The sequence below is a fragment of the Gracilinanus agilis genome, chromosome 1 (assembly GCF_016433145.1).
Source record: "Gracilinanus agilis isolate LMUSP501 chromosome 1, AgileGrace, whole genome shotgun sequence".
Classification (NCBI taxonomy): domain Eukaryota; kingdom Metazoa; phylum Chordata; class Mammalia; order Didelphimorphia; family Didelphidae; genus Gracilinanus; species Gracilinanus agilis.
In genome coordinates this window covers 564,047,237-564,119,325 of record NC_058130.1, presented here as the reverse complement: position 1 = coordinate 564,119,325, position 72,089 = coordinate 564,047,237, and the positions used below count along the sequence as shown (strand labels likewise).

At 34.9% G+C, this 72,089-nt stretch overlaps 1 pseudogene; it reads left to right on the top strand.

The window, feature by feature from the left end:
• The first annotated feature begins 11,642 nt into the window (after positions 1-11,642).
• LOC123254202 lies at positions 11,643-67,114 on the top strand (annotated as a pseudogene).
• The last annotated feature ends 4,975 nt before the right edge of the window (positions 67,115-72,089 follow it).

Genomic DNA, 72,089 nt, shown 5'->3' with positions numbered 1-72,089 from the left:
GAATAATAAACTTGAGGAATTCCAAGTGAACTGGAAAGACCTCCAGGAATTGATGCACAGCGAAAGGAGCAGAGCCAGACGAACATTGTACACAGAGACCAATACACTGTGGTAAAATAGAATGTAATGGACTTCTGTACTAGCAACAATGCAATGACCCAGGAAAATTCTGAGGGATTTACGGAAAAGAACGCTACCCACATTCAGAGGAAGAACTATAGGAAAGGAAACACAGAAGAAAAAACAACTGCGTGAACACTTGGGTTGATGAGGACATGATTGGGGATGTAGACCCAAAAGGACCATTCCAATGTAACTAGCAATAATATGTAAATAAGTCTTGACTGACCAAACATGTTAAAACCAATGGAAATGTGAGTTAGTCACGGGGAGGGGGAGTGTGAGGGGGTAAAAGGTAAAGCAAAAACATGAATTATGTAACCATGGAAAATTTTTCAAAAAATAAAAAATTAATTAAAAAAAAAAGAACAGCACCTAGGGTATTACACTAGGCAACCCTACATCTTTCCTACATTTCCCTCTCATTACTATCTCTACTCTTTATGTAATAAAGTTACTAAAGCTATTAGCAGCCTTGTAATTTAATTTTTAACTATTACATAACTATTACATTTTCATAGAAAATATCTGTCAGCTATTAATAATATCCTTATCTCACCAAGATGAAAACAGCATTTAAAAAGACTGGATAAATAACAACCTATATCAAAAAATGACCATAATCTTGGTACAAAAACTTACTTTTTTCCAATCAGGTCATTCTCTTCACCATTGTCCTAGATAAATAACATAGCAAAATAAAATATTATTTTAAATTTACTTTAACCAAAAAAAATTATTTTGGGAAGGTTCATCTTTTAGGATAATCCACTTAGTAGAATGTGGATGATTTTTCATGCTTTGAAGTTGTGATAAATAGATTAAGTCTACACTGCCCATCTTTAGATTTAATCACCAAAGGTGAGAACACCTTCCAATTCTGAGAGGTCCTAACCCATGTGTGCTAGAGTCAACTGACTGCCCCTAGGCAGTACTATGAGAATCATCTATTGTGATTGGACATGCAAATTAGGAGGAAGGAACAGGAAGTGATGCACAAGTGACCCTTTTAAAAGGAGAAGATCCTCAGTCAGCTGAGGTCTTAGGTGGAAGAGAGTATCTGGTGAGGACCTCTTCTTGTTCATGGAAGAGTGTTGAAATGCTGAGACACTGGTGGGACCTCTGACTGCCTCCCTTTGAATTGTCAGGTGGGTAAGTTAGGATGACTCTCCTTCTCTTCCCTTGGTGTTTCTGGAGGCTCTACCCTCAGGGAGGCCTCTCTTGCCTCTCTAATTGTAAAAGGGCTTGTGGCTAGAAGCCTTGTTTAATTAAACTCTGAGCCCCTTTGCTGGGCCTCTAAATTCTTACCTGGTCCTGGCCTCTGGTTAGGACCAGAGTTTCTCTCTCTCAATTTCCCTACCTTCAACCTTCCTAATTGTAAATAAACTTCCATAAAAGTCAATTTTGACTTGAGATTATTCTTAATTGAGGATTAATAATAGTTCAATCTTCTGGCGACCACCTTTTAATGTATTGAACCCACAAAACCCCTTTTTCTCCCTTACAAAGTCAAGTTGGTGAAGTTCAAACCAGTTAACTAAATGCCTTCTCCATGCATTTGTTGATGATAAATGTGACATTGTAGCCTATTATTAATTTTTTAAAAATAATTATTTTAAACTAAGTTTTATCTCTGTACTTATAGAATGAACGAAGTTGATAAAAAAAGATGTGCATGACATTTTTATTTTTCCTAGGATTTACTGTTAAAATGTGTTTGTTTTTACTTAAAAGAATCTGGGAAAATGAATCCACTTCCTCTCCTGGCACATTTATTTTAGTTCTGGGTCTACTTTTCATTCAGTTGAACCTAATCCAAAATCCACTCTGCCAGAAATAACACTTTGATTTTAAAAACAAAGGAAAACAAAAGATCTAAAAGTTGTACAGCAATATGTTAAACTGGTGTGAAAAGTCTTCCTGAATATTTACCCACAACCACTTTATTGTAAACCCCAAAGAAAAACAAATATAGGAAAAATCTATTAGTTCAAGGGGGAAAATCATCAGTGTAAACCCCAATTGCAGAATTCTTTTAAGGGACATGTTACACTTTCATGCATTATTTCTAGTATTATTTAATTCAGAAAAAAATGATGAAACAATTATAGTTCAAAGCACTATGATTGATGCTGGAATAAAGGATGAAAATTGTCATAATTCATGCCTCAAGAGGTTTATAATCTAAAAGACAATTAAAGACAGTAAGTTTTATTTTTTTTTTTGGTCAGGATAGGGGTCAGGTTCATAACCAAAGGATTTCCAAAGTAGAAGCAAATATAGAAAACTTCTCAATGATGCTACATGCAATGGAATTTCCTTAACGTGGAATGTTTTAACCTATCATTAAGAAAGTAAGTTCTTAACTTGAGGCATCCATGGAAAAAAAGAGGCAAATGAGTCACGAGATGGACAGAGACAAAATCAGACCTCTTTTGGGCCAGGTTCCATTCACATCTGTTTATGGAGTAAAGGAGAAATAAGGAGACTTCAGGGAAATAATTTTTAGCCTTTGTCAGGAGGAAGAAAGGTGAAACAATCAAAGATGATACTCCTAGATTTGTAGCCACGTTATAACTGCCACTTACAGCTTAACTTATGTCAGCATAGGTATTCCAGGGATGCATTCCATATAACTGATTCACTCTCAGATGTTGAAGAAGTTCATCTATTTTAAAGTAAAGACTGAGGCCTTGCTTAAGTAAGTGTAATTTGTTTCCTACTGCTGATGTCATGAGCATCAATTAGGTTGTATGGGTCATGGGAATTTTTAGACACATATGAGGTGTTCTGTAAAAGTTTCAGAAAAGAGCACGGATAGGTAGGACATGTGAAAGGACAAAGGTCCCAAATATATAGTTAAAGAGCTTATACTTTAAAGATTGGCATGAACATCAGCAAAGTGAATACAGTAGCCATAATGGATAGAAGTTTCCTTGGATGACTTTGTTTTTGTTGGCATTTCCCTTCATTCCTTCAATGTATTCAGTCACTTTTAATCTAGAATGTTTGTCGGAAGCTAAGAAGAAGTTAAAAGAGTATGAGAGATGGAATACAAGAAAGGGATGGAATTATTGTTGAAACCATGAAGTAGAGGAATTGCTTAAGAATGATTTCAGCATCACAAATAGAGATAGGTTAGTTGTGCTGAGGACTGATTTCTGACTAATATTCCAAAATTATATTTTTAATTATGCAATTCTTCAATCAATCACTGAACAAATATTTATTAAGTGCTTACTATGTGCAAAGCACTATGCTAAGTACTGCGGATAGAAAAAGAAGGAAAAGACAGTTTTTGCCTTCAAGAAACTTACAGTCTGGTGGGGAGACAACACACAAAATATATACAAAGCAAGCTATACACAAAATAAATGGGAAATTATGAAGGGGTATATGATTAAAAGATGAAATGACTGAGGAAACATGGGTTCCATCTTCTGAGAATACTGATTTGCTAAAAATGCATGACAATTGTCCAGTAAATCAGAACCTGGCCCCTTCCTCAGCTTGGAGTTTTTCCCAGAATACAGAGGAAGACAGACTTTTACACATTAAAAATATTTAACCAAATAAGACCAATTAATTAAAATGAAAGAATACAACATTAGTTAATCTGATTTCTAAATGGTGGAAATAGTAGGGACTCTACAGGTTTGGAAACAGGAAAAGTGAACAAGTGCAAGTTCCTGAATTTAGAAAAAGAATAATCCTATTCCTCTCCAGGTATACAATCAAAAGAATAAAAGAATATGGAAACAATAACCAATTGAAGTGTGGGGCCATCTTTCAGATAAGTCATATGGGTTGCTTGAGATATACAATTATCAGAAAACTCCTTCCTTCAAATGTAAGACCTGACTGCCTTTCTTGTCAACATAACCTATAGATTTCTTTGAGAAAACATGTTTTGGCTACCTTTTGTGTTGAATTTCACACATGACATAGAACATTAGTAACTTTGGAGAGAGACATTTCCATTGAATGATCAAATTGGAAGCCAATTTTGGGGGTGTTAAGAGATTAGGAGGAGAGAGTGAAGGCAACTATTACGGATAGCTTTTTAAGTTTAGCTAAAAGGGCAGAAGAGATATAGGACAAAAGTTATCAGGGATTGAGGGACAAGTGAAGGTTTTTCAGGATAGGAGAGATGTGGGCCTGTTTGTAGGCAGCAGAGTATAACCTAGTAGGGAGAGAGAGAGACTGAATAAATGAAAGAATGGGGATGACAGAGGTGATAATTTATTGAAGGAGACAGGATGGAATGGAATTACTTGAATAATTTAGCTTTGGTAGGGAGTAATGTGACATCATCACATGAGATGGGGCTAAAGAGCAGATAGTGGCAGAAGACAATTGAGTAAGAGGAAATGAGAAAAGGTAGAAGGAACTCACAACAAATGGCTAAATTGTGTAAAGGAAGGTAGAGAGAGGTAAAAAGCCAATAGACTATGGTCAGAAATGGGGAATTCAGAATTTTTCAACATAGAGGTGGTGCATTTTGGGGTAATGACATGATATTCAAAATCTTTCAAAGACTTTCTATTACCTAGTAAATAAAATATAAACTCTATTTCTTTATATTTAGTCCCTTCCATAATATGATTCCAATTTAGCATGCACAAAATTCTCTTATTTCTCCCTCATGCATTTGATATTCCAGTTGGCAACAAGGTGACATAGGGGACAGTGGTCCTGGAGTCAGGAAAACCCAAGTTTTACTCTGGCCTCAGACACTTACTAGCTGTGTGGCCTTATGCAAGGCACATAACCATGTTTGCCTCAGTTTCCTAGAAAATTAGCTCGAAGGGGAGATGTCCAACCAATCAAGCTAGTATCATTGCTAAGAAAACTCCAAAGGGGATCATAAAGAGTCAGATATGACTGAAATGACCTGACAACAACAAATTTGGTATGCTGCGGCAGATGACACTTATATGTTTGGGCAGCTAAATGGTGAAGTGCATAGTGCTTCAGATCTGGGGTCAGAAAAACCTGAGTTCAAATCTAACCTCAGATATATATTAGTTGTGTGACCCTAGAAAAGTCACTTAACCAACTTAACTCATTAACTCCACAAAAAAATCCTCTGTAATATGATTATTCACTTTAATGTTCTACCACTTCCCCAGGTAACAACTTACTACTCTCCAAATATATCTCATATTTACCTAATTCAGTGCTTTCTTTTTTTAAAGTTTATTCATTTATTTATTTATTTAGAATATTTTTCCATAGTTACATGAGTTCTTTCTCTCACCTCCTGCCACCCCCCTCCCATAGCCAAAGAGCAATTTCACTGGGTTTTACATGTGCCATGGATCAAGAACTATTTCCATATTATTAGTATTTGCACAAAGGTGATCTACCTCCCCAATCATGAACCCATCAAACCATGAGATCAAGCAGTATTCTTTCTTTTGTATTTCTCCTCCCACAGTTCTTTCTCTGAATGTGGATAGCATTTTTTTCATAGGTCCCTCAAAATTGTCCTGGGTCACTGCATTGCTGCTAGTAGAGAATTCTATTATATAATCCATTGTGCCAAGTGTATCCATCTCTGTGTGTACAATGTTTTCCTGGATCTGCTCCTTTCACTCTGCATCAATTCCTGGAGGCGCGCCAGTTCACATGGAATTTCTCCAGTTCATTATTCCTTTGAGCACAATAGTATTGCATCACCACCAGATATCACAATTTGTTCAGTCATTCCCCAATCAAAGGGCATCCCCTCATTTTCCAGTTTTTTGCCACCACAAAGAACGTGACTTTAAATATTTTTGTACAAGTCTTTTTCCTTATTTTCTCTTTGGGGTACAAACCCAGCAATGGTATGGCTGGATCAAAGGGCAGGCAGTCAACACTATGAGGGAGGAAGGGAGGAAGGTAGGAGGATAGGATGGAAGGGAGAAAGGAGAGAAGAAACTAGAGGAAGAGAAAGGAAGGTAGCATCCCCAGCCCCAGCAGGGGAAAATTGTCCTTCAGGGGCTCAAATAAATGATGGGAGAGCAAATTTAGGGTTTTGAATAGCTAAGTTTTATTTAAATTAGGAAAGGGAAGGTGTAGGAAAAACAAGGAGGTAGGAAAAAAGGGAAAAAGGCACCTAGAGAGAGATCAGGGTCCAACAGCTTCTGGGCTCCAGAGCAGCCCCTCCAGGGTAGAGAGAGCTCCAGGGTAGAAAGAGCTCCAGAGTAGAGAGGTAGTGAGAGCTCAGGTTGGAGAGACCTAGGGAGAGCTCAGGGTAGAGAGAGAGCTCAGGATAGAGAGAGAGCTCAGGGTAGAGAGAGAGCTCCAGGGTAGAGAGCTGAGCTTCCAGGGTGGAGTGAGAAAAAAGGCGCCAAACTTTCTTTTATACTTTCCCTGACACCTCCCACAAAGGAAGCGGGTTTTCAGGGGAAGTTGTAGCAGAGAGAGTCCTGGGAGTTGTAGTCTCCCAGGGCTTAGGATAATTCCAAATGACACAACACCCTTTGGGCAGAGTTCCAAATTGCCAGCCAGAATGGTTGGATCAATTCACAATTCCACCAGCAGTGGATTAATGTCCCAATTTTGCCACATTCCCTCCAATATTCATTATTTTCCTTTGATGTCATATTAGGCAATTTGCTAGGTGTGAGGTGGTACCACAGAGTTGTTTTGATTTGCATTTCTCTAATTATTAGAGATTTAGAACACTTTTTCATGTGCTTATTGATAGTTTTGATTTCTTTATCTGAAAATTGGCTATCCATGTTTCTTGCCCATATATTAATTGGGGAATGGCTTGATTTTTTTGTACAATTGGTTTAGCTCCTCATGAATTTTAGTAATTAAACCTATGTCAGAGAGTTTTGTTATAAAAATGTTCTCTCAGTTTGTTGTTTTCCTTCTAATTTTGGTTCCATGGGTTTGGTTTGTACAAATGCTTCTTAATTTGATATAATCAAAGTCATTCATTTTAAATTTTGCAATGTTCTCTGACTCTTGCTTGGTCTTAAATTTTTCCTTACCCAAAGATCTAACAGGTATACTAATCTGTGTTCACCTAATTTATTTATGATTTTACTCTTTATATTTAAGTCATTTACCCATTTTGAATTTTTCTTGGTATAGGGTGTAAGATGTTGATCTAAACCTAAACTCTCCCATATTATTTTCCAGTTTTCCCAGCAGTTTTTGTCAAATAGTGAGGTCATGTCCCAAAAGCTGGGGTCTTTGGGTTTTTTGAACACTAGCTTACTAAGGTAATTTTTTCCTAGTCTATTCCATTGATTCACCCTTCTGTCTCTTAGCCAGTACCATATTGTTTGATAAGCACTGCTTTATACTGTAGTTTAAGATCTGGTACTGATAGACCCCCATCCTTCACCTTTTTTTCACTATTTCCCTTGAAATTCTTTATCTTTTGTTCTTTCAAATGAACTTCATTATGATTTTTTCTAATTCACTAAAGAAGTTTCTTGGTAGTTTGATAGGTGTGGCAATGAATAAGTAAATTAATTTGGGTAGGATTGTCATTTTTATTATTGTCATTTTATTATTATCATCCTACCCATGAGCAATTAATGTTTTACCAATTGTTTAGATTTAGTTTTAATTGTGTGGAAAGTGTTTTGTAGTTGTGTTTGTATAGTTCCTGTGTTTGTCTTGGCAAATAGATTCCTAAATATTTTATATTATCTAGTGTGATCTTAGATTTTTAGATTTTTTTTTTTATTTTAAACCCTTAACTTCTGAGTATTGACTTATAGGTGGAAGAGTGGTAAGGGTAGGCAATGGGGGTCAAGGGAATTGCCCAGGGTCACACAGCTGGGAAGTGTCTGAGGCCAGATTTGAACCTAGGATCTCCCGTCTCTAGGCATGGCTCTCAATCCACTGAGCTACCCAGCTGCCCCCTATCTAGTGTGATTTTAAATGGAATTTCTCTTTATATCTCTTGCTGTTGAGATGTATTGGAAATATATAGAAATGCTGATGATTTATGTGGGATTATTTTGTATCCTATAACTTTGCTAAAGTTGTTGATTATTTCCCCTAGCTTTTTAGTTGATTCTTTAGGATTCTTTAAGTATATCATCATATCGTCTGCAAGGAATGATAGTTTAGTCTCCTCATTGCCTACATTGATACCTTCAATTTTTTTTCCTCTCTGATTGCTATTGCTATTATTTCTAGTACAATGTTAAATAGTAGATGTGATAATGGGCATCCTTGTTTCACTCCTGATCTCACTGGGAAGGCTTCTAATTTATCCCTATTGCATATGTTGCTTGCTAATGGTTTTAAACATATACTGTTCATTATTTTTAGGAAAGGTCCTTCTATTCCTATACTTTCTAGTGTTTTCAATAGTAATATATGCACTCAAGGATATAAATTTTCCCCTGAGTACTGCTTTGGCTGCATCCCATAGATTTTGATAGTATGTCTTTTCATTGTCATTCTTTTCAATGAAATTATTCATTGTTTCTATGATTTGTTTTTTAACCATCTGATTTTGGAAAATTATTTTTTGCCTGTCCATGTACCCTTACAAATTATTATTTTTATTGCATTATGATCTGAAAAGGCTTATTATTACTGCTCTTTTGCATTTGTTTGCCATGTTCTATGCCCTTGTACATGATCAATCTTTTTGAATATTCCATGTACTGCTGAAAAGAAGGTGTATTCCTTTTTGTACCTATTTATTTTTCTTCATATATCTATTAACTAATTTTTTAAAGATTTCATTCACATCTCTTACCTCTTTCCTATTTATTTTTTGGTTTGATTTATGTATATCTGAAAGAGGAAAATTCAAGTCTCTCAGAATAATTTTACTATCTATTTCCTCCTTAATCTCCAGTAGTTTCTCCTTTAAAAATTTAGACTCTATACCATTTGGTGCATATATGTTGAGTACTGCTATTTCCTCATTATCTATACTGCCTTTTGTTAGAATGTAATTACTTTCCCTATCTCTTTAGTCAGATCTTTTTTTACTTTGGCTTTATCAAATATCATGATTGCCACTCCTGTCTTCTTTTTCTCAATTGATACCCAATAGATTTTGCTCTAGCCTCTTACCTTTACCCTGTTTGTGTGTGTCTACCTGTTTCATGTGTGTTTCTTGTAGACAATATATGGTAGGATTTTGGTTTCTGATGCACTCTGCTATTTCCTTCCATTTTATGGATGAGGTCATCCCATTTACATTCAGAGTTATGAATATCACCTGTGTATTTCCCATCATTTTGATTTCCTATCTTATTCCTGTCCTTCTTTCTTTCACGATTTCCTTCTACTCCAGTGTTTTGCTTTTATTCAGTCCCCCTAATCCACACCCTAATTTTACTTCCCTTCCCACCCCCTCCCTTATTATTCCTCTTATATTTTTGTGTAGGTTCTATTGAATTCCCTCCCCACTCTCTTTCCCCCACTTTGCATACCCCTTGCCCCATTCCACACCTAAGTTTTCCCCTCTCAACTTCCCCTGTGCAGCATGATAGAATTCGATACCCTCCCATGGATCTAGATGCTCTTCCCTCTCAGAGTTGATTCCAATGAGAGTATGGTTTAAGTATTATCTATTAGCATTGTCTTCCTCTCCTTATAATAGTATTTGTCCCCCTCCCCCTTCCATGTTCCTCTTCATGTAGTATAATTTATCCTATTTTTCTCATTACTTTAAGTTTTTCTTTGTGTCATCTTCTATTTCACCCCTTTTCTTTTTTTACATATTCTCTTAAACCACTTTGTACCCTAGCCTCTACCTATGAATAATCCTTCTGACTACTATGATAGTTAATAAAGTTTTTGAGAGCTACAAATATCATTTTCCATACAGAAGTATAAATAATTTTACCTTACTGAAGACTTTACAAAAAAAAAATTTCCCTCTCTTTCTTGTTTACCTTTTCATGTTTCTCTTGAGTTTTGTATTTGGATACCAAATTTTCCGTTTAGTTCTGGTCTTTTCTTCAAAAATACTTGGAAATCGGTTAAAAGCCCATACTTCTCCCTAAATGTATATAATCATTTTTGATGGGTAGTTGATCCTTGGTTGTAGACCCAATTCTCTTGCCTTTCTGAATATCATATTCCAAGTCTTGCAGTTCTTTAGTGTCTTGGAGGCTGCCAGATCCTGTGTAATTCTGACTGATGCTCCTTGATAACTAAATTGCTTCCTTCTGGCTTCTTCCAATATTTTCTCCTTTGCTTGGAAGCTCTTGAATTTGACAATTTTATATTAGTGGTGGTTTTCTTTTTCTTTTTCTTTTTTTAATTTTAAACCCTTAACTTCTGTGTATTGACTTATAGGTGGAAGATTGGTAAGGGTAGGCAATGGGGGTCAAGTGACTTGCCCAGGGTCACACAGCTGGGTAGTGTCTGAGGCCAGATTTGAACCTAGGACCTCCCGTCTCTAGGCCTGGCTCTCAATCCACTGAGCTACCCAACTGCCCCCCCCGGTGGTTTTCTTTTGAAGAATTTATGTAGAGCGTGATCTATGGACTCTTTCAATGCCTGTTTTGCCCTCTTGTTCAAGAATATCAGATAATTTCTTGTAGTATAATGTCAGCATTTCTGTTTATATCCAGGTTTTCAGGTAGGCCTATGATTCTCAAATTGTCTCTCCTGGACTTGTTTTCCACGTCAACCATCTTCTCAATGAGACATTTCATGTTTCCTTCTAATTTGTCATTCTTTTGACTTTGCTTTATTAATTCTTATTGTATTGTGAGATCATTAGCTTCTACTTGCCCAATTCTATATTTTAAAGACTGGTTTTCAGCTATGATCTTTTAATTTTTCTTTTCGTTTCAGTCTATCCTGCTTTTCATGGCTTCCAGAAAGTAAATTCCAGTCTTCAATTTGCTTATCATTTCATTTGATTTCTGGACTTCTTTTTCCATGTGGGAGATTCTGTCTTTTTAACTGTTATTTTCTTTTTGAACTATTTCCCACTTTTATTGCCAAGTTTGTTCTGTCTTTCTTACTTGATCCTCTACCTCCATTCTGACTTCCTGTAAAGCTTGTGACCAATTTTCATTTTTTTGGAAAGTTTGGATGTTTGCTTGTTTGTTGCCCTCTGCTGTATCCTCTGTGTTCTGAAGTTTCTCTTCATAGAAATTATTGAGTGTCAAGGTTCTTTTCTATTTTTTTTGTTACTTGCAGATTGTAATTCCTGGGTGTTGGTGGCCATTTCTGTGCTAGTTCTTTCTTCTCTTCCCTGTCAGAAGTCTGAGTGAGGAGGGCAGGTTCTCTGTGTATTGTAGTACAAAGCATTTTTTGCCTGAGATTACTTTTCAGTCTCCACTGCATCTGCTGTGTGCAGCCCCTCTCTGCTCTCTCTCTCTCTGCCCAATCTCCAAGTTCCTTAGCCTCCTGGGGTCCCAAGCCTCTCTGCTTTCTGGGGTAAGTCTGTGGTGTCCACAGCCAGAACCCCAAGAACCTAGCAATTGCCTCACCCTCATTCTGACTCTGGCTCTCATGCTGTAAGTGGAGTGGGGGAGGTGTGATCAGGTCATGCTTTGGTAGGAATTATTTTACCCACTTACAGCATGGACATGCTCAAAAAGTGCCTACCTTCAAGGCATTTGGATGAGCCCCTTCACTTGTCTGATTTTGGTTTTTGTCCTTTTGAAGTGCTTTATATTGGTAAGTGGTGAGGTGCGGAAGTCCCTTGTTTCTACTCTGTGGCCATTTTAGCCTGGAAGTCTCAGTGCTTTCTTTTATGTCTAATTTCTTCTAATTTCCACTTTATTGTATCCCATGTTTTATTCAAGCCACTTTCTCTATAAAGCCTTCCAAAGTCACCTAATATAGGAAATAATTTTTCCCTTTTTTCACTCATAACAATGCATTTGCATGTATTATCCATTTATTTTTTATATTCTGTAATTTAAGTTATCTTGTTTATGTAATGTAATATATGTTATCTAAATTCAACTGAACCCTCAATGTAGCAAAAACAAACAAAAAAGTTTTCCTCTTCCTTAATCAATTCTCTGTCCTATTCACAACAATTTGCTCTAAACTTTTCCTCTTCTCAAGCCTATGAAAACACTGCCGTCCTGATACCCTTAGCTGAGACTTTTGCCTTATAGTTATTGAAATAATTGAGATCATTTTTCTTGTTCTTTTTTTTTTCTCTCCACTGTATCCCTTTAAATCCATTCTCTAAAGAGGTACTGGCCTTTTTCACCAAGGCCAATCCTTCAACATGCATCTTTAACTCCAGTTCTTCCCTACTTCAACTTCACTAGCAGAATGACACAGATTTTATTCCTACTTTCTTTCTAAACTTCAACTCTGCCTATCTACTGATCCCTTTCCTGATGTCAATAAAGAGGTTTATGTCTCCTCCCAATTAAAAAAAATCATCTGGGCAGCTGGGTAGCTCAGTGGAGTGAGAGTCAGGCCTAGAGACAGGAGGTCCTAGGTTCAAACCCGGCCTCAGCCACTTCCCAGTTGTGTGACCCTGGGCAAGTCACTTGACCCCCATTGCCCACCCTTACCAATCTTCCACCTATGAGACAATACACCGAAGTACAAGGGTTAAAAAAAATCATCATTAGACCCTACAGTTCCTCTTTTACCTTATTCAATTCTATATCTCTTTCCTTCTGAGCAAAACTCCTTAAAATTGCTGTCTGTCCTATGTGCCTCCACTTCTCTTTTCACTCTCTGCACTAAAAATCTACCTTAGGCATTTCCTATGTGACCCTGGGCAACCCATTAAACCTGATTTAGAGCCTATTTCCTTATCAATAAAATAGGAATTAATAGCATTTAACTTACTTGGGTTGTGAGGCTCAAAGAAATAACACATTTAAATTATTACAAAGGTTTGCCAACTTTAAAGTACTGTGTAAATGTTGGCTGCTAATCAGGTAGATGGAAGGAAGAAGACGATGATAATCCAACTAAATGGATTCAGAGGTGGTTGAATGACCGAACTCAAAGAGTATTGATTAATGATCTCATGTCACTGTGGCAGAAACACTCCAATCCTGAACCCAAAGGATCTGTTTCTGGTTTTGCGCTATTTAATATTTTAATAATCAGCTTGGATAAAGACATAGATGACATCTTTATCAAATTTTCAGATGATACAAAACTAGAAGAGATAGCTCACACATTATATGGCCAAGTTAGGATCCAAAAGATCATGGTAGTCAGGTATATCAGACTGAATACTATTTAATCAAACTCAGAAAGGATGAATACATTGACTTACATTTTGGCTACAAAACAAAAACAATTTACAAGTACAAATTCAAAGAAGAAAGATTAAATAGCAGCTTTTCATGAAATAGATCTAAAGTTTTTAGTAGATTTCAAATTCAATCTGAATGTATCATTGTGATATATTAAGCATTTTTTATTATGAAAAGTATAAAATTTAAGACTAAAATGATAGCCCTTATGCTCAGGCCATATATAGGTTATAAAATTAATTTTTATTGCTGTTATGTCATTAATAAAAACATCAATAATAGAAAATACCTGGCAGAGTGTAACCAGTATGGTGAAGAAACATGAGTCCATGTAATATTTGGATTAGCAAAAGAAATTGAGAAGTTTAGTCCAGAGAAGAGTATACTCAATGGTAATATAATAGTTTGTTAAATTATTTGACAGGACGAGAGATGGAAATAGCAGAATTGTTCTGTCTGACTCTAAAGATAAAAGTAGGAAAATAAGTGAAAGTTACATAATCAAATTTAGGCTTGATGTGTAAAGGGGATGGAGGGAAAGAAGTCTTAGTGATTACATTTGAGCAAAACTTTAAGTAGTTATGTCTCCTGATATTATTTTCCCCTTCTTTAGAGGTCTTCAAAGAATGAGGAGGAACTTAGAGGACATGTCATAGTAAGAGTATACTTTTTGGTTCTTGGTTAAACTTAATTATTGAGGCTAAATGGGAGATCCCCTCCATTTCCGAAATTGTGTTATTGAATACTTATAACTAAATTATCTACCATTCCTTTTGTACTAAATTAAGACCCTTTTAGAGTAGCTAAATGGTGCAGAGGCTAAAGTACTGGGCCCGGAGTCAGGAAGACTCATTTTCCTGAGTTCAAATGTGGCCTCAGATATTAGCTGTGTGATCTTGGGCAAGTCACTTTATCCTGTTTGCCTCATTTTCCCTTCATTTCTAAAATGAGCCACAAAAGAAAATGGAAAACCACTAGTGTATATTTGCCAAAAAACGTCCAAATGAGCCACAAAGAGTCAGATGCACCTGAAAAGAGACTGAACAACCACCACAAACCCCTTATTAAGGGATCTAAGACTCTAGGCTACTGATTATTCGACTTTTCTTGCCTGAATCCAGACCTACAATGAAACTTTCTTTTTCTTTTATTCAGCTGATGCATGAACTTCTCATATTTTTCTTATTAGTCAAATCAACACATCATTTCTGGGAAAAACATATCAATCAATTGATCTATCACTTCTATTGTCAATTCCTTATGATGCGAAATACAATATGGTCATGCTAGGCCACCTCATTTCATATATTTTAAGAATTCTTTAATGTTATTGACATTTTGTTCTTCCCAATTAATTTTTTCTAGATTCATAAAGTAATTTTAGTAGGTTGGTATGTCACTAAATAAGTAAATCAGTTTAGGTAGTATGACATTTTTATTTTATTAGTTTGGCATATCAGTGAGCAACCAGTACTTCTCCAGTTATTTTAATCTTCATTTGTATACGAAATGTTTTATAACTGTGTTCTTATAGTTCTTGGGTTTGTCTTGGCAGATAGACTCAAACATTTTATTTTGTCTACAGTTATTTTACATGAAATTTCTTTCTATCTAGTCCTCAAATTTAATGTTATATAAAGAAATGACAATGGTTTACCTATGTTTATCTTATTTCCTGAAATTTTTCTAAAGTCATTAGTTGTTTCAATTTATTTTTTAGTTGATTCTCAATTCTCTAATTATAGCATCATATTGTCTTGAAAGAGTGATAGTTTTGTTTCCTCATTGCCTATTCCAATTCCTTTGATTCACTTTTTCTGGTTTTATTCCTATGACTATCATTTCTATTATAATATTGAATAATAGTAGAGTTAATGGACATTCTTGCTTCACTTCTGATCTTATTGGCAAGACTTTTAGTTTATCCCCTTTACCAATATTGTTTTCTGATTGTTTTAGATAAATAATATCATTTTAAGGAAAGTTACATTAACTCCCATAATTTCTAATATTTTTTAAAATGAGTATTTTTTTTGCTGAAAGCTTTTTTCTTGAAAGCATAGTTACTTCCATATGTTGTTAAACAGAGGTAACGAATGGTGGGTAGTTCGAATAAAGAATAACATTACTTACCACTCTACATTCATTGAAAGGGAATAACATTAACCATAATGGTTTAAACATATTAGGGCATTCCAAGGCTATGCCTTTTTCTTAAAGTTTCTAATTCTCTTGCCTTTATTTTGTCTCAAAAAGGGGAGGAATCATCCATTTCCCTTATATCCCTTGGTGCCAATCAATATTTGTAGGGAAATAATAATTTTAACTTTTTAAATAATTTAAAATTAAATAAATTAAATTTAAGTAATTTTAATTATAAGTTAATAGTAATTAACTTAGGTTGTCCTAGCTCCATTTGGATTCCTTTCTTTCTAACCTAAAAATAAGCATACAAACAAAAAAGTCACATAAATTTAAAATAAACAAATAAATTCAAAAGTAACTAGATGTAAACAAGTAAATAGAGAAATAAATAAATAAGATCACAAAATGGTTGCACATGAAATTCAGATGTTCCCGTCCTTTCCTATTATCATACCTATAACAAAAATATGAAGTCAAGATGTAATTAAAATTTTCAGGGAGCAGCTGAGTGGCTCAGTGGATTGAGAACCAAGCTTAGAGACAGGAGGTCCTAGGTTCAAATCTGACCTCAGACATTTCCCAGCTGTGTGACCCTGGGCAAGTCACTTAACCCCTATTGCCTAGCACTTACTAGTCTTCTGTCCTGGAGTCAATACTCTGTATTTACTCCAAGATGGAAGGTAAGGGTCTAAAAATGAATTAATATCATCTCTAACCAATAATTATTAAAGAAATGTAAAAATTTGGTAAGGAAAATTCTTTATTTTAAAAAGCCACAACCCCTCCCCCCCGACAACTTTTTAATGATCCCTGACTACCACTGCATGGGGCATAAGATAAATGGGAGAAGTGGAGAGTAATGTAGATTCACCATTATTTAAGTAGTTTCTCTACAAAGTCATAGTTTAGAGACTCCTTGCTAAATCCTCTTAATATGCCCAGGTGTGACCCAGGAAAAAGAAAACACTCCAAAAGTTCTATAAATCTTAAAGTCCTTGTCCTTGAAAGCATTTCTCCTCTTAATTGTCATGTGCCATTATTGTATTTGCTGGCAATCTTTCCAACTTTAATTTCTGCTCTTCTCTCCACCCTTAATCTTCTCTAGAGAGATTTGCCCATTATCAAGAAAACTCCACTCTCTTATCCCCAACCTATGGATTATTCCTCTTTTTCTGAGAGCCTTCAGTAACTTGGGCTGCCTTGCCAAATGCACTGTTACATATACAAATGGAGTAACTAAGCTTTTCCAAAACTTGAATTTGGGGGCTACTAAAAAGAGTAGTGAAATGTCACAATGTAAATAGATGAGTTTTTGATTACATACTCATTTAATATAAAATCTTCATGTCACCTGCGTTGTACTTTTCATGAAAAGAGGGATACTATATATATATATATATATGTATATATATATATATGTTAACATACATCAGTATATTAAACAATGATTCTTTTGGGAAGGGTAGGACTGTGTCATGATCCTGACTAGCAAATCCATTGATCCATTGATGTGGGGAGCTCCTGAATTTTCCAATTCAGATTAGCAAATCTTCAAAGAATTTAAAGACTCTAGCAATCTTTTCGGCAAAAACAACAAAATACCCTGAACTGTCCATGATTGTATATTTAGTAGGTATTAGAGGCAGAAATCCAGCCCATGTCTTTCTGAATCTAAAGCCAGCTCTTGATTTCCAATGCGATTCTTCTGATAATATGTGCTAGTATTCATAATTTCCTATTGAAATGGACGTTTTTAAGTAGCACATTATAGGCACTAACCCATTTCAGTCATTTAAAGTATGTAGGACCACAGTAGAAATCAATCTACCAAAAAAAAATGACTAAATGTTTTAATTTTATGCTACTATAAATGTTATCAGTGGCACAGTGATAACAAATCTGTCACATTCTGGTGTAATGCGAAGCAACATTTCCTGTTCTGAGAAACAATTATGCCCATACAAACTACAATCTCATTCATCTTGAGTAAAGATTTCAGTTTTCTCTCCTTATATCATTCCTCCCCACAGTCCAATGGGAGCTCTCCACTCGATGGGGGAACCAAGGTCCTTAAGAATCTTGCCTCTGGCACTTAACTGAAGCGGTTGCTGTAAAATGTGGTGTCTTGAGTTTTGTTCATAACATCCCCAAGCATAAGTACGTTGATCAAGCCCTAAAACACAGGCAACCGCTGCCTTCCCCGTGGTAAAATAGCTGATTATTGCTTCAATCGGGAGTCGATGTAGTACCGCACAAAGGCAACTTCTTTTGCTGCAGCAAATGTCAAATACTTCCCCCTGTGTTGATAAAAGTGTGATTGGAACTTGAATTTCTCTTCCCAGTTCTGTAGTTGCAAATAATTGCCTTGCTGTTTTTCAACAATAGAGGCAGCACAATGATTTTGATGAGAGCCTAGCTGCAGCAGTATTGAATATTGAAATGAATTAGTATTCACTGGGCAATGTCAACAGTAATCCCTGGAGGGAAGTAGGAGGTAATGAACATTAACATTAACCCCACGCATTAAGGACACCTTGTATCATCCCTTCATCAAGCCTTAGAGACACACCGGTCCTCAATCGGTTGAAAGATAAGAAACATCTTGAAGAGGTAAGCCGGAGTAGTGAAGGATAAATTTCCTTCTGCAATATTATTTTTTAATGGTTGTTTTTTGAAAGCAGGCATATCTAAGAGTCTGAACTTGGAAGCAGGACTTGTGAAGAAGCCTTCATTGTTCTCGAAGCATCAAACTTTGAAAACACACCCTTTGGTTGGGTGGGCACATTTGAAATTAATTGCAGACAGTGTTGATTTGTTCACAACAATGCTGCGCTGTGCGGACATGAATAATGTCACACACAATCTCAGCAAGCCGTCTGTTTTACTTCAGTCCTGTAATCTCACCAGGTGCTGGCTTTATTTCAAATCCAGTCAAAACATTTGCTCCAAGTAGGATTTTAAAAATTAACCTACTTTAGTTTATTCACAGCCTGATTAAACAGATAATTAAAAGTTACAGATGCATAGCACTACTAAATTACTGGAGCTTGAATGCACTTGTGAAGAAGATTATTAGTCTTTCAGGAACTGGCAAGGGCCTGAGCAGCAACTGTGAGGGAGCCCTAGCAAGGATCAGTGTTCTCTTGTTTTCAACATATTTTTCCCCCTAGAAGCCATTCCTTTTAATTAATTTGAACAACAGCAGGAAACTTGGAATATTTGTCAACTCACTATAAGGCTCTCAGCTTTATACTTTCAGAACTAGTTGGCCTCAACTCTCTACAGAAAGTCAGATTCTAAGTCATATCTTCTTGGAGTTTGAATTAATCCCTGAAGAAATGGTATTTACATTCAAACCGCCTTGTAGTTTCAAGAACAAAACTTGCTGGGGAAAAAAAGAAAGAATGGCACCATTAAATATTGTCCTAGAAAGCCTTTTGTTGGAAGGTGACTGTTTAGAAGATCAGATAGGCCATGGTGTAATAAAATGTTTAAATTATGATAAATTTCTACTTAACAGAAAAACTCTTTTATAATAATACTTTTTCCTTAGTCCTATAGAACATTAATAATAATGATGAATAACAATAGTATTTACATAGAACTCTATAGTAAGTACCTCCATGACTGGAATGTTCTTCTTCCTTATCTCAGTCTCCCCACTTAAGCATTTATTAAATTCCTTCTATGTGCTAGGCACTATGTCAAAACCTTTACAGATGTTATCTCATTTGGTCCTGAGAACAAACCTAAGATACAGTTATTATTATTGTGATCTTACAGTTGAGGAATTAAGTATGCCCAGATTAAGTGACTTGACTAGGGTCACACAGGTATAATCTGATGACTAATTTGAATTCAGGTTTTTCTCTTCCATCCATCTCTAAATCTACTAATCTGCTAGCTGCCTGAAATAAAAAGTCCACCTTCTACAGGAAACCTATCTAGATTCCCCCATGCCCTTAATGCTGAAGTGAGGTAAACTAAATCATTGTCCAGAAAAACTGTTTTTCCCTGGGGAAAAGTAAAAATCAGAAATGAGCTTTCCGTGAACATCAAAATAACAATCACATGAGAAAATGACTCCCTTTACTGCCTCACAGTCCAGGATAAGAGATACAGTGGAAAAATCCCAAATCCCACGCTACTGACCAAAAATGGTTTCCAGACAGATTATAAGGGTTGCTGCTGCTTCCCCAAAGTTATGTATCATGAATGAACGTTTTCTTTGTATCTTGAACTCTATAAAAACTGCATTATAATTTTAGTTTGGAGCAGCCTTCACTAGGAAGGTTGCCCTGGCCAGCTATGTATGTTTATTAATCAAGATTAATAAATTAATATTGGTTCCACTAATTTGAACTTCTGGATGTCTGGACTTGTTTTCTAAAGTACCCCACTTCAATGCTACACTTGTCCTTCTGTTGATTACCTCTAATTTATCATGTGTATATATGTATGTTTGTAAATAGTCATTTTCACATTTCCCAGTTAGCCTGTTAGCTTCTTTGAGATCAATAACTGCCATCTGCCTTTCTTTGTTTCAACAACACTTAACACAATGCCTGGGACATGGCAGACATTTAAATACATTAGTTTATTCTTTATTCTGTGTAAAGCACTGTATTTTACTCACGATACAATTTTTAAAAATGTTCTTTCTTCAAAGAACTTGTATTCTAAAAAGAATGAATAAATTAAATGATTTTAGGTGGGAAAGAATATTAAAAAAAAACTAAGGGTATTAGGGAAGCTTTCCCATAGGAATTTGTGTCTGACTTCAGTCATGAAGGAAACAATAGATTCTAAGACAAAAGGTAAGGTGGGTATGTGATTGGCCTGGTGGCAGGAGGGATGAAGAAGGTCAGAGAGAGGGTGGCTGCCTATGTAAAGAGGCAGATGAAATGCTCAGTTTGGGAATGGTAAGAGCAGCATTTGGGCTAGAATTCAGGGCATGTGATCTAAAAAAGCATCAAATTATCTATACAGGAATCCTGCACACAGGTTGCCATGGATTTTAAAGGACAAATAGCAATTTGTATTTTTTCCCCAAGAGATGACAGGGAGCCACTGAATTTTCTTGACCAGAGTCATACAGGAAGCATCAGAGGTAAGCCTTGAACCCATCAATTCCTGGTTCTGAAGCCATATTTCTATCTACTAGACCTAGGTATCTTGGATACAGTATGGCAAAAATAATTTGGGTAATGAAGAGAATGATTTTTGATTGTTCACCAACAACTAACAAACTGTATCAGGGAAGATTCAAAAGCTATTTTCCTAAAGGAGGTGGCACACATGATAGACTGTAAGCTTTTTACAGGCAGTGACCTTCATTTTTGTTTTTGCATCCCTAGCACTTAGAACAGTGTTTGAGACATAGAGGGTACTTGATAAATGACTGCTGATGGATTGATTGGGGTAAAACTTGATGGAAGAAATGGCTGCTATGAAGTAAAGATGAAGAGGATAGGCCAGAGAAGCTAAAAATAACAAACAAACAAACAAGGAGACCAACAGGGAGGTAATTACAATATTTTTGATAGGAGATAAAATTGGATGGAAATAGATATTAAAAAGTATAAATATGAAACTGATAAGACTTGGTAACTGGATATGGAAACTGAGGGAGAAGAAAGATTCAAGGAAATTTACAAAGTTATGATATCAGTAACTCAATGGAGATGGTTTCAACTTCAAAATAAATTAGGGATGGGTAGTTTTTTAGGGGGGCATGAGTTCCATTTTTCATATGCTGAATTTGAGATGTCTATGGAACTTCCATGTAGATATGATGAGCAAGTACTTGGCAATTGGAGAAATATTACTAAGGAGAGAGATTACGGCTGGATATGAAGATGTGTCATTGGTTAGAGTCATTGGTAATTTAATACATAAGAATTGATAAGGTCATCAAGGGAGAGGCTTTAGAAGAAAAGTCCCAGAACAGAGACACATGGGGGATACCTGTGGTCACAGGGCTAGAACAAAGATGATGGATCAAATAATGTCACGGAGATGTATAGCTAAACTAAAAACTGGAGAGAGACATACTGAAGAGAGTGCCTATTTCACTGGTTGATGGCTAACTAGTAAAACAGAATTAAATATCAGAACATTAATGGGAGAATAGAGAAATAGAGCAAGCAATATGAATGATTCTGAGGAATATTTCATTAAGCTATGTCAGCCTGATGAATTACTCTCTTCCACTCTAAAGATTCCTGTCCAAAGAGCCAATAGTCTGGAGTCAGAGAAACTTTGTCCTTGGATAATACTGCAAAATCATGACTCATTCTTTCCTAAATTCAAATTTTTAACAATCCCAAGGTTCTTCTTTCAGCTTGTCTTCTGCTTATATTTCCCTTTCCTCATAAACATTTTCAGCTCTCGTAGGATTACAATAGAGATGGAGAATGAACCAAGAAGATACATCTGCAAAATTCTGGCTGTGATGAGGCATGTGTGAGGATATGGGCAGAAGTGATCAATTCCACAGTGTCATCTGATATGATCTATGCTTTAGAATGGTGGTCTAAATAGAGGGAACAAATAAGTTTGTGGTCAACTAGGACAGTCTGGGACAAGAGATAAAGAGAATATTACTGTGTGACAGATAATATGATATAGAAGACTCTTGTAGTGCAGAAGTGCAATCAACCCTGCAAAAGGCTAACTGCAGAATGTCTGGCAGTTAAGAAGGGTTTAGAACCCTGACTAGGGGCAGTTGATGCTGGAGGCTTGGTCAAAGCAGAAGGGTCAACTGAGCTCAGACTCTGGACTGAAACCTGGCCCTGAATTTGTGCCTTTTCTTTTGAGATTTTGTAGCTTAGCTAATGCCTCTGGATCTCCCTGATCTTCCCTATTCCAATCACCATTCCCTTTCCTAATTTCTTGTGGGTTTTGGGAGAAGAGTGGATTTGGGTGATAGCAATCAAACTTTGAAGACTTAGTTTTTCCCCATAGTCAAGTAGGGCTTACCCTTGATACAAATTATCTCCTGAATTGTTGTATTTAACTTCCCTAACCCTAAAGGCAACAAAACCTCCATGGACTGAGTGAGGGCAGGCCCTTTCTCAGTCTCCCATTCCTGTGTCCCGTTCCACCTGGAGCTTCTCCCTAGGCAGTTGTTAGAGAAACCTTGTATCCCTCTGTCCTTTATAATCAACCCTGAAACTTAATAAACACTGTTGCCATTTAATCAAATCTTTTACTAAATCATTGGTTGAATGATAAAAGAGGGATAAGGAAAGAAAGGAATAGTTTCTCTCTGGGTCCTGAGGGGAGTTGGAGGCATCCATCTTGGAGGAAGGGGTAATCTCTATACTTCCTCTGAGAAGTCCTTCTATTTCACAGACAGGGAAGAGCTTCTGGACTCTTCTTTTGTGAACCTGAGAAACTGACTAGAAAGCCTTCTAGTTAGTTTCAAACCATTTCTGGCTGGCCCTACCTTTTGTCTGTAGAAGTGCCCTTCCTACCTAGAAGGATTCAGCTTGTTTCCCTTCAGTGTCCTCTGTCTCAAGCCTGTGTGCCCAGTCTGTGTCTCCCTGTTGCAGCTGCCTGCCCAACTACCTCATCCTCTCCCCTTGCCACTCATTATACTTTATTGTCCTATATTTCCCTAAACTCAGCCATTCCCTTACATCTCTCCTACCACCTCAATTTACTACCTCCACTATTGCACCCTCCTTTCCTACCTACTGATAGGGACCGACAAACCCCATCCACTTGCTTTATTCTTTTTTTTTAAACCCTTAATTTTGGTGTATTGTCTTATAGGTGGAAGAGTGGTAAGGGTGGGCAATGGGGGTCAAGTGACTTGCCCAGGGTCACACAGCTGGGAAGTGGCTGAGGCTAGGTTTGAACCTAGGACCTCCTGTCTCTAGGCCTGACTCCACTTGCTTTATTCTTTATTACACTCTGCTTCTGAGATGACAGGATGGATCTCCCAGGAGTTAACTCGGCTCATTCAGAGGCTATAGGAACACGTGCTACTATGGTATTTAGACAATTTTTTTAATGTTAAAAGCATAAACATCAGTAATGCTTGCGGAAGAAGTACCTTGAAGCTATTTTAAAGTCATGAAAGATCAGAGGCCTGAAAGGGTCTAAGGAAACTAATGGTAGTTACCTAAAAAAACAGATTGGACCTGCTATTATTTCTCTCAGGACTATAGATTAATCAATCTTCAAGTATTTATTAAATGAGGTACTATGCTAAGTATGAGAGATATAAATAAAATGAATAAATTAAACAAACCTTACTTCCATGCACTAACGTTCTAATAAGGCAAACAAATACATATATAAATTTATATATAACAAAAATTTATCTGGCAGAAAGACAGATACATGCATACATACATAGAGAGGCTATCACAAGTCTTTGTGTAGTTCTAAGCTTATAAATATGCATGTGTATAGTAAGTATACACACATGGGTTTATGCAAAGCAAAATTATCTAGTTCTTTAGTGAAAATTGCTTTTGTAGTGGATTATTTTAAGGACATACTTAGTGGATTTCACTAAGAGCTTCTAAAAACACATAGCAGTCTTATTGATGCTCTGGTATGATGCTAATGGAGAGAAAATCACACAGAGGTTAAATTACTCAGTCAAAAGATTTTTAAAAATATATCAAGGAAACAAATTCATTTTTTTACCTTCACATGACAGAAAGTAACAAAAACTGGAACAAGGGAAAAGATCTACTTGTGGTTTACTGTGATGATGATTGCGGACTATCGCTGTTAGGGAAAGAATGATGATGGCAGCATCAAAATTCCTGGAAGCTGGATAGCACCTGTACCTCAGAGTAGCCTATAATGGCATTTTTAGACAAGTGTTTCTGTTTAATATGGATAGAACTTTTGCATAAAGTCTAGTTATTATCAAATTTAGAGGACAGAGTTTTGTTAGACTTTGAGTTCTCTTGTGGTAGAAAGGTTTCTGAGTGGATTCTACAGATTTATTTTATTTATTTATTTTTTAAATTCTTTCCTTCTGTCTTTGAACCAATATTATGTATTGGTTCTAAGACAGAAGAGCGGTAAGGGCTAGGCAATGGGAGTTAAGTGACTTACCGAGAATCACACAGCCAGGTCATGTCTGAGGCCAGATTTGAACCTAGGACCTCCTTTCTCTAGACCTGGCTCCCAATCCACTAAACCACTCAGCTTCCCCACTACAGATTTATTTTAAAGAAGATAACAGATATTGGATATTGTCCTATATAGTATATCCAATGTTATGCCTGTGAAAATAGAGACAGCTGGTAAATAAAGACAAAATTTTGAATCCATGGATTAGCCATGGAAGAATCTGGATATTAAATGACTCTTTCAATAGCACGCATTAACTTAATTTTTTTTTCATTGTTCAAAATGTATTTCCACATCAATAATATTTGCAATAGAGTGATCATTCAAAGTTAACATCCCCAATCATATACCCATTGAACCACATGAAAGTAAGTGACTCTTGGAGAGAAAATCCACAATGAGTATAATTTACTTAAATTTGAAATACATTTATTAAGCATCTATGTGCCTAGTATTATGAAAGATGTTGAGAAATAGGAAACTACAAATGAAACAGTCTCTGTCATGAAGGCCACTAGGGAGATACAATGTATGCACACATATAAGTCTAAGAATATTGAAGACAGAATAAGTACTACCAAGGTTGAAGAATTGGGATTGAGGGGAAGTAGATCAAGGAGGTTCCAATTAATCTGGGTCTTAAAGAGACACAATAAATGAGGTTCAGAGATGAGGCTAATATGCACTCTAAACCTGATGTGTAGCTTCTATGAATATATGAAGACTGGGGAGGTAGTATGGAATTAGAGTAACAGCAGATAGTCAATTTGAACATAGATTTTATAAAGGGGCAGTAATATGAAATAAGACTGGTATAATAGGTTGAAGCTAGATTGTGAAGGACCTTATATTTACTTATTTATGCTTTTGTTGTTTGTTCCTATTCCAATGTAAGCTCCTTTAGGGTAAGAAGAGTTTGCTTTATCTTTACATTCTTAGACATCAGGAAGAGGTCTTGCATTCAGTAGGAATTTAATAAATATTTGCTGGTTTGCAGTTAACAACTTCTCTACCTACCTGCAAATAAAATCCTTTAACTTTCTTTAATCTAAGGGGTGAGGGATGGGGGAGGGAGATGAAGGAGGATCTCCACAGGAGGAGTCAAAATATGTAACTTGCTAAAACTCCTTCACTAAGGAGGTAGCATCTCATATCTTGGAGCTGAAGGGACATTGTAGATATCAATCATATTGTGCTAAAATTTTGATAATCTTTTTTTTTATTTAGGAAGATTTCTAAGAGGAACTGTCATTAAGAGGGAAATAATTGGTGTTGGGAGAATATTGTGGTAGTACAGAGAGTTAAAGTAGGGATTAATTTCTTCTTCCTTCTTCCTCACCCATTTGTAACAGTAAAAATAAATGATTTTAAAAGGGTTTACAGATTATTGGATATGATTTATGGTATGAAAACATGCTGGCTAGGTAATGCGGAAAGGATGATGGGTAACAGATGTACAATTGACATAGACTGGATCCCCCAAGACTATTAGCAGCCAAGTAGGAGGCAAAAAATCACATCCAAATGAAAACAAATATAGAAGGATGAGGCAGTGGTCCAGTTGTTTTGACAGAGACAGAAATGGTGATCATGGAACCATTGGTTCTGATGTTCAGTGGATCTGTGTACATGCAAATACCAATGAATAAATGAAGTGGATTTGGAACAACATGTAAAAGGTATAGTTATAAAATTCCAAGACTTTTTCCCACTAATGTCCTTCTTCTGTGCCTCATTGTTGTTTTGCAAACATATAGTCAGTGCAGCTCGATTTAGAGTAAGTCTCACAAAGGCAGAAAAGTTTGAGGACTGGAGATACCAAAACACAGCTAATAGATCTGTTATAAGACTGACCTAGCTAAGCTGGGAGAGACTTATTACTAAATCATTGGATATCAGGTAATGGATCTCTGTGGTCACAGAAGTTCAGCTATCTGTGTGGAAGAATATACACACTGTTGAAATCATAGTTATTTGAAATCATTAATAGATTTTATAAAAAATACATTTCAAGGTGTGTAGATTGCTAGACTTTAAGGCAGAAAAAAATTGAGTTTAAATTCTTCCTTTGACATTCACTAAGTGACCACAGGCAAGTCATTAAACTTTTCTCAGTTTCAGAGTCTTTGTAAAATGGGGACAGTCACATAAGTAGTATCTTTTCAAAGAATTGTGAAAATCAAATGCTATCAATAGGACTTTGGCATCATAGGATCATAGGATAATAGATTGAGAAATAGAAGGGATCTTAGGGATCATCCAATTAAAATTCTTCAATATATAGGTAGAACTCCCACCTCAAAATCCATTAACATGAGACTATACTTATTGGTAGAGATTGCTTTTTAATCAGTGCTCCATCTCTGCATGAAGGGAGTAATTGGTGAGATCACAAGGAAGCAAGATCCAGGTCTTCTGGATTTTATTTGTGAAAAAGAAGATACAATACTAAAACTTTGGGGAGACCCTACATAAGTATAGAGTTTTATTATAGCAGATATTGATCTTCTGTTAATCCTGTCTAGATTCAGTCAAATTGAATTGTCTTTCTTTGACTTACCATTTTTCCCTCTAAAGTTTATTGTAGTTGTAACTACCAAGAGTCTCTTTAGGCTTCAGCCTGATCAGTATAATAAGTTTTTTTTTAATTTTAAACCCTTAACTTCTGTGCATTGACTCATAGGTGGAAGAGTGGTAAGGGTAGGCAATGGGGGTCAAGTGACTTGCCCAGGGTCACACAGCTGGGAAGTGTCTGAGGCCGGAATTGAACCTAGGACCTCCCTTCTCTAGGCCTGGCTCTCAATCCACTGAGCTACCCAGCTGCCCCCAGTATAGTAAGTTTTTAAGTCTCCTTGCTGCCATGATCAGACTATTTAACAGATTTAGTAGATTAAAGATTGTAATGAAGAAAAAATCCACATCAAATTTGCATGTAGCCAAGGATCATCATGCATAACATGGGAAATGCATACGTATATGTTTGTGTCATGGTAAAGAAACAAATGCTTATATAAAGGTAAATATACATATATACACATGCATACGTGTTTATGTATATGTATGTATGCATGAGTGTATTATGCTTCAAGAAAAAGTATAAAAACAGACCGTGACTGTCTCTGCTACTAGAGACTTTTAGGAATGAGATCTCTTCCTCTTCCTTTTCTGGGTCAAATAGTATTTAGCTTGTTATGTTGATAAATAACAGATATTTTGGGGAAGCAGATAATTATGCCAGGGCCAATAATCTCCAAGTCACAGACACTGACTGACAGGCTTCAGTGAGAAGGGAGGGAGTTAGACACTCCTGACTCTCAAACCCCTCCCCTCAAACAGTTGATTTTCAGTTGGGATAATGGAGACAAACTGAGGTTCTTCTGGCAAGTTTCTGTTGAAACTGAACTCCAATGATGTTCCCTTTCTTTAACTGAAAGCTGAAGGTGCCCCAAATTACAATCACAATGTGTCTAGGAGCAGGAGAGAAAACATCTCCATTTTAAAGGATCCCTGCTTCTTGGAATGATTTGTTGGATTACTAATAAAAAAATAAAATCGATATCAAGACATTTGAACCCCTCCAAGTGCCATTTAAGCCACTAAGCTAGAGAGACTTCTACCTAATTACATATTGTAAACTAAACCCCCAGAGCCTGCCCTACCTGCATACTCTGTAAGGATTAAAGGCATACACAGAAAACAACTGGAATCAATCCCATCCTTTATCTAAAGAAAGACAGACTTAAAAGTCCTATTGCAGCTGTAAAAAGAAGCTTATAGAAGAAACATTACAAAATAGATTTAAAGCTCTCTCTTAAAGTATAGGAGAGGGTGAGAAAAAGTAGAACAGAAAAGGGGGATGGTTCCTGTAGTTAGATGGTTTCTTGGTTTGGTTTCTTTGTTAATGCTTAGCATGCCTCCCAGTATGGTCACTGCAGTCTTGAATGATCAGGTAGAAAAGGAATACGGCTGCTCTGGTAGGTTCAGGCTATGTTTGACACTATCATATTTGCCATGGCCACTATTGCCCCATCTCCCTAGTCTTCTACCCAATAATTTCCTCTTCCTTGCAGTCCTATCTTTATCCCTAAAACTTCATGAACTTGTCAAATAGTGTTCCTATGTTTTTCACTGGGAGGTGGTTACCCGAAAACACAAAAGAATTTTTACTACGATGTTTAACTAGAACTTGAACTATTTTCTTTTGAAGATTTCAGTACACTCTGAGGATAGGGTATGGATGCCACATTCTATATAGTGGGTGTTGTGCTAGATACTAGGAGAGATTAAAAAGGAGAGGTAAAACAACATTTGTCCTCAGGGTCCTGGTCCTGGACCTATAGTAAATCTCTAGCATATATCATAAGAATGTATAATGTATGAAAAGTGAATCACAGATTTATTTTAAAAAGAAAGAAAAAGAAAAGACAGAATATCTTTGTCTTCCAGTTCTTGGCAGTGTGTTGCAGGCTTATGATATTCCTTTTGGGATAAGATGACTAGACTACTATGACCCTAAGGTCCCTTCTAGCTCTAAATTTTGTATTCTAAGATTCCATATCATACTGACCAGAAAGTAAGATGGTGTGTAGATAAATTTAATTATTTACAAGAGTTATATTGCAATTTAGAAAATGATTAATTAATTAATCAATCAGTAATACACTAAAAACCTACCATATTCCAGGCAATAAGATTATAAATAAACAAATGTGAAAGTAACTATCCTCAAGGAGCATACATTTTAATATATCTTGGAGTTGTGTTATGACCCAAAGATAACCCTGGAATGAACATAGCTGCTTTCTAATCAATCTGTCAATAAACATTTTTAAGTGCCTACCATGTGCTAGGCAATTTATGTAGTGCTGGGAATACAAAAAGTAGCAAAAGATACTCTTGACTTTCAAGACATTTATAATCTAATGGGAGGAAGAATATGCAAACCAATATATACAAAGCAAGCTACATATAGCTAAATAGGAAATGATTAAAGAGGGAAAGCCCTAGAATTAAGGGATTTAGGGGAGACTTCCTGTAGAAGGTGTAATTTTCATTTGGATTTAAAGAAGACAGGGAGATTAGTACTCAGAGGAGATGAGAGGGAGGGCATCCCAGGCATGGGAGATGACCAGAGAAAATGTCTGGACCAGAGATGGAATGTTTTGTTCATGGGACAGCCAAGAGGCCAGTATCATTGGATTAAAGAGTATGTGTCAAAGAGTAAGGCATAAAAATACTAGAAAGGTTGGAGGCAACTAGACTCTGAATAGATATGAATGCCAAAAGAGTATTTCAGACATGGGGGGACTAGGAAGCCACTGGAATTATGTGTGTGTGTGTGTGTAAGGAGAGTCATGATCAAAGCTGTTCTTTAGGAAAATTATTTTAATGGCTGAATGGAGGACTGAAGTGTGGAGAGGCATGAGATGGACAAACCCATCATCTAAGTGTGAAGTGATGATGGCCTTCATTAGAGTAGAGGAAATATTAAAGGAGTGAAGAGGGCACATCTAAGAGATATTGAAAAGGTGAAATCAATTAATTTAAAGTTATCTCAGCCAATATACTGGAATGGAGATAGTTAGAGAGGAAGGATAACTATGGGAACTGACAGAGTGCTAAAGAGGGAGGAAGAGTAAGTTGAGCCACACATGCTTAGAAAGAAACACTTAGAAATTAAAGTAACATCAGATTTTAAGGCCACAGAAAAGAGGGTTAGAGAGGAGATATGAGACTCAGTGGTACCAGTGTAGATGAATAGTGAGGATAAGATCAGAGACAATCTAGTGGATACATAAGAATAAAGAAATTTATAACCACATACAAGTAAGAAGGCTTAAGAATGCAAGCAATTAGCAAGGCTTGCCAATTTAACAGTGTAGCCATCAAGTACATATGGTATGCATTTGGACTGTAATTGCACTGTATTACTAGGCACAAAATAATGATAAAATCTTATCAAGGGGCCTGTGTCTCCACACTTCTGGAATGGGAACCAGGAGGAAATTCAACTGAAACACAAATAAGCAGTTGCCATGCCAGATCTGCTCTCAGTGCATCATTACCCACTACATCCCAAGCCATCACCAGTCATCTTGACTTTTGTCTGGCAATTGGACTTAAATAACTCTGGAAGGGATAATGTGGCTGAGAATTTTTGCAACTCTGCCTCACTTAAATTCAATCAACATGCAAGCCAAGATACCATTCTTTAAAAATGAAGGACCTACAACAACAACAATAATAATAATAACACCTAGTAAATGATCTATTTGAATATCTCAGGATGAAATGATACAGGACTAGATCAATAGGAGCCCTACAAACATGTTTTACATACAACAACAATCAGAGAAAGGGAGAAAGCCTTTCTTGGAGGCAGAATGCTCTCAATGAGGAACTCCTCCTTAAGTACATTAGTATATTAAAATTATACCTTTTTCAGTTCCCCCTTCTAATTAGTATAGTAAGTTATTAAATAACTAATATAAAGTAACAATACCAAGAAATAAGATTGTACTTAGGGACTACCCTGTAGATTAAAGGGGCATGACAGTTATATGCAAACAGTTTTATAAATTAACTAGTCACATGCTGAGACTTCATCCTAAATCAAGGGAAGCCATCTTATTATAAGAGTTCTTTGGTCCTTCTAATTGCCCTTGTTCTGTAAACTTCAGAGAAACTTCAGATGTCTGCAGTAAGACCAGCACAGCACCATGTGTTGCTGATAACTTTGAGATGAGGGATATTTCATCAATCAATGCTCAAGTATTGCTCGTAATTTGGTGATGAAGTAACTGTGTAATTGAACTAATCCCAAATTGGTACTGAAAAGAGTTAGTCTGTCTCCCACCAAAATAATGAGACCTCAAACTTCCATGGCACCCCTCTACCCCAGCCCTCTTTCATTTGCTACAACTATTGTAGGTCCATCAACTCTGAGTGTTCCCAACTTCATCCATGGTTATATAAGTGACATCATGTGTCCCTTCCCTTCCCATTCTCTTCCCCACACTGCCTACTTGCCTTCACTGTTTCCATGCTAACCTCCTCCATTCTCACCTCCTACCAACTGCCTCCACTTCTGTACTTTCTATAACTCATTAAATTGTAATTGAAGCATTACTCCCCACTTGCTGTCATTGTAGTCTTTCCTGATGAGTATCCAAAGAATTTAGCATTCCTATCCCCCACTCAGTTTAGAGGAACCCCCTTTTTGGTTCAATTCTCTCATTTCATAATTAATTAGCAATTCAATTAGGTAACTACTCTGTGACTTTTTGTTTTACTGATTTCCCTGAGGTTACTGTGTCTGAGTGACTTACCCAGAATTACATGGCTAGTATATATTGGTGTCTAGACCCGAAACTCAATCTTCCTGGCTCTTAGACCAGCTTTTGACCTGCTATATTAAGCTGCTTCTCTCTCTCATTCTTTCCATGCTAAATAACATATTCATGCTAAATAAATAATGTTTACTATTTAATATTGACTGCTTCATCTATAACAAAATACACTCTACACATACAGCCTGATCTAATTCACCTACTGCTATAGTCCAGTCATGCCAGAGTTGTCTGCTTATTCATCCAGATCCTGACATCATTCACTTCCAACTTCACATCAATATTAAATCTCCTCCACTGATTGCTTCCACAGCAGTGAAGGCTATGGAAGGAATTTCCCCATCATCTGTAGGATCAATAGCTTATATAGCCTACACTTAGGATCCTCCACTTACCCAGCAGCTATATAACTCTTTCTCTTCTAGGTGTGCATCATCCTACTTTCAAGAAATAAGACTATAAAGTCAGGTGTAAAGGTAGCATATTCTTGGAGGCAATAGAGCCCTTCCACTATTCAAGAGATCCACTTGCTATAAAAGAGTATTCTTGAGTCATAGAAAATAAACACAATACTTTAATACATCTAAAACCATGCAAAAGGGTGCCAATTATATCAAGGTACTTCTGAAAGGGACAAGTACTCTGTTATGAAGAATTGGACCCTACAGAAAAGCCTGCACTTGTTCAATTTGCTTTTTTTCTTCACCAGAGCATCTAGCTATTGCTTCTTATTGCATTTATATGACACTTCTTTTTGCCTTTCTTCTGCTTATCTTGTTTAATGGTAACTCACCTTCTTCTACACAAACATTGAACTAATATACTCTGTAATTACCTATCTCCAACCCCAATGTTGTCAGGCTAGCTTTTATGTCTTGGCTGCATTCTTGGGCAGCAAATATCAATATGTTCGAACTAACCCTGAATATTCTGGCCCAGCAAACCATCCCCACCCTTTCAGCACCAACCAATAACGTTTTTCCAGGCACAAAGAATTTCAGAAAGGATGGAACTGGGATACTTCCAAGGTCCAGTCAAGTCTCCTGCCTATTGTAGCAATCCATTTAATAATACTCTGGACAGAGGGTCATCCAGTCTCTTTAGAATAAGTACAGTGAAAGGCAAATCATTAGATCATAAAAGACCATATTTCATAATTTTAGACAGTTCAACTTATTAGAAACTTCTTCCTTATATATCAGTGTTGGTCTAGGGAGGGTCAAGCAATTCACAGAAAATATTTCCCTACTCCTGACTCACCTATTCCTCCTTTTTTTCTAATTATATCTCTAGGAATAGTTATCAAATCAATTCTAACATTTCTGGAAAAGATATATCTGTTTTTCTATGATACTCATTGCACCCTCTGTTCAAAACATTCCTCCTTGATCACCACTCACTTATAGATATTTGGAATTTAAGCATCATGAGGGCAGGTAATATTTTGTTTGTATTCGTATGCCTAGCATAGAGTAAATATTTACTGTGAATTTCATCTTTCATTCATTTATTCATTCATTCTATAGAACCTTTCATTCAGAAATTAGAAATTGCCTAATTGCAGAATAAGAAACTGTTCAAGATGAAAGGGCCATTAGGAAAAAATCTAGTCCAGATCCTGTTTGAATAACCCAAGGAAAGACCATCTTTATGCCCTTTCATTTTCTTCTCAAAAGTGGATAATAGTGGAAATTTATTTCACATATATTTAGTGAGAGTTCAATATGGGAAAACAAGCATAGAACATTCCTTTAAGTGATTCCTTTAGGATGCAGATCTATCCAGATAATTCGAATTCAATGATGTTAGTCCTGGATATCTCTATAGAAGGCCATGGCAAAAGCACCTATTTGATCAACCTATTTTGCAACAGGTTTCTGATTGTTTCTTCCCAAGTCATCTTTGCAATGCTGCCTTGAAATCATTCTGAGTTCTGCCCTCTCTCTGACTGCTTATCAATTTGCTATGGTCCATCCACAAGAATCCTACATATGGTAAGGCTCCCTCCTTCGAAAAAAACCCTATACAACTTCTTTGCACCCCATTTTCCAGAGGGATTTCCCTGATAAAATTTCTTCACTCCACCTCCGGTGAAACCTGATTGGCTTTGGCTTCTCTGACCCAGCTTTGAGGTGCTGGGCACAAAATTGCCTAAGCTACAGGGCACCAGACCTTTTAGATTTAGTAGGTGCCTGAGATGGAGAGAGTTGTTATGTTCTGATGATTGATGACTAGACATGTTTCCAGATGGAGGCAGAAGAGGAGGGGGAGCCTGAGTTCCACTCTCTCCTTGTTTTGAATCCCTGCTGTGTGAGGTTAAAACAAACTCCCTCCTTTGTTAAATGTCCTGTTATTCACCCATACCTTATTTTGTTCCAACATAGAACCTGAACTAGGAGAGCACTGACTTTACAGCCATACATGCAATATCAACAATCCTGATCTCAGTCCTCTGAAAGCTTTCATTCACTATGTTCTGCTCATTAGAACTTGAAAAGGAGAAAAGGGAAATTTCATCAGTTTCTCTCATTTACTTGCTTTATACAAGGTGTTGCAGTACATGAAGCCATGGGTCTGGAGTCAGTAAGACCTGAGTTGAAATTTGTTTCAGACACTTATTAGCTGCATATGTTGCCTGGGAAAATCACTGACAACATATGTGATGATCCATATATGTGGATTCTTTACCTCTTCAAATGTTTGTGAGGACAATAACTCCTCATTTCTATTTTTGGGGCTTCTTCTTGGTAATTTTGAAATATCAATATTTGATTATTTTGTGGGTTCTCTCCATTTACTTTGTATCGTGTTTATGATTTCTCTAGGCCATGTTTCAATTTTGCTTTGGTCTTTCCATGCTTGTCTTCTTTTACTACATTTGTTATTTCTTTCAACATAGCAGTATTCCCATCTTTTACATCTTTGCTTGTTTGCTGTGTGAGATTTGAACTTAGGGTTTTATTAATTTGTATTTCTCTTATAATTAATCATTTCAAATGAAGAGTATGCCTTTAAAATATTAATAGATATTAATGTGTCAATATGATCTGCCCCTAAGTTTAGTTATTAGCAATTTGGTGGGGGACTCCTAGAGAAAATTTCTTACTTAACTTGAAAGAATTACTCCAGTGGTAGAAATTTAATGATCAAGATTATTTCAGAGCAAATGAGGCTTTGGTCCCTCTTTAACTGAGATTATGCATTCTGCTTGACCCATTAAGTCCATCTTTGGTCAGTCATTCGCTTCTTAAGATTTAGAAGGTAATATCTTTAATAATACTTGCAAATTTCCTCCCATATTATCTGGGATTTTAATGTAACAGTTAAACTTAAAAAAATCTATTTCTGCACCAACATATTCAAATTTACCAGAGAGAAAAATTTAAGAGGCGAGAGATCAGAAATCATTTCTAAAGTAAACATAGACACATAACAATTCAGGGAAATTTGGTTTTATCTCACCTGTTATGGTGCTATCCTGTCCTCCTTTGAATTAAGTTCCCTTTCCTCTATTCACAATGAAGAGGTCAGCTTATTTTCACCAGGTAGTTCAAAGAGAACTCTGTAATAGACCTTTGGCGTTTTCACTCACTCCTAAGAAGAATACTACCTAACAAATAGTATACTTTAAATTACATTTTACCTGCTGTGAAGAAATGTGTACTTCTACAATAAAATATGTTTTCATTTGGAAGTTGTCAGTTCCTCAAAGGTAAAATTACAAGGCATTGTTTCAGATATAGATAGATAGAGATATACACATACATCTATGTGTGTGTGTGTGTGTGTGTGTGTGTGTGTGTGCGTGTGTGTGTGTGTAGTTCTTGTTGTTTTCAAGTGCATAGGTGTTAGAAGGAGGATGAAAGTAGTTCAAAAAAGATCATCTTTGAACCAAGTCAGAAATAGCACAGATACATCTTGGAAAGGAGTCAGATTTCTTTTATTTGTCATGGCATTTTATCCCCAAATCAAGTTAATGCTTTGAATATAGGAAACCAATCATAATAATTGGAAAGTTACCATTATGTCTCAATTCTCAGAGAAGCCATTTCATAAAATATAAATGAATAAGACAAATACAAGGCATGCCTGCATAATACCTTCTGAATATGGCAATAAAATATTTCGTTGTAACTTATGTTTACAATGAATGCAAGTTCCTTGGAGACAGGTATTGCTTTTGTTTTGTCTTTCAAATCCAAATGCCAAGCACGGTGTCTGGCACATAAGAGACACATAATGAGTCCTTGTTGAATGCATGAATGAATAAATGACCTGGATGCTCCTTTTATTTTCTAAATGTAAAAAAAGTCTATTTAGTTCATTAATTTTCTTAAAATGTGTTTAGAAGACATATGTTCTTGGGGATATTGTTTTCCTTTGAGAACTGCTTCACTTATGTCTTAGAAATTTTGGTATGCCATCTCATCATTATCTTTCTCTTTCACATAATTATTAAAGATTTCTATGATTTGTTCTTTGACCCACTCATTCAAGATGTCATTATTAAATTTCTATTTAGGTTTTTATCTTCTAATTGCATTTCCTTTTTTAATTACCATTTTTGAGTTATACATTCTGTAAAGTATATGTTAAATATCTTTTAAACATTTATTTATATTTTCTATGCGATCTAGCATATGCTATATTTTTGCAAGGGTGCATGTGATATGGAAGGAAATATATACATATATATAAATATATATAACTTGTTTTGATTTAGAAAGTGTTATATGTTTTAAGCTTCCTATTTTCTAATAATTTATTCAGTTCTATAGTTTCTTTTTAGTTTCTTTTTATGCTAATATATACTCTGTTTTTTAAAATATAATATCAACATATCAGAGTAAGCAAATCAGAAGGATACTAGCAACTATTCCATTAAATCATAGTTTGAAAAATACTGGAATTTTTAGGAGAAAAGAAGTCTGGCAGAGAAGGGAAGAGGATAATAGTTGCTTTCATGTATTTGGAGGTATATAAAATAGATGAAAGCATAGACTTCATTTTGTTGATCCCATAGCAATACCTAGAAATTGAAAAAAGGAAAATTTGTGTTTTTTTTTAAGTAAAAGTGTTAACAGCTACGAATCATCCAAAGTGGAATAGTCTACTCTGATTTGAAGAAGTTTCTCCTTCACTGGAAGTTATCAAACAAAGATGAGATGATCACTTAATGAATATGTTATAGAAGTTATTCTTGCCTGCTTATGTATTTGACTGCAGGACCTATAGTGTGTTTTGTACAACTCTGAGATCCTGGGAGTCTATGAGTTAGTAACCTTTGTTTTCCCCTTTAGAAAATGTAGTACTATTATGAAAAAAAATCAATATATTGTAGTAGATTAAGAATTGGACTGATAATTAGGAAAACAGGTTCAGATTTTACTTCTGACTCATGACTGTGTGATCTTGGACAAGTCACTTCTATTTACCTATTTTAGACAATTTTTTTATAAGACTAAGGCACATGGGAGATACTTACTTCCACTGATGAAAGGAATTTCTTTAGCAGTAATTTTTCTGTTACTTTGAAGTCAAAAGCTCAGTCTTTGCCAGCTTAGTGATATGGCGCATAGAACTTGCAGTCAGGAAAACCTATTTCAAATCCAGTCTCAGATACTTACTCTCTCTATGACCCTGAAAAAGTCATTTAATTTCTGTATGCCTCAGTTTCCTTTATAATAATAGTATCTACCTCCCAGAGTTAATATTAGGGTCAAATGATATAATCATTGTAAAAGCACTTGACAATAAGTGCTATACAAATATTATTATTGTTGTTGCTTATTGTTATTCCTATCCTAGCATAGTTTTCAGTTTTGAACCACCTTTATTTAAACATGAATTCAGAAGTGCTTAACTTGTATACTGAAGTTTTCCAATTCTCTTAATTAGTCCCCATTTTGACCAGCTGCATTTTGTTACCAACAAACAGGAAGACAGCTAACCAGAAGTACATTTGTGGTTGTGAAAGAGATTCAAGTTTTTTCACCAGGATCAGAGGCTGAAATGAATTATCTTAATTAAAGAAGACACTAAGTACCAGAACTTTTCTGGGTAGGTACTGTGTCTATGACATAGAAGGAAAGAGTTAAGGATTTTAAAATAATTTGCATTTAAATACAAAGCTTCATTTAGTAGTCTTAACCTGAATTTTTAACAGCTATAGAAAACAAACAAAAACCAAAACTTTATACTGTTTGAACTCTACATCATTGTCTTAAAAAATCATGGCATTTAGAGCAGGAAGGTACCTCAAAGATGATCTAGCCAATTACACAGGAGGAATTATGGTATAATGGAAAAATGCTGAACATTTAGCCATAGTAACAGAATAAGAATCCTAGTCCTGGCCCCTATTCACCACACGAAGGCTAAATTTTTGTCCAAGGTCAAATCAGTAATAAATAGGGTCTTTAATGGTTTTTGAAATTATTTGCATGTATATACATATATATGTATGTGTATATATAGGTACACACATCTATGTATTCACACATGCTTCTGTATACTGAATTGCTATTAACTCAAGGTACTCCCTAACCTTTTTGGCTATTAAAGAATCAAAAAGTCCATGTATTGACAAGGGGCTGCTCATGAGCCATATTTACCTCTTGAATGATAATAGTGCATTTATCCTGGGACTATATATTTGACAGAGAAAACTCCAGTTTGGAATCAAGATGCTGGAAAATTTCAAGGAATGACTAATCCATTACTTTACTAAGACAAAAAAGTCTTTGTCTATTTTAAATACAACAAAAGCCCAGTTCCATTCCTTATTATGTCATAATCCCTTTATGACCCTTAAAGACATCTCTTCTTTCTAACCTTTGTGTGGAAATTCATGCTTCCTCATTTCTTAGGGAAGACAGTCATTTTTGGTGCGTTTTATAAGCTCATCTCCACTAATATCCCACTCTGATAACTTATTCTGGAGTGGAATTCTAAGCATGTGCAGTTAAACTATGGTAAATTCAAACAAACTAGAAAGACTTTTGATAACAATCCAATATATACTCTATCTCTTTCAGAGGATCCACCTAGCTAGTGGGAGAGACATATGGAGAAAAGTTATCCTTCACATAATGATTTTCCTTCTTGTTTTATCTGAAGCAATTGAACAGAACTATCTACCAATGAACAGAGAGAGGATTGAAACTGGATTGGCAAAGAGAATAATAGTAATGATGAAATCATGGATCCTTAGAATTTTGAACTTTTTTTTATTCAAGCAGTGGTCATCCTGGATAAAGGTTATATATGTTTCAGGGAGCAAAAAGGATTAAAAACAATGTTCTGACACACAAGTTGAATGACCTCTGTTATAGTAATTCCATAGTCACAAACACAACTTTGTCATGTCACTTGGCATAGAAAGAACAATGAACCCTGAGTGATTGGAAGATTAAATGTGAATACATTGACCCAGATGCCATATTCTAGCGAATAGGGCAACTACCTCCACCAGCCAGTTTATTCTTGGTAAACCTCCGATTTATAGTTTTATCTTGTAAAGCCTTGTTTAAAGAAAATTATTTTTATTATTCTCTGGTGGTAGGGATATGTGAGGAAGGGTTGTTTTTTAAATTCAGATCCTTGTTGTACCTTGCAAGAAGTCCCAGAAGACCTAAAGTAACTGAAAACTCTTCACTGGCAAGTTGGGAAGTAAATGCAAGTATTTTCTAGTTTGGAAACATGGGAGATATAATTACTAGCCTGTTTCAATCATCAGTAAAACTAGCACTTTAGTGAACAATTAAATTAACATGTTTTTAAAAAAATCAGTTTGCATTTTTAAAAGACAGATTTTTTAAAATCTTAAATCTTGTGTCTGTCATCTCAATTGTTTCTTGAAATGTCTGGGGTTTTCACAGTGATAGGATACTGTCAGGTGCCTGTGACCTACTTGTTCAGAAGCCAGGGCCCTCAAGGTTGAAAATGGGAATAGAGACAGAGAACTGTAGGAATGTGAAGGTCCCAGGGGATGTTTCAGTCAAGGAAATAAGGCTGTTAAGACATGGAATAAATATGCAAACCAGACCAATGAAGAGAGAAAAGGACATGGCTTGCAGGAAGTAGCCAGCAAAGTGATTATCAGTAATTAAGAAAGTAACTAATAAAATGCCTTACTAAGATTAATGAAGAACCCACTGTGAAGAAAAGTCCTTTTGCTTTTTGAATTTTCTATAATAGTCCTTTCCCCTACATAAAAATTTTAAAAATAATAACAAAACCAGACAGCTCATTTTGTGTCTGCATGTGCAAAGCTCTCTGCCAGGTATTTTGAGGGTACATATAAGTTAGAAACAATTCCACTTAGTGAGCTGAGACCTCTAAGTGTAAAAATAAAGATAACACACATTCAAGGCAATATATGGTAAGTGCTAAATGATCAATAGAAACAATAAGTGCTAAAGAGTTCAGAGAAAGCAAAGATCACAGTAAGATGCAGGTTCAGCGAAAGCTTCCAGGAAGAAGTGGAACTTGACCTAGGTCTTAAAGGCACCAGCCTAACAGAGAGCAGGGGGAGATTTCATTTCCATGAAGCTGTAATAATATAAGCAAAGACTCAAAAATAGCTTGAAGACCCAGGATAGAAATCTTTGCCGATTTATAGAATTTGAACTTTATCATTTAGCCAATTGGATGCTATACCTTTTCTGACTGTACATATCTATCATTAAAAAAAAGTCCCTGGCATACAACTCCAAAATATGTTTATTCATTTATTATATACATATACTACTGTGCTGATATAGTATGAGCATTAATTATAAAACAAATGAAAAACATAAATTAAGCAAAGTTATCTAAAGACAAAACTCTCAATATTTAAATTTATAATTCATTTATTTGTCAATAAAGTCTTTTTGTCTTCATTAAAATGATTACTACTAAGTAATTATTGTCTCAAATTACTACACCAAGGAAAGTGTGCTACCATCCTACTTGGTAGGGGTGGGTAAGAGAAGGAAATAATGGCAGTGGTTCAAGGCCCTCCATGGTACCCACGGTAGATGCTTTTATGGGCACCGAGGCCATGGTTAGGTTATAGTTAATCTGAGAGTTCCATGACTAGTTCAGAAGATGGAAAGTATGATGGACATTTTTATAATGATAGTAGGGGTCCTAGTTGAGGGAGTATTGGTACATAGTGGATGAAAGTTGAAATTGTTTGTGTTTCAGACAAGCCTTATGATTGGCTATCATTAGAAAAATGGGAGACAAGCTATCTCATTTTCTGATGGGTTGATCACATACATCTGAAGGTCAAGACATTGTCTATACTTTTGGGAAATTGATGTGGTCAGCTGAGAAGCTTTGAAAGTTTTTGAGCAGAGCTGTCAGAAAATCAATCTGGCTTCCGTGTGGATTGTGGAGGGAGGAATGAAGGCAAGGACAGCCAACATTTACCTATGTATATTTATTCCTTCTTCAAGAGGGACTTTTATTCCTTCTAGGAGGGGAAGCAGGAAGTTATGGCTGGAGTCTATCATTCTTATATGAGAGAGAGAGAGAGGTAGAGAGAGAGAGAGATAGAGAGAGAGAGAGAGAGAGAGAGAGACCAAGATAGAGAGAGAGTATGGGGATGGAGAATATCCATATGCACCTTTAAATACTGTTCATCCAGGGGAAATAATCAGGTTCTATCTAATTTCTGATTGCTTTGTCATTTTGAGTAGAAGGGGGGACCCCAAGCTCTCTATATATTTCTTAAACCCCCTCTACCCAATATTAATTATACAACGAAAACACATGAAACAAATAGCAAAGGAATCCATTTATCCAAATGATTGCAAAACAGAAGTTAGAGAAGTTATGTATGGAAGTATATTTGCCAGACAATATAATATGAAAGATCTTTTCCATTGGGAATGATGTAACTCAGCTTAACTAAGGGAAAAATGTAGCCTGGATCTCACCCTAGAGGAAATGTCCTGAAGTCTCTAAAGTAGCAAAGAGGGAATAGGGGCATAATAGAGGCAGCCAGCTCTTCTTGTCTTCCAAGAATCTTTCATTTTAGCAACCCAAAGTGTGGTTTGTTCACATTAGAGGAAAACCTGATACTTAGTCCCAAAAGTGTGATTGAAAAATGAAGCTCAAAGTCTTTCAGCAATTCTCCTTTACCCTCCATCAATATGGAGAGAATCTCATATGAATAGGCTTTGGTACAGGTATTATAATTACCAGGGAGAATTTGATGTCCTGAAATTACATTAGCCTTATACTATAAGTTTTAGTTAAATAAAAACAAAAAAAAAAAAGAAAAGAAACAACTTCAAAATGACAATTTAAACCAGTGATTCCCCAAGTGGGTGCCACCGCCCCCTGGTGGTTGCTGCAGCAATCCAGGGAAGCGGTGATGGCCACAGGAGCATTTAGGGGCAGTGAATAACTGTAAGAGGCTGGTGATAGTATGTGACAGGGGCCGCTAATTAATATTTTTTCTGGAAAGGGGACAGTAGGCCAAAAAAGTTTGGAAACCACTGATTTAAACAAAAAGAACCTGATGATTAGGTTGCTGTAGTGAAAGAGCTAAAGAAAGATCTCTGGTTGTAGAGTCAGAAGGTCTAGATTCAAGTTCTAACTGCAGCTTAGTAGCTATATGCCCTTGCAAAAATCATTTCTCAATTTCCTCATCCGTAAATTAAAGACTATACAGGCCTTCTCAGCATTAAAATGCTATGATCCTAATGTGGATGAAACATACACACCAGTTACTCCTAAAACACTGACTTAGTTATGTCTACTTGCTACAGCTAGTATTTGTCAGAATCTCTATTTAATAGATGGAAAGTATGTTAAGTATTAGCACCAAAGTTACTACATGGGAGTAAGAGAGGGTACTGCATTTTGGGGTTATCTTAAAGGATAAAATATCTCAGTTTAGATGGAGGAGAAATATATATGAAAAGAGATCACCTACTAAAATCAAAGACCCAATGGTTTAGAAAACTCATTCTGCAAAAAAAAAATTGAATTGAGAACTAGAAAAGTACTCCAGGAAGTATCCAATCTGTCTGGCTCAAGTCTACCTACCTAGGCAGTGGCTGAGGTCTCCTCATCTCCAGTTAGCCTACCATGATAGCTAAAAGTGTGGTCATATTGAACACTCAGGTTAAATACCTTCTTATCTCCATTTGTGTATTCACAACATATATGTCCATGATTACTTTTGAGATAATCAAAAGAAGGTAATGTTGACCCAAAAGTAGGTAGAGGTTGTGCCACTAATTGGTCCTGTAAACTTGAGCAATCACTTCAACTTTCATTTCCCCCTTTTTGCCCTTTTCTTTATGTAACTGCAAAATGATGGAAATTAGAGGATTTTTCAAGTATTGGTCAGTTCTAACATTGTGAGGTTGGTAAAATGAGCTTTAAAAACACTTATTTGATTCAATATGGTACTATAAAATATAGTCACTTTGCTATTTTTCTATATGTGAAATCACAATTCCTTTGCCATCCCTCAAATATTTTTAGCAGCCAATTAATAATTCCACCTATTCTTTTCTATCTTTTATTAATGCAATGGACCTCAACCTCATGCCAACATTCTAGTAGGAGCCTGGTCTATGTATGCATGAGCTGAAAACTCTTCATACAGGCCCAAGTCAACAAATATTTATTAAATGCCTGCCTCATGTTAGGCACTGTGCTAAGTACTGGAATTAACATATAATAAAGCCTTGACTTCAGGACAGACTCACCTCCTTAACCTGTCTTATAAGTCTCAGCGGTAAAGTAATAAAAGCATGATGTGTAGATAAGGCATAAAATACTCCACTTGAGAATGTGAAGGGAGAACTGTGCTGCTAAATTTACTTTAAATCACAGGCTCATCGGCCAACGTTCCCCCTAGTGATCTATTTCTCCTTAATTAAAATATTTCCTAATTAAGGTAATTTCTCTCTTTCTACCTTAAATACAGTAAAGGGGTAAGCACTAATGAGAATATTGTGATTCCCAGGAAAAGCGGCTTACATTTAATTTCCTGTCCTCTAGTTTTAAGCATTTCTCGTTTCCACTTTTTTCTTAGTGTTTTTTTCACTAAAAACTACTGCCCTTGATATTCTCCTAGAGTAGTTACAAAATATTCTTTTCCTAGGAGAGACTAGAAAATAAAAATAGGAACATGAAAGTGAAATAAAATTGCTTATGTGGTTCTTATTTGTGCCATTTATTAGATGATGTCTCTCTCTATCCCCCCAAATACCCTTCTTCACACCTCTCATAATTAACATTGCATTCCTAAGGATTCATTCATTTGGTTTTATGCTTCTTAACTTCTGTACAAATGCATTCTCCTCCTCCATCTCCAATAACATAATTTATTAAACTTTTTCAATCTTAATGGTGCGGTTTCGGAGAGCTTTTCTTATGAGAAAATGTTTATATGAGAAGGTTGGTAAAAGCACAAGGATGTTAGTTACTAACCTCGAAGATGCTGGCAAGGTAGTCAGAATCCCAGAAGACAAAATGTTTCTACCCCCAAACCTTTACCTAGGGACACTGTGAGTAAAACGTTTCTTTCCCAATTTTTTTTAGATTTTCTTTTTACCTTTATTGAATGATATTGCTTGGTTTGGAGGATCATTAATCAGAATTTCCCCAGGTACTGTTAGCTTGTAGTTTGATGCCTGATCAATCAAAGATATACCTGATTTTGCACTATTTAGGATATTTCAAAACCTTTTATAATCTAAGATTTCCTAGCAAAAGGAAACCAAAAAAAATGAATATAAGGCATCATTACTGAATGGTATTTTCTAAGAAAAGCAAATGGCAATTTAATTTACCATTGTAATTGGCATGGGGAATTACAGTTCAATTTTTAAAATTATTTTTATTCTACTTTATTATGAAGGACATCAGGAGGGAGTAAGCACAGTAAGGGCAGTGTTGTACAATGTAAATAACACTTGGTGTGAAGTTAGAGAATCTGGGTTCAAATATCTCCTCTGTTACTTCCCCTGTACCTTTGGGCAAGTCATTGCACTTCTCTGGATCTCACTTTCCTTTGTTGTAAAATGAAGGACTTGGACAAGATGGCCTCTAATGTCCTTTTACTGGCTCCCTATGATCCTATGATAACGTATCACTATTATTTCCAGGAGTCTCTCAATAAAAGAGGTGCCATGTTTTCATGCCAACTACAGGTGGAAAGGCCAATACTCAGGGCTGCTTAGAGAATGGTGTTTTAGCAATCAAGATCACAAGATTTTTCAAGCATAAAACAAGCAATCTGAGGTCTCCAGGTGCTGATTTTACTTTTGTGATTATATCCCTAAGGTGCAGTATACTGCCCAGAATACAAAAAGTGCTCAATACATGTTCATCAAATGAATAAATGAATATATTCATGCCCGACCAAAGCCAATACCCAATTGCATGGTGAAATCCACCCCCTCTGGATACAAATTTAATTCCTGTATCTAATTAGCCATATAATAAAATGCATGCCACCATTCCTCACAGGGGACAGATCAGGGTACCAATTGTTCCATTCAAAGCTTCAACTCCTCTTGGAAATAACACAGAACACATGTTCCTTTAACAGTGGTCCAGTAGCATCTACTGATGGCTCGTTATTATTATTATCACTACAGTCATACCTCTGCAACTTTGCATAGTTGGTTCTCTGTGTCTGGAATGTTCTCCTTCTTTCTAATCATTATCTAGAGAATCTTCAGTTTACTTTGAAGCATAATTCAGAGCCGTGCCCTTAAATGAAGTCTTCCCTTAAAGCCTCCTGCTATTGTTATCACTTTCCTCTCTTTAATTTTCCGTATGTGTGGCATTTACTTTTCAAAGTGTGTGTTTATACCCTCTGGTAGAATCCAAGATCCTTTTCATTTTTGTATTACTAGGACAGCACTTTACACAGAGTAGGCGCTAAATTAAAGTGGGTTGAATTGAATTGAATTGAATTTCAAAGGAAAAAGCAAAAAATATATAGTCTAGTAAAATAGACACAGCTATATTTGAATTTAATATCCTCTCTCCTGGGGACTAGGCAGCTACTTAGATTTTGCATTTGTGGTTTATCCCACCATCTGCTATTCAAATGTTTTCCATTAACCATGGCCACCAGTGGTTTAACCTTTCTGTTTCTTTCAAATATTTCATTGACAGAAGGGAAAGAAAAAAAAACCCTAGAAGTAGGGTAGACATATAAAGCCCATTTTGAGGCCTGTATTTTGTAGCTAATAGATCTGTCATCAATTAAATGGGGGCATGTGTTAGCTGAGTTGTATGACCAAATACATTTCTGTGATCCGAATCCATCCATCTATATTGCTAAAAGGCCATTAAATAGCTTCCTAAGATATTTTATTATCACTGAGCTGTAAAATTTAACAGCAGAGCCAACACTGGCTGAAGTTGATGTCTTAAGGGAGAAAGGGACAATATGCAGGATTTAAAGCTTAACCAACAAGACATCTAGAAGTAGAAAATGAATGCTTTGGCATGAACCTTTGTTAGTTAAAGGTGAAATCACAGCTGAATAAAAAGACTCTTCCTTCATAAAAAAACAGTTGTGGGACATATTTTAAATCCAAATGTTCATTTCTTCTTTCATAAAGGCAGGCACTTAATGTAAATTTACTCTATACTCTCAGCTTTAACTGAGAAAGAGCAAGAACTGTATTGCAAATCAGAATTCTTCACATGGTATTTTCCTTTCATTTATTTATGGGAAATGCAAAAGATATGTGTTGTCAGAACAAAATATTCTTATTTTTAACACCCCAACTCAATTACAGTCTTTAGAGTTATTGAAAAAAATTTCACGGGCTTAAAAGGAGTAAAGAGAGGCATGAATTGTTTGTCATAGTTGCATACATGAACACAAACACACAAACACTAATTGTTCTCAAAATTATATGACATATTTCCACATAACCTAATAGTTAGAGCTAAGCACAATTACATTTCTTGGTCCCCAAGCATTATTCTTTACTTCTTTGATATAGCATTGTATAACATTAATGCATTTATCCTGTGAATCTTAACTAATAGTTTCATGCTTATTGTTGTCATTCTCATTTGTTTCCCACCTAGTCTTTCATCCTGTCATATCAAAGAAGGGCAACTATAGGATAAAGTCACTAATTAAAAGAAAAACAGGAGCTACTGAGATTTTAAAAATGAAATTTATATTTATAAACATTTTTTATTTTTTACATGTAGACATAATTTTAAATAATCATTATCTGACATTTTGTGATCTATTTTCTCTTCTGCCATCCTTTTCTTCCCCTGTCCTTGAGACAGCAGGAAATATGAGAGATTACACATATGCTATCATGCAAAACATATTTCCATATTTGTTAGGATGTGAAAGAAGACACATATCGCTTATACGAGAAAAAAATTCATGAAGGAAGTAAAGTGAAAAATGGTATGTTTCAATCTTCATTCAGACTCCATCAGTTCTTTCTATGGTGACGGATAGCCTTTTCCATCACTAGTCTCTTGGAGTTGTTTTAGATCCTTAAATGGCTGATATTAGTTAAGCCTTCCACGACTGATCATTGTTCATTATTGCTATTATTGTGTACAACATTCTCCTGGTTCTGCTCATTTTATTTTACATCACATAATATAAGCCTTTCTAGGTTGTGTTTATCCTGTTTATCATCATCCCTTATGGCACAATATTGCAATCATATACCTCAACTTGTTCAGCCATTTCTCAACTGATAGGCATCCCTTCAGTTTCCAATCCTTTGCCACCATAAAAAGAGCAGCTATAAATATTTTCATACTAGTAGATCCTTTCCTCTATGTTTGATCTCCTTGGGATAGAGGCCTAGCAATGTCTTAACTGGGTCAAAGGTATGCACAGTTTTATGACACTTTGGGTGCATAAACATATACACACACACACACACACACACACATATATATATTCATATATATATATATATATATATCAACAACTTCTCCAGGAATATATATATATATATTTATATACATATATAAATTTATTCATTCATTCATTCATTCATTCATTTGTTTGTGTGTTTGTTTTTACCACAAAGATATGTTTGTGCAGTTGGTGAGGGGAAGTTTTGGTAACTTCAGTGATGTGACTAAGAGAATGATAGTATCCTACAGACTTGTGGGCCTGATCACCTGGGATTTGGTCAGGTTACACTTGAACTATGATTAAGTTCAGCCTCCTCATTATTGAGCCCCTGACTCTCTTCACAACTAACTTACACCAAGAATTCTGAGAAGAGTTGCATTGCCTGTGAGAAAGGGCTAGAAGAAGACCCTTGTTGAGGTTGCTGGGAGAAAATCCATGAACAGGAATCCATTCCTTTCTCTCATATTCCTACTTGTAGAAGTGATAACACAATTTATCTTTGGAATGCATCCTCTTCATAATTAGGTTATTATTACATTTGAGCAATAAACTAAGTATGCAAATGATACCAAGCTATAATCTTTCTCTCCCTCTAGCAAAACTTACCCATTTTCAAAGTCTACCTTGAATACTGCCTATCTGATGAAATGTTTCCTGATGCCCCTAATTTATAAATTATCACTCTTCCTTAATTCAATTGAAATTACTCTCTCCAAAAATACCAAATATATCTTAATTGGCCAAAATGATGGGTATTTCTTGTCCTCATACTCCTTGATCTATCTGCTATTTAGACCCTTGTGACCACCATTTCTTCCTTGATTTTCTCTCTTCATTTTCTTGACACTATCATCTTATTGTTCTAACTCTCATACTGCTTTTCTATCTCCTTTGAAGCCTTATCATCAAATTCATACTCGCTGTCTACAGATTTTCCCCAAGTTCATGCCCAAGACCCTCTTCTCTTCTCCCTTCACACAGTCTCTTGGTTACTTCATTATGTTCTATGGATTTCACATCACCTCTATGCAGATAACTCCCACATTTATATATACAGCCTGATATATCTTAAATTCAACATTTATAAAACTGAATTCTTCTTTCTCCCCAAGCCCTTTGTAAAATGAAAATATTGGAAGTAGTATCCAAACCAAACTGATTTTATTATGATCATATGTCTCACATAAATCTGTGGTCTACAAACATCCCCAGTACAGTCTGAGACCCAACTCTTTAGCTTGACAGATATTTATATCTTATGCAACAGTTAGAATATGCAAATCCCCCTCAAAAAGAGGGGCTAGGTGTTTTTTCACTTTGAGAATAGGGCAACCTTAACTTTGTTGCCCTAAAAAGGAGACAACTGTACTTTCTATTGAAGAAGGTCCAGCATCTGAATTCCTTCCTTGAAGAAAGTCAGAGTTGATCATATATCTATTCTAATAGGGCAGTTGATGTAGTCATCTGTTTCACATATTCTGAAAATGAGAGTTGCCAAAATTATTCTGTGGCTTTAAAGTCAACAGAGATATAGCTTAATAGCCTAAAAAATTCCTGGACACTTTTCAGGATGCTGAAGGCAATCTCTCCTTGGAAAGGTACCATGGGGAAATTATTATATATTTACATAAATATATCATTATTATTTATTATATTCATGATATGATTATTGATTATCATACACAGTTATTCAGTGAATTAATAACTGGGAATATTTCTTGTTATTAAATCTATAATTACAACTTATCATCATAATACGGTGTACCTATCAGGATCACAAGCAGGGAATATAAAGTTACTAGGCAATTAATATAAAGCTACTTGATTAAGTTTTCCTTTATACCTAATCTGTTTCAGAATCCCCCCTTTCTGTCAATGCCACCACATCTTTCCCACATATTTCCAGGTCTATTATCTTTGCTTTTTTCCTGTTTCTTCATATTTTCTTACCCCAATCAATAGCCACATCTAACCCTTTGTCTTTCTCATACAGCTACCATTTTATTTTTATTTTTTTAATTTTATTTTTTAGAAAAATTTTCCATGGTTGCATGATTCATGTTTTTACTTTTCCATTCATCCCCCTACAGCTACCATTTTAGACCATGCTAATATATTATTGCAGTAGCATCCTATGTGTTCTCCCTGCTTCATGCCACACGTCATATTCATCATTGTACATGTTTTTATCAAAGTGATTTTCCTGGAGCATACATGACTCTACTTAATGCTTTATACTATCATCCTGTTACCTCCAGGATAAATGATAAAATTCTCCATTTAGTTTTTAAAGTTCTATACAACCTGACCTGAACCTATCTTTCCAGATGATTGGACATTATCCTTCTTCATTCCCTGTGCAAGCTAGCCAACTGACCTTCTCTCTATTCCTTATCTCTCTGGGCCTCTTTTCACTACATCTCTCACCTCTTTGCCTTTACATGTACTATACCACATTCCAGGAACACACTTCTTCCTTTCCTATGTTTCATAGAATCCCTCTTCCTTAATACCTAGCTTTTGCACCTTTTTCTGCATGATGTCTTTCCTGTGATTTTCAGACCTGACATCTTCCTCCTGATCAAGTGCTAGTGATCCCCCCTATAAAGCCATGGACCTATATAGGTATCGGTGTATATGTTTTATTCATTCCCTTTATTTTTATGGGTTATGTGCTTGTGTATGTATATGTGCGCCCCCATAGAATACAAAGGCCTGGGGGATAGTTGTTTCATTTTTTAAAACTTTTATTCCAGTATATAACAAAATGCCTTGCATGTAATAGATGTTCAATTAGTATTTGTTGATTCATTGTTAGAAGAGAAAAGAATATATAAATATAATTGCATGCATGTATATATATATACACACATATATATATAGATAATATATGTTCTACATGTATAAATAGTGCATATGTATACATATATAACCATACTCACACACATATATATACATATATAAATATGCACATATAAAGATATGCATAATACCTTTATTAGAGAAATAGAAAGCACATCCCAATCATCTTTTTATTCCCTGCAGTGTAAACCATAATATAAATACTCCATAAGTATTTGTTGAATTGAAGAGCTCATTCAATTTTTTTTAACTTAAGAATTTTTCAAGCTTTAATATGAATATGTGGGAAGTAGCTATATTTCCATAACCCAGTTGCTATAGTTTCTTAAACCACATAGAAGCTGTTTTATATAGCACGCAGTAACCACAGTTTTCAGAATTAGAAAGTTCAAGGATTTTTTAATTTGTTTCATAAACTTCAGTCCTTTTTGAACCAAATCAAAAGTTCATTTCTTTGTTATCACTATCATTAATCAGAAAACTAAAGGGGGCATTTGATTCATTTTTACAGTGTTAATTTTGCCAGTTTTGATTAAGTGTAGTCTTTATCTTTATAACATAAATATAATATAAATTTCACATAACTGGATTAAATAAGTATATGGAGAACTGATTAATATATATATATATACATATACATGTATGTATAAGTTTTTCTAGATTATACTGATAGAAAAGTGTTTGATAATAATATGAACCTGGAAAGGTAAGAGAAATTATCCTAGATGATGAGGATTAGGAGAGTTGGATGTCAAATTATGGAAGGAATACTTTTTTTCAGTGTTGGGGGAAAATTTTATTTAAAAAATGGAAGTCAAAGTGGGACAATGTTGCCTAAGTATCTAAAATAAAGTTTGGTAGAATTCTGTGGCACTGTATGCCAATCATTTTGGGGACATCAGAAGTTGACCCAGTATTCTTAGTGGCCAGGTACAAATAGAGTGGGACAACATGGTAGCATTTCATCTTCCATTAAGCTATAAGAAAATAGAAATAGTTGAGAAGAGTAACTGATTTGGTGTCATACTTCAAATATCAGAATGAAAGATATATTTGAAAAAGAAAAAAGCTAGAAATAGGTAACTTTTTGAGAGAAAATTTTTGCAACAGTATCCTTAGAAAGAGCAGAAGATTGGATTTAGCAAATATCATTTTAGTAGTAATGAAAAAAAGGAAAAATGTGGCATAATTGAGCAATGGAGCAGATATAGAAGACAAAGGATCAAAAGAATCAGATGTTACCTAAAATTGCAAGTTGTTATGATGAAATTTAGTAAGAAGTTTAATTGAAATGGAAAGACTTAGCATCTTATATTTTATGTTTCATGGGTTTGCATGGTTAAATAATTCACATGCCAATTTTTTTTGATTCATAAATAGATATTAGAAAGAAAAATAAACAGTTAATAGACTGATAGATTAGTAGATAGGTAGATAGATAGATAGATATGCAGTGGTTGACTTATGATAGAAATAGAGAAAGAATACTTTTTACCCTATATATGCCTTTTTTCTCCTCCCAAGAGAGCCATTCTTTAGAATAAGGAATAAAAATGATAGAAAAAGTAATTCTGCTAAACTAAAAACAACACAATAGATAATGCTGTCTTCATAGTTTCACATTCATGTTCTATCTTCTCAATAATAGCCACTAGCACCCAAAAAAGGAGAAAATACATTCATGTAATTTATTTGGGGGCTGTTCAGACATTATAATTTCACAATATTCAGATTCATGTTTTGTCTTTCCACTTAATTTGTGGTAGTAATTGGGTATGTTGTTGTCTTAATCTTGCTCTTACATCACTCACCATTAAAGCATCTGCATCTTGCCACACTCCTCTGCATTCATCATATTAATTATTTAGTATAACCCAGTTGTGTTCCACTACACCCATGTAGCCCACCTTATTTAGGCATTCTATAAATGATGCACATCTATTTTGTTTCTCATTCTTCATTATTACAGGAATATTTTGTTTACAATGGAAACTTTCTTTTTATCCTACACCTCTTTATTACATAACAGAAGGATCTCTGGGTTAAAAGTATAGTGATTTTTAATTTTTTGTCACTCAGCATAATGCCAAATTCCTTTCCAATTTTTTTCTCAAAAATGTGCATTTGGTTACATGATATGTTCTTAGTTGTAGTGGCCCTCAAGAAGTACATCCTGTCTATTGCTAGACTTTGTGTTTAGGTAGCACCTGCCATTTTTAGAACTCTCTGAACAATACCTGTGAGAAGTCAATACTATCTCCAAGTTCAAGATGAGCTGCTGGAGCAGTAAGATTATATCTTGTTTAATATATGAGATTTTGACTTTTAGAGAGTAGTAGAATATTTTGTTGCATCATTTCTGAAGAAATGTTGGGGCAGATTTGAAAAAGAGAGATAGCTTAGAGGCAAATTGTTCCAGGTATCAATTACAGAAAGATAAGTGATACTGATAGTAAGAGTTAGTTCCTTCAGAGTTGGTAGAAAAGGGTCATCTCTAGGAAAACAGTAAAACAAAACTTCATTCATTATTTACATTTATAATCTCATTCTTTTTAAATTTATCAGTATTCTGGAAAAATATTAAAAGTAAAACAAACAAAAATTTAAGTTATTTTCATTACATCAGTCTACTGCACATCTTCAAATATTGTAGAAGCTTAATAAATTCATTTTGTTGATATGAACAATTTTCTTTTACTTTACCTTGCCTTATTCTGTCCTAATCTGATCACATCTGGAATATTATATTCAGTTTATTCACTGATATTTGAAAACTATTCATGTCATATGATGAGCAATTGAAGGAACTAAGAATGCTTAGTGCAGAGAAGAAAAACCTTGGGCAGTATGATATCTTGGAATATTGAAGGGCTTTGAAGGGATCTTTGTGAATCTAGAAAGAAGAACTTCTTAGCAATGAGAAAAAGTGCAAAAAAGCAGATTTATATTTTATGAAAGTGTAACTCTCAATCACTATTATGTTTTTGCTTATGATATAGATAGAAAAAATGTGCCAAGGTTATAGAAATTCTCTCTCTGAAGGTATAGTAATGAAATACCTTGTAATGATGTCTCCAGTTAGGGGGCAAAAAAATCTAGTAATGGACTTGGAGATTGAGTTCCTAACCTTGCACTTGGAAAGATCATTCTTTCCTCTGTGACTTCTAAAGCTGTCTCCACCCATGGGCCTCAAACAAAGGGACACCAGGGAAAATAAGGATAGGTTCAATCTTGGTTTGAGAAACAAGATTAGATCTGTGAAATGCAGTCCTTTACAGAATTTTCTTTTAAAAAAACACAATTAGATATTGGTGCCAGTTGAATTCAGATGAGGTAAGGCAAGAGGCCCAGTAAGAACCACGAGTTTCTTTTACTTGTTTACTACAGTAAACCTTCAAGTTAAAAAAAATATAAGCAAAATAAAACAAGCAACAAAAACAGTGACTCTGTTTTGAGGTCCCCTCTCAATATTTTATATGGAATATTAGATTTGAAGGAAGGAAATACAAATGTTACTGCCTTGTGTGGGTGTCCCTGCTACCATCTTCTTCCCTAGTGTCTTTTGTCTATTTCTAGAGATTCTCAAAATTTCAAATATTTTCAAAAATTACAAATAATCTCACTCTAGACTCTTTTTAAAAAAATACCCTTACTTTCTGTTTTAAAATCAATTCTATGTATTTGTTCCAAAGCAGAAGAGTAGTAGGCAATGGGGGTCAAGTTACTTGCATAGCTAGAAAGTCTCTGAGGCCACATTTAAACCAAGGATCTCCCATCTCTGGGCCAGCTCTCAATCCACTGAGCCATCTAGCTGTCCCCTACTCTCTACTTTTTGTCTTTATTTAGCTTTATTCTCATGCTGGGAAGGAATAGGATTGCTGTGGATTTTGTCAGAGTTCTTATATTTGAGGGGAAAAGAAAGAATAAAAGCAAAGACATTTTTAACCAATTAGATATGTCCCAAAGTGGGATGTAGGCTACATCTCAGGGTGATGGGATCCTCTCACTGGGCATCTATGCAGTCACTACCTGCCAAGTTTCTTCTAGTGGAAATATATTTCAGATATGTATTCCCAGAAGTTAACTGTTAAGATACTTTCTAACCTCAAACTTTTCAAAGAGAGCTACTTTAGAGTACGATAGGAAAGAGAACAAAAATGATAATTACACAATTAAAATCCTCCATGGAATCTCTGAACATAGAAATATGACTGGAATATTGTTAATAAGGAAATTTCTAAACCCCCTCAAATTATATACTTTGTTTTTCAAAAGTCCACATATTCTGCAAAGATTAATGCTACATGGAGGAGGGAATAGAAGCAATAAAGGGCCAAGGAAAAATACCTGGAAACTAACTACAGCAATAAGAATTGAGATACAAAAGAAAAAATTAATTTTAAATGAAGAACTCTAGTAGGGTAAAAATAAAGATGAAGGGAATAAATAAACAAAGGAAGCAATGCTGCAGATGTTATCAAGAGAGAAGGGAGAGCACAGCAAGAAAACAATAAATAGTCCAGAGGAAGTAAGTGTAGGAGGAGAGAGAAATGAGTAGAGAGTACTTTGTACTTAACTTTAAAATAGAAAATCAAGAAGTTTTAACAGGATCATATTGACCAGATATGCAGGTGAGTCTTGAGGGCAGAGAAATGCAGAAAGGGTTGGGTGGCAGTAAAAATGGCTTTGATCAAGGATTTGACAAATAAATAGGATATAGTACTAGTCAGAGAGCCTGACATTTCTGAGGGAAGAAGTTTCCTTCTCAAAATAGCTGCAGTAAATAACTTGCTCTTGTCACATTCTTCAGAATTGTTTTCTGATAAAAAAAATATCACCTGAAAATATTTTGCCTGACTGGACATGTTAATCTATATCAAATTATTTACTTTTCATGAAGGAATGAGAGGAAAGAAGATAGGAGGAAGAGAATTTGGAACTCAAAACTTTAAAATGAAGAATGTGAAAGAATTTGTTTACATGTAATTGAGAAAAAATCTAAAAATATCACCTGAAGTATTGTTTTACAAAAAAAAATCTCCTTATTGAAGTTGGCAAAACAACAACAACAACAACAACAAAAACATATATACCAAAAGCTAAGTATATTTGGAAATTGGATGTCATTTAATTCTCTTTTCTGATTGTTTTTCCCTTTTTGACACAGGAATAGCTACAAGTACAACAACTGTTTTTGAACATTCTATTCTGATGATGGGATTGCTATTACCAGTTTTAGTCCAGAAGCTGTCTGCCTCTACCAAACAATCTTTTCTGGCATTTTTATAAAACATAGTAATACGCAGAAATAGAATAGATTTAAAATCAGTATTTCTTTTAAAATGATATTTAATAATAAGTAGTCTAATAATCATTGTAGAGGGCAGTTATTTGTGGGGCAATATTGGTCATTTTTAACAAAACCAAATTACATTGCCTTGAATGTTTTTCAAGAAACAATTTGCATAACTTATGTGGGCATGGCTGAGCGAGGTGTGATAGAAGAATGAATGCAGAGGATGATGGAAAGAGCTTTTAGGACCTTTCCTTCTAAACATTAATTAGCCATGCTTATCAATATGCAAGAATTGCAATCAAAGAGACTGAACAAAAACTAAGCAGGCATGTTCCACTGTGCCTACTCTTCTCAACAATGTTCTTTTACCTGAGAGACCAGATACTTCAGCCTTCTGAATTGTGCTTCTTTGTCCTGAAACATCAAATTTTTCACATTAATTTCAGTGGACATTTCAGCTGTCTCTATAGTTTGTCTTTCTCCTTTTCTTTCTTGCTTTTTCTTTGTGAGCAAACTCTCAAGACATTTCTGTATCTGAGCTTGAGAATTATGCTTCTGAGCTATTCAAAAGACCCACGTCACTGCAAATTTACCCTTGTTCTGAAAAATGACATATTTTATAAATCAAATACAATACAGGGAGAAAAAAAACCTGACCATGTAGAGTAGGAAATAGGAATTCTGCTCTATTATAATAATTATGATAAATATTTTCTTACTTCTTACTCATTTTTCTTGGGAACCTTTATACTCTAACCTTAGAACTGCACACACTAGTAATTTTCTATTTAGATCAGACATAAAAAGACTTAGACTTCTCCTTTGTGTTAGAATTTTACCTATTAGGGTGTCTTCGACAAACATGCATAATTGTACATTATACATCAAAAGTGTAAAGTGCTTAACACAATGCCTAGCACAAAATATGGTCTATATAAATGTTACCTATTGTTGTTGTTACACACACACAAATACACACATCCAGTGCTTCAAAGTATTTCGGGATAATCTTGAGAATTTTTCCAGTAAAACAGAAGTGGTAAAATTAAGTGACATATGTTATATGATATTTTCATATAACGATAATTACTAGACATATGGTAAGAACTACCCTGCTATTAAAAATTGATTTTTAAAAAAATAGACTCTTGCTTCTTTCATTTTGATGTGAAGAGCCATTCTAAAAGAAATAGGGTTGATTTTACAGAATCATAAGACATTACTTATAAGATATTATTACTACAACAATATGGTTAGATATAGATAGTACTTTAAGCCTCTAAATAGATGTGGTGATTGGATCAACCAATTGCTATATAAAAACCCTTTACATTCCATGAAGGCTCCTAATTTAGTTTGCATCTAAATACAAAGCACAGCATGTTATAAGTATAAAATCTGGTTGTTGTCCTTCGTATTCAAAGAAGACCAAATAACATCACTATGTTGGAGTCAATATATGGTGTGTCCAACTGTGGCTGATCAGACCAATATGAGCTCTGAAGGATCTACCCCAGGTGGGGCACGAATAGCCAAAATGTACAGTTGGGATAGAGAGGTGAATCTCAGTTTTTAAAATTTCATTATTTCCAGGTTATATACCAATACAACTTTAAATAATTCTTTTCTGATATTTTGTGATCCATGTTTTCTCCCCTCTCTCACTCCCAATTTTTGACCCTCCCCAAGATGTACAATTTAGGTTGGACATGTATTACCATCCAAATCATATTTCCATGTTCATCATATTGTGAAAGAGGATACATACCACTTATAATAAAGAAAAATTCTTGAAGGAAATAAAGTAAACCATTAATTATGTACATACCACAGAAAATATATACTTGCATAAATCCCATTACAAAATACATATTTTCTAGAGAAACATTCCAATATTTTTAATCACTAGGTAACATTAAAAAAATGTCACCCTTTCAAATGTGACAAAAACATTTATTTTATACTGGCGTAAGTGTCAAAATTCCAATCTTATGATAGTTTTTTTTTTCTTCTTGAAGTGACACCATCATTGTAAGCATGAAACAAATACAGATTTCCTTTCTACCTTTTTAATTTCCAAAGGACATTTTTAAAAAGGAAAGCCACCTATACAATTTATTGTATACTGATGTCAGGACTATGATTGCTACTAAATTTTTAACAAGTGGTAGTGTGAAATTTCACATATACACATGTGGATCACATGATTGAATTGAAAAATACATACACTTGTTTTGAGACATAGGGTGACTTTGAGTAGCCTTGCTTTTCTCTTTAAAAATAAATACCATCAAATAAACTAGCGGTATAATCAAAGGAAATTTCTCCCCTCATTTTAATCATGATTTTTATTTTTTTCAAGTTGAATAATTTACTGTCATTGCAATCGTTGACTTTGATGCCAGTTCTGAACTCTTTGAATGTGTCTAACAATATGGATGAAAACATTATAATGAAAAGCATGGAAGGAGGTGCACAGTCCTGCTTCATTCCCTTTGGTGAAAGAGAAAGAGTGAGAGCATCAAAAATACAACTTGAGCAGCTTATTTTAAGCCCCCATTGTCTTTCTGAACTCTACCATGGTCAGGCAAGATCCTGAATTTTGTGTTCAGTTCCAGGTTCAATTTCAAAAAGGAGGCTGATAATTTGAGGCAAGAGAGTAAAGTATGTATAGGTCATGTAGTCAAGAAGACCTTTTCAAAGTCCTTTGACAGAGGAGAATTTGTATAACTTTTAGTGTGAGAGGTAATGTCTAAGACCATCAGGATAATTTGTTGATATGTGTTTTACAACAATTTTACAAATTTTTTTGGAAAAATGTATGCACTAGACATTTTAAAGTTTAATATGTATTATTAATCATTTCTCTATCACTTTTGTAAAAGTAGACAATCAATAAAACAATAAGTTAAGCCCCAATTTTTAGATTTGCTGATATTGGAGGTATAGATGCTGACACTGAAAATTTAAGAATTGACCTTCAGTAATCTATTTGAGCTGTGTCCAGTACATGTCTGATTGTAAGTTACGAAAGAGTTGCTGTTTTGCATCAATGTGGGAGTTTCAATACAGTGAACTCTCCATATACATGAAATAGCAGAGTGGCATGAAATCTAAAATTTGAGAGTATACAGAAAAGACAAGAAGGTTGGTAATGGGGCTTGAATATATGACATATGAGAATTAATTGAAAAAACCTGAAAGATTTTGTAATTTTTTCTAACTCTTACTTGGTTTTAAAATCTTTCTTTTCCCAGAGATCTGACAAGTATACTATTCTGTGTTCATTTAATTTACTTACAGTTTCCTTCTTTATAATTTTGATTATATTAAATTAAAAAGGTTTTGTACAAACAAAAACAATGCAACCAAAGTCAGAAAGGAAACAACTCTTTATATTAAATAATTCTGACAGAGATCTAATTATTCAAATATACAAAGAACTAAATCAATTGTATAAAAAATCAAGCCATTCTCCAATTGATAAATGGGCAAGGGACATGAATAGGCAATTTTCAGATAAAGAAATCAAAAGTGTCAAAAAGCACATGAGAAAGGGTTCTAAATCTCTAATAATTAGAGAAATGCAAATCAAAACAACTCTGAGGTATCTCCTCACACCTAGCAGATTGGTTAAAATGATAGGAGGGGAGAGTAATGAATGTTAAAGGGGATGTGGCAAAATCGGGACATTAATGCATTGCTGGTGGAGTTGTGAACTGATCCAACCATTCTGGATGGCAATTTGGAAGTATACCCAAAGAGCGATAAAAGAATGCCTGCCCTTTGATCCAGCCATACCATTGCTGGGTTTGTATCCCAAAAAGATCATAGGGAAAAAGACTTGTACAAAAATATTTATAGCCATGTTTTTTGTGGTGGCAAAAAACTGGAAAACAAGGGTATGCCCTTCAATTGGGAAATGGCTGAACAAATTGTGGTATATGCTGGTGATGGAATACTATTGTCCTCAAAGGAATAATAAACTGGAGGAATTTCATGTGAACTGGAAAGACCTCCAGGAACTGATGCAGGGTGATAGGAGCAGAGCCAGAAGAACATTGTACACAGAGACTGATATACTGTGGTAAAATCGAATGTAATGGACCTCTGTACCAGCAGCAATGCAATGACCCAGGACAGTTCTGAGGGACTTATGGAAAAGAACGTTACCCACATTCAGAGGAAGAACACAGAAGAAAAACAACTGCTTGAACACATGGGCTGAAGTGGACATGATTGGGGTTGTAGACCTGAAACTACCACACCAATGAAACTATCAATAATAAGTATATAAGTCTTGATTGATGAAGCATGTTAAAACCAGTGGAAATGCAGGTTAGCTATGGAGGGGGCGGAGTTTGAGGGGGTGAAAGTGAAAGTAAAAACATGAATCATGTAACCATAGAAAATTGTTCTAAAAATAAAAAAATAAAATAAAAATAAAAAACCTGATAGAGATTTAGAAAACAGGGAATTTTGTTTACATGAGGATTATTTTCAAATAGATAAGAGCTATTGTCTGCAAAAAGGGTTTGTTCTATGTGGTCCCTTAGGACATAAAGAGAAATAATGGCTACAAATTTGAAACAGGGAAATCCAGACTTGATGTCAGGGGGAAAAAACAAGCACTACTTAATAACAATTAAGAGTTATCCAAAGTTGTCTCCTTCTGTAGTTTATTCCCTTTCATAATAGATCTTTAAGCAGGTCTTTAAGTATTGTAGAGAGATTTCATTTTCCAGTTTTGGTTGGCCTAGATGGCCCCTGAAATTCAAGAAAATAGAGCATCTCAGTCAAGAGGGGAGGCATATTGGGAAATTCATAGGACAAGGTGGGATTGAATAAAGAAAGTAGGCTTGGGTCATAGTTATGGGACTGTTGCAGAAAATGGGGAATTCAGAAGCATCAATACCCTCATTTGTCTACAAGGTGTTGACACTCTGGCGAACAGCTCTCTTCACTCTGGCTTAATTTTGGTTTTCTTATTGGATATCATGAAACCATTAATTATGTACATGCCACAGAAAATATTTACTTAGATAAATCCCATTATGAAATACATATTTTCTAGAGAAACATTCCAATATTTTTTAATCCCTAGGTATCATTAGAAAAATGTCACTCTTTCAAATGTAACAAAAACATTTATTTTGTACTGGCGTTGTGTCAAAATTCCAATCTTATGATAGTTTTTTTTTTTCTTCTTGAAGTGACACCATCATTGTTAGCATGAAACAAATACAGATTTCCTTTCTACCTTTTTAATTTCCAAGGGACATTTTAAAAAGGAAAGCCATCTATACAATTTATTGTATACTGATATCAGGACTATAATTGCTACTAAATTTTTAATAAGTGGTGGTGTGAAATGACACATATACACATGTGGATCACATGATTGAATAGAAAAAATACATACACTTGTTTTGAGACATAGGAAGACTTTGAGGGGTTTTGCTTCTCTCTTCAAAAATAAATATCATTAAATAAACTAGTAGTATAATCAAAGGAAATTCTTAAAAATAAGAGAAGTGATAACATGAATTGACAATTAACAATATGTTTTAAATGCTTATCAATATCAATTTTACATTTTTGTCAATTCATTGGTGAAAAAAGAAGCACAGGGAAAATAAATTTTTAAAAAAAGTATGGGGGCAGCTGGGTAGCTCAGTGGATTGAGAGTCAGGCCTAGAGACGGGAGGTCTTAGGTTCAAATCTGGCCTCTGACACTTCCCAGCTGTGTGACCCTGGGCAAGTCACTTGACCCCCATTGCCTACCCTTACCACACTTCTGCCTAGGAGCCAATACACCGAAGTTAAGGGTTTAAAATAAAAAAAAAGTGTGATTGGAAATTTATAGTTAAGATGTAAAGGTTATTTTTTCCACACTAAGTATAATTTAACAAGGAATATGTGATGGATAATAGTTCCCCTCAACACAATTAAGTCTTTATGCATCTTAGATCATAGACTGTTGACCTTAAGAATCTAAACTTTGGTATCCCTTCTGTTTTATAAGACATTCGTTTTGCCTTTGTCTTGGTATATTATCATATCTTCTTTTATGAATTAATTACAGATCCATACTAAGGAATTTCCTAATTTGATTAGCTGAAGTTCTTCATAACCTTATTAATAATTTGAGAAATTTAGAAATTAAATCCTTAGAATATTTTTAACATTAAAAGTTTAAAATATAGCACTTAAATGAAACTTTGTAATTTATAATGGAATATGGGGAAACTTCTGACAACATAATGACAAGAAATTAAAAAATCAAAAAAATTTAAAACATTTGTTGCTTAACCACACATTCAAATAGCAGACTTTACTGATTTTTTTTATCCGATTGGTTAAAGTGCTCTGATATTGTAGGTACAGCTAATCTGGAATATTTGTGTATTTGCATCATGTACATGTAGCCTATGAAGTATTCTTTTCGTAAATACATTGATGGAGTTGTTATTTGATTAGACTGAACACTCCAGAAGTTCAGAAATATTTTCCATGCTTTCTTGCCCTGTGCACCTTTTTTCTGTGTCTTGTCAATAGAAGTTCTACACAACATGATGAGGATCTTAGTCTCATTCTTTGACTAGCATGTTCCTATCAATGTATCACTTGGGTTACCAATATACTGTCACTTATTCTAATTAAAATAACCAATCACATCAATTTTTGTATGTATGTGCCCATGATAATGTCTTTTATTCAACTTACTCTGTATGTCATAATTGATAATTTTTGCAGCCTATTTCTCCCCCATCCACCATGTGTGTTTCCTTTGATTTTTGGATTATTTGTTGTTTATATTCTCTCAGGTTTATGCTATTGTATTATTTTAGGCATATGAAGTTAAAAGAAAATATTTATGCTAATATCAGTTAAAATATTAGCTCTTTTACTATTGCATCAATTAATAAATTGGTATTATTATAGATACTGAGCCTTTTCACAAATTTAATCCAGACCAGTTTCTTCTTTCTATTCATTTGTCACCTTAACTCAATATTTGTCTGCAGTACCTATGCAAAAATGTATACACATTATTGGATTAAATTGATTTGATATCTAATCAGCTATCTACCATAATCTGGGGAATATTTATTTTTAACTCACTTTATTTACAATCATCTTTTTATCATTGCTATGGATATTACTGAGGGGGATTTGTATTGTTTAAGGGATTGATTAGATTATTACAAAGTTTAGTAAATCTGATCATTTTAATAACTGTAAGACATAGATCTATTTTATTTTTTTATTTGGAATATTTTCCCATAGTTACATGTTTCATGTTCTTTCCCTCTCCCCCAACTCCCCCACCCCACCAGCCGACACACAGTTCCACTGGGTTTTATGTATCATTGATTAAGACCTAATTCCATATTATTGATAGTTGGACCAGAGTTATCATTCAGCAAGACATAGATCTAGAGCTATAAAAACACCCCAAATACTATCAATTCTTGTCCAATTCTCCATTTTTTATTTAAGAACTGAAGTTCAGGGAGAATTGATGTATTCAAGATTCTACAGATAATAAGCACAAAAGGCATAATTTAAATCTAGTTCTTCTGACAGCAGAACTAAGTCTTTCCATGGTACTAAACTCTCTAATCATATGTAACACTTTAAAATTTTTAGTTGAGCAAGTCAATAAAAATATTTTAAAGTGCTAGCATATGTGTCAGGGACTGTTAAGTCTGCAGATATACATACAAACAAAATGAAGTCAATTCCTGCCCTCCAGAAGTTTACATTCCAATTGAGGAAGAGAAGATACAAAAAGTTTGGAAAGGAGAAAATAATATGAAGCTACCCAGTGCAGAGGCATGATTTTGAAGTCAGGAAACTCAGATGTGCAGCCAGAAGGGGAATGAAGGATTGATGGCCAGATCCCTCTACAAAAAAGGAGGCCCTCTGAGAAACTCACCAAAGGGAGAAAGGGCACAAATGTCTATCTTATAACATTTTTGATTCAAGATTCTTAATCGGTAGCCCTGTATCAAGCCTCTTCGCTTTTTCCATCCTAAACAGAGCTGTTAAAGTGATATTCTTAAATTACAGGTCTGGCCATGTCACTCCTCTGTTCAATAAGTAAGTTGCAGTAACTCCCTATTATTTCCACGATCAAATACAAATTCTTCTTTGTAATGCTTAACTTTACAAATATCATAAATTATTCATCTTTCTGGACTCTTTATTCCAAGCAATGTAGCCTTCTTGATGTTCCTCACACAAACTATTTTCTTTTATCCCCTTGACTCTGCATAGGTTATTCCTCTTGCCAAGAATGCATCTCTTTTTTACCTCTTCATTTTTAAATATCTAATTTTCTTCAAAACTCACCTTGGATTTCAAATGCCTACTTGAGACTTTTCTAATTACTATAGCTTTTAATGCCTTTCCTCTCAAGTTAATTTGAATTTACTTTAATATGTACTAGTATGTAGATATATTGTCTACCCTGATTAAAATAAGCTCCTTAAGGACAAGGAATGTTTCATTTTTGTCTTTTTAACACCAGTGGCTAACTCATTATAGGCACTCGAAGTTGGTTGATTTATTAATTGATGTTACTAATTCTCAGAGGGTCACTGAACAAAGTTGGCATTATGATTATATCCATCTTACTCATAATACTTTAATCCAAATAAAGGAGACAACTTACCTGAGTAATACATTACATTTTATCATATTGAATCAAGGAATTAAAACATCAATTAAAATAGACAGTAGGATGATATGCCTAATGCCTTTTGGTTTCCTATGTATGAAGCCATAAAAATTTGATATGAAATAGGAAATTTTTCTATGTAAGCCTCCCTGATCCCTTACCATGTTTTAATCAAGGATAACCTTGAATCATACAAAAACCATTTTTATAAATACTTCATGAAGGTGGGAAAGGAAGCAAAATGGCTCATAATTACTGACATCACTTCGTGTATTTTTTTCTCTCTTCCCCAAAGTGTCATAAGTCATTAACACAGAAGCTCTATTCTTACTTTTATCATCAAACAGAGGTGCCACTCAGTTCCTGAAAGCTATGTCAGAATATTGGGTTTTGATAGAAAAGTATCAGCTGGAGGCCAATCTGTGGGTTTGCTACTGGACAACTCTAAGTCTTTGTAGGTTGGGCTTTGTGTTTATTGTTGGAAGATAACACTAAGTCTTTATTGATTGACTGTCCATCACCAGAAGATAGACCATCAAATGGTGATTTCAGTCTGTGTTCTATGTGATCTATGACACAAATAAAAACATCAGTTAAAATAATATACAGGATTATTATAAATAAAATAAAGTCTTTTGGGGAAAATAGATTCATTAATGCTCCCTTCTAAAAACCATTCCTCATTGTTTTTCAACTTTGAAGATATAAATTATTTTAATACTTTGGATGGTAAAAATATACAAAGATCCTTTGTTACCTCAAAAATTATTGGGGCGGCGAGTATGGCTTAGTGGATGGAGAGTCAGGCCTATAAACTGGAAGTCCTGGGTTCAGATTGTACATCAGACACATCTTAGCAAGCAACTTAAGCCCAATTGCCAAGCCCTTACTACTCTTCTGCCTTGGAACTGATATTCAGTATCAATTCAAAGTCAGAAGGTAAAGGTTTAAAAGAAATTACTCAAAACTGACAGAATAAAATATGCCCTCCTCTCTCATTGATTACATTATAATAGGGCTGCCTTATCTTTCCAATAGCATTAAGTGTCTGATAGAATTAATGCCTTTTGCTTTTTCCCTTTTAAATACAGGGCATTTTCTATCTAACTCTGTCAGCATTCTAGATACCAACATCTCCATGACACCGTCATTGCCATTGGAACTTAGATAAATAAGAAATACTTGCCTTGCATGATGAGTATGAGTAGGATACTTGACTTGGAGGCCATGACATCTCTATTTCCATGCCATTGTGTGCATGATAATGGGTTGTATGAAATGGCACAACAGCATAGAAGGCGTACTTTTTTCAACAATTCTTTCTTATAAAAGCTGAGATATGTCATAAAACATAATTAGTTCCTTGAAAAAAGAAGAATAAAAAAATGAATATAATTTAAAAAACATACCATAGCACAGTAAGATTCCCTGAAGCTGAATTTGCAGTTCTTGACTTTTGAATAGTCTATTGTAATGTAAACTAGCTTAGGAAAAAAACAACAACATAAGAAAAAGAATTTCCATTGTTTCTTTCAAGTAAGATGACTGCAATGCAATCCTGAAGGCTTCATTTGCTTAGTTAATTCTTGACCTGTAATAAATTTCTTTCTCCTTTTTGCATAATCTACTGTGATCATTGCCAAAATAAGTCAACAGTTATTTCATTCTGAACCTCTTTAGATGATTTGAATGTCTTGAAAAGGTGCTTCTCTTAGCTTGAATTTCTGAGATTGAGAAGATCTCTCAAATTTAGGCTATACATCAAAAGAAAAAATAGAACCTTTAAAATTGTATAATTAATTCATAAAGGATATTGTTTCTTTTTAAAAATCATTTAGAGTGACCATGGAAGACTCAGCCTCCCACTCAGGAGGCATCTCCATCACAAGGGCTTGGGGGAAGCTTCCCAGGAGGGGCTGCTCTTTTGTACACTGTCGTGGACCACTCTGCACCTTAGCAAGGCCAAGATTCCTAAGTCAGCACCTTATTGGGAAGGAACAGCTGTGATTAATTGAGAATTTAAAGAGCTCACATTAACTTGTTAGCAAGGGGAAATTGGTTTTCTTCTATCCTCTTTACTTTTGTGTGTCTAACTTAAATGATCACTTTTGATGATTGAATTGAAGAATTCGGAGCTATAAATACTGAAGTGGCTGCATGCTCTGTCAATGTACAGTTTACTTTTTGCCATGGATTAATATCCTTTGGAAACAATAAAGTCTTGGGTCAATGAAAATTCCCCTTTGTTCAGATTTGACCCAATGAATTCCAAAGGATTATGGAGTTTATCTGGTGCAGGCCTTTTCATTATTGATGATAAAGGAATCCTATGACAGATTAAAGATGAATGACTTTCCTGTTGGCCAGTCAGCTGATGAAACATTTAGTCCAAGCATTCCAGTACACAGATAAGCATGGAGAAGTGTTTTCTTCTGGCTGGAAACTTGGTAATTTCCAAATTGAGCTAAAAAATTGAAATATTTTGATTAAAAAACAATTAAAATGTTTGCTCAGGTCATGTCTAGTTTAAACAATATGAATAAAATTTTAGTCATTTTGATACAAAATTCATTTTAAAATATAAATACTGTTTTAAGTTAACTTTCTCCATTTTAAGTTATTTAATGCCTACTGTGAACAAGGAAATACTTAATATCTAATTAGAATTAGCCTATGGAATTTTGCAAGTAATTAAATGTTAGAAATACCTCAAGGGGCTCTTTAAATGATTAAAAAACAGTCATTCTTTTTTTTCCTTTTACCATAGTAATTATGACATTACAAAATGTAAAAGCCAATTTACATGATTCAAAATGGAACCTTGGGAGAGCCATAACAGTTGTGACCCAGAATTATGCTAGGTATCCAGTGCACTATTGCGATGCTGTTTCTTAGATTAGCATTATCTTATGCCCACCCCGGACCCCCAGTATCAGAATAGGGAAGAAACTAGGTCCTTCCATTTTTCATTGTCACGTCAACAATCATTTATTTTCTACTTTGTGCCAGGCACAGTGCTAAGCACCTGGGATACAAAGAAAGACAACATACAAATCCTTGTTCTCAAGGAGCTCAGTAGAATGATGTCATAAGAAACTATTGAAATTGCATGTGAAATTTTTCCCTTTAGCTAAATCTTTGGAAATGATTCAATTACTAGATGTCCACTTTCCTCAACTTTCACCAGTGGTTTCACTGAACACTACGGCAATAAAAAGTCTTGGCTATGTATTGTTTATATACAATGGGGACTTTGATGCTTTTGAAATTTAGAGGCATAACAATTTTTAAAAGATTTTAAAAGAGTGCAGTTTTCAAATTTTTTGCATTTACATTTTGACAGCACTTTCACTCCTTCAACCGAGTGCAAACAACGAAGCTTAGCACCCAGTTAGCAAGAATAATTTAACTAGGAAGCTACCAGATGGTATGTTTCCACCCTGAGGTGCTGACATACCGGCCCCGACATGCTTTGCTTTGCTCCTCCAGAGTTGTTCAGTAAACTCCCCAGCTTTGCCCTCAAAGTATTCGGGGGTCTGCAAAAGCCTAGTATTCTGACTTATTTCCCCAGTTTCTGGTTTCCTGTGGTTTATTATCATACTCAGCTAATGTTATCTTACACTTTTTTTGTATTTTCACATATAAATAACCATGTTAATTTAAGAGCACATTTAATTACCCCTGGTCCCCAAATTGGCAGTTGCAACTTTGCTGATCATTATATCTTCATTTGGATAGCATGGTTTATAGGTTCATGGATGAGATCTTATATTTAGAGCCTGTTAAAAGTTTAGAGCTTTAGTTTAAATTCTTTGCTTTATTGATGTGTCACACAGGTGATAATTGAGAGATACAAGTCAAACCCAGGTCCCCAGACCCTGAGTCCAGGATTCTTTCTGATTCACCAATGCATGATTTTCACTTTGAAGAGATTAGTTAATCACTGACAAGCTGAAAAACTAGAACATATACATTTCTCTGAACTCCACAGTAAATGCCTAGGGAATTTAATGTTAACTCCCTGACCCTGGCAAATCATTTAACCTTTCCCAACTCAGTTTCTGCATCTGTAAAATGGAGATAATTATAGCTCCTCTCTCAAAGGGTTCCTATGAGGCTTGAATGAAATAATATAAATAAACTGCTTTTTTTAAACTTGAAGGCACTATATAAAATCAATCTACTATTTCATAGTTTAGAAACAGAAAATCCAATGCAATAAAATGGTATACACAGTAAAAGATACTCATGGTCCTCCTAACATATTGCACTTTACATAAACTGAAAACATTATAAATTTATTTTAATTAGAAAATTAGACAATTTAAAAAGAGATTAATTCTTAACTCATAATTAATGTGAGTTCTTCAATTTCTTCAATTTCCCCAAATGGCTTTGTATTTATCACATGCTTCATACTTACCTTGAGTTTAGTAACTGAAGCTTAGCTCGTGGGATCATAGCTTTAGAACTAGAAGCTCATTTAGTTCAGGGACATCAAAGGTCATCAGTAACATGTCCATGGTCACATGGTTAGTAAGTGACACTGGTAGGATTTGAACCCGAATCCTAATGTTCCAAATTGAAGCACCCTTTTGGATGCTTCATACTGCCATTCTACAGATGCCTAACTATGTCTTTTTGCTTGTTTTCCAGACCATCAGGAATTTTGCTTTTCTCAGTAAATGTTTCAGTTCCAAAATCAGAGTCTCACTAATGGTGAAATGCAGCCTATTGGAGCAGTAATATAGTTGAGAATATGAAAAATGACATAGGTCTAGGGGATTCAAAAGATTTTATGCACATATTCATATATATATATACATATATGTAGAGAGAGAGGAAGAGAGAGAGAGAGAAAGAGAAAGAGAAAAAGAGAGAGAGTGAAAGCTTTTCCTTGCAATAATGCTTTTGAGCTTTGTGTCTATATGTGTGTTCGTGCATGTATGTGTGGATGTGCTTTTTGTTCTCTAGATATTCATTAATATAGCTTTACCATTCCTAATTGTGAAAAGGTTTTTCAGTATGATAATGCAAGCCTGCCTAGCTAATAAGACTGAGGGATATTACAGTAAATTATCTATTGTGGTTATTTCTCAGTACAAGCATCATTAGAGCTCAGCAGCACAGGTGGGAAATGATTGAAAGAACACTCTCTTTAGGATATCAGGAGAAATGGACCTTTACCTAGAAAATATTAAGATGGCTTCCTGTCAACCTGAATTAAAAACAATGCTATGAATTCTGATAAATAGGGAGAAGAAGCAGTAATAACATATTTTATGTTAATATTTAAATTTTTAAAAGACAGACTAATGGCTTAAATAGAAAAGTCTTCAAGTTAAATTGATCCTACACCGAGTCTGGGGAATGTTCAGCAGGCTACATGATTTGTACTGTACCAGAAAGACTCTTTCTGTCTAATTTTGCAAGTTTTTCTTGGGACTTTGCAGTATAAAATCTCTGTCCCGCTTGCTTATGTGATCTGAATTCAGAAGTGTCCTAGATTCCTTACTTCCTCTGGGATGAAGCCTGTACTACCTCAAGGGAACCTGAAAGCTGTCTCAAGATCCATGGAGGCTTCTTTGCACAATATCTACCCCTTTTTCCAATTCCTATTGTGCTCTCATTTATCTCTTGAAAGTCAAGTTTTCTGAGCAAGTATGCAAATGTATCCTCACATGCAGAAAGCTGCATGCCTTGCAAAGTTCTGCTTGCTTAGACAAAGTTATCTAAAGTCATCTGAGATTAAGGCAAACTGAAAGGGGACCCCCAAAAAAGCTAGTGGGAAGAAAATTCTGGCAAATGCACAGTTATTAAAAAAATACCCGAACTTTAATTCTCAATGCACATTTATCATACTGTGAAAATATATTTATTTTTAAAATAAATATAGAGTGTTCTAGGATGACCTTGAAGGTTCCTTCCAGCTCTAAATCTCTGATCCTATTATTCTCTGATCCTGTCTAACCAATTCTTATTTCGAGGATACTCATAAGATGATATCTGAAAGTTTGAACGCACAAACAACTTATAATTACAGTAATTATAATATCAAGGTATACAACCTGATTTAAAAAGCATGTTAGACAAGCATATAGCAAATTAATTATTAGAGAAGTTGTTACCTAAATTCTGCACAGACCAGTAAACATTTTTCCCTAGTAAAAATTATTTGGAACAAATGGCTTTTATAGCTGTAATTTTGGGGAAAATTGCAAAACACACATACACACATGGGTACTTTCTTGTGCTTGCTCACATTATCTCATGCACACAGATACACACACATGCAGAAGAAGATAGTTAAGAAAAATTGGAACTAAATAGTACAATCTGCAGAATTCAAACGTAGGTCTATGGTGTGGTGGAAAATGTATATATTCAGACTAGCATCCTTAGTTTTTGGTTCATCTTTGTAGGGCTCTAGATTCTTCATCTGTCAGATAGAAGGGTTTAGACTAGGTAATCTCTGAAATTTGCTCTGACTCTAAAGATAGATATACATATATATATACATATATATATATATATATATATATATATATATATATATATAATTTTTTCCAGAAGGGAGCAAGCACCTAAAGTGGAATTATCCTCTTGAGGGTTTTTGTTTATTTGAGAGTATTCTTTTTTTCTTTTCTTCTGATGTGGATTTTGTGGATAGTTATTATGAACAGGGAAAACAATTATCCTATAAATAATGGAGAAAAGAACATTAGATTGCCATACAGGTCCATAGAAGCCTTACAGATTTTTGTTTTTCAGCAATGATGATATTCTTATCTATAATATCTTTAATACACGAAAATGTTCCTTTAGAGACGGACTTATGTCTTATTGGGAGCAAAACACTCTATTAATGTTGGAAATGTATATACGTATATGTGTGTGTTTATAGTAAAATAATACTATATATGTGCTATTATTTTTACTACATTTAATTTTTTCTCTGTTCCTAATAAGATGCCTTATACACTTGTGAAGGGTATAAATGGGTATGTGGGTATACAGATATTTGATCAGATTTGTAAATTATTCTACAACTAGCACTTTTGTGAATTACCTATGTTTTTTACAGTGAGTTTCTGACAAATACTTCATTTCTCATATATATATATATGCATATATATATATAAATATCAAATTAATAAGAATTCAAGCAATTTCCTAATTGATAAATGGTTAAAGGACATAGATATGTAGTTTTCAGAAAAATAAATCAAAGCAGTCTGTAGTCATATAAAATGCTCTAAATAACAACTAATTAGAGAAATGCAAATTTCTCTACACAAAATAAAAAAACTGAACTATAAAATCACACCTACCAGATTTGCTAATATTACAGAAAAGGCAAATGGCAAATGTTGATGAGGATGTGGAAAAATAGGGAAACTAATGCACTGTTGGTGAAGTTTTGAACTGATCCAAACATTGAAAACAATTTGGAACTCTGTCCAAA